Raw genomic sequence first — 72,089 nt, 5'->3', positions numbered from 1 at the left:
ATACATGACATAATAAATAATGTATCTCGTTAGTAATGGTGATTTTAATACAGTACTTTGTTCATATATCATGATATCTTGTAGTTTAGTGCTCATGTTTTTTAACATTAATTTTCTCTATTCATATTGTACATGATGAGTATACAGAGGCCTATGGCGGCTATTTTGAATATCCAGAAAATAAATATTTTGTTATTTTTTTCAGAGAGTATTTTACTCCTGCCACAAAATTTCATGCATTTTATAACCAATGTGCGGGCAATTTTGTATTTTCATAGGTAATTTGCATATTTTGGCGGCCATTTTGGATTTTGCGAATTTGCGGAAAAAGGCTCAAGGTTACATGAGAAGCATCATTCAAATTAGTAACCAGCACCCCCGAATTGAAAAGAAACCATAAAAACATATTTTATATATATATATATATATATATGAAAAAAAGTCAGTCAATTTTTATGGGGCCTACCCTGGAGTAAATATTTTTCAAAAGAACTTCGCATGCTCAAACAGTATAAATTTTAAAAACAATGATTCACAGTCCTGCTTGTTCTAACACTAGCACTTCTGTTGGAGCAAATGTGCTATTTTAAACACCAAAAACGTGCCAAAGGCTTTGCATCTATGTGAGGAAAAGTTCCAAACCACTAATTCGAACTCGTTCGCCATACTATGCAGCACTTGACAGAAAAGTTTTAAGAAATAAAAAAACAATGGTCCATGGATAATTTTGAACTTAGGGCCTTTTCACATATAAGTCACACTTAAATCTTAAACCCCCACCCTCCCCAGTCTGCATTTAAATGAAAGAACGGACGACGTCATCAACTCAAAAAAAAAAATTAATATTTTATTGTTAGAAAAATTAAACCTCATTTCATCTTTTGGAGATTCGACACTATTAGTCCGGGGGCTGGGATAGTTTATTCAGCTGATCGGGTACAAAAGGTTTGATGGTCCCGTCATGTTGGCATTAAGGCAGTGATCAAGGAAAGGTGTTCCTGCCGGGCCATATCCTGTACGGAAGGCCCTGATGGTTCCAAAAAGGGGCCCAACAAATTGGTTTATTCAGCTGAAAAGGTACATGGCTAATTCTTTTTGCAATGGACCGAGTATACATTGAGATTTTCAAAAACACCAATGCCAGCAACTCTATCCTGTACGGGGGCCCAGACAGTAGGCCCGAAGGGCCCCCCGAACAGTGGCGTACCGTGGGTCACGGCATTGGGGGGGCACCAGCAAAAACTTCGAGTCACTTAGTAAACGCGCGAAGCGCGCTCTGTTGCCAGGTAAACTGACATAATAGAGACATTTTACGGACATGCAGTGCCATTAAACGGATATGTATTTCACTGGTTAAATACTGCGAGTGCAAAGCGCGAGCTGATAATTTTTTGATATTCAGACCAAAAAAGGGGCATTATAAGCAAGTTTTTTGTCGTCATGATACGTACCTGTCTCGCTAAACAAAAATGCGAGCGCGAAGCGCGAGCTGAAAATTTTGTATATATTGACCCCAAACAGGGATATTTTAAGGACTATATTTTAGGAATCCATTAATAGTATAAATATCTCACCATAGTCATATAATGCTAGTGTCATGCTTTGCTGATTTGGTTAGAATTACATCTAAATACATGAAGTCATTGTAATCATGATTAACATACGCATCTCACTAATCAATTATTGCGAGCGCTAGTTGAAAATTTAGGAAATTCAGACCAGCGTTTTGAGGCCTGTTTGTCGGAATTAATGAAGACCATACGTATTTCGCTAACCAAATGATGCGAGCGCGTAGCGCGAGCTGAAATTTGTGTATATATTGACCCCAAACATGGATACTTTAAAGACTATTTGTAGGAATCCATTAAGAGTATACATATCTCACCATAGTCATCTAATGCGAGTGCTAGCTGATTTTGTTAGAATTACATCTAAACACATGAAGCACTTTTTGAAGTCATTGTAATCATGATTATACGCATCTCACTTATCAAATACTGCGAGCGTGAAGCGCGAGCTTAAAATTTAGGAAAATCAGACCTGAAGAGAGACATTATAAGGCTTGTTTGTAAGAATTCACTAAGACCGCATGTATTTCACTAACCAAATGATGCGAGCGCGAAGCGCGAGCTGAAAATTATTGATATTTAGATCAGAAAAAATGCACATTATAAGGACTGATTTTAGGAATTCATGAAGAGTAGACATCTTACCAATCCACTAATGCGAACGTACGCATGGACAGGAAATGTTTTATACTAAGACCTTAAAAGGGGGCAATCACTTTAAGTAGTTATGAAGAAGAAGCATACAGCTGTATGTCATTACAAAAAACAATAAATCGAATTGCGAGGAAATATATTTGGTGTATATTGACTTGAAAACGGGAGGTTTTAGTACAACTGAATTATATATCTCGTTAAACAGTCTATGCGAGCACCAGAAAAAAAATGAAGACATAGGACATGAGCAAAATGATGTTTCATATAGTTATGAAAAAATGTTTCGTGTGTAATATAACATAACATTATGTAATATAACATAATATAATATAGCATTATAATGGACAATAATTTCTCCTTTCCCCACTACGTTTATCTTCCTTTCTCCCTCTTTTTCTCCTTTTCCCCGTTTATTTTTTATTTTTGCCAGCCGATTGGGGGGGGGGGGGCACGTGCCCCCCCCCCCATGCCCTCCGTAGTTACGCCACTGCCCCCGAAAATGGGTTTATTCAGCTGAAAAGGTACATGGCTAATTATTTTTGCAATGGACCGAATATACATCGGGATTTCCCAAAATACCCATGCCAGCAACTTCATCCTGTACAGGGGCACAGACAGTAGCCCATATATCATGTACATGTCCCACAACTAATTTATTTAGTTAAAAATGTACATGGATAGTTCCTTTTGCAATGGGGGCAGTATAAATTGGGATTTTGAAAAATACCCATGCTGGCTACTTTATCCTGTACAGGGGCCCAGAGAGTAGGCCCAAAGGGCCCCCGGCAATGGGTTTATTCAGCTGAAAAGGTACATGGCCAATTCTTTTTTCAATGGACCAAGAATATATTGGTATTTCCAAAAATACCCATGCCAGCAACTTTATCCTGTACGGGGGCCCAGACAGTAGCCCCAAACTGCCCATATATGTCCCACAACTAATTTATTCAGCTGAAAATGTACACAGATAATTCATTTTGCAATGAGGCAGTATACAATGCGAATTAAAAAGAAAAACCCATGCAAGCAAATTTACCCTGTACGGGGACCCAAACAGTAGCCCCGAAGTGTCCATATGCCCCACAACTAATTTATTCAGCTACAAATGTACATGGATACTTCATTTTGCAATAGAGGCAGTATACAATGGGATTTAAAAAAAAAAACATGCCAGCAACTTTATCCTGTACGGGGGCCCAGACAGTAGGCCCGAAGGGCCCCCGAAATGGGGTTATTCAGCTAAAAAGATACATGGTCAATTATATTTTTAAATGGAATCTGCATCTGCTTTTAATATATAAGCAAGAATTATATATATATTTAGACTATAATATTGCATTATAGTGTAAATGGTGATGTGCCTTCTTCCCCCGCTCTAGCTCTCTGCTGTGTTCTTTTTTTTTTACCTCAACCCATCCTTACTTTCTATTTTTCTTTCCCTTATTACTTTCTACTTGTAGCTCTGGTTTAATTGTTCTCAATTTCACACACAATTTTCTGTTATTAGATTTATTCTTAAAATTTCCATCTGTTTATGTTCAGGATGTGTATTTTTCATTTGTATTGTATTATGCTTGTATTTTGTTTTGTTTCATGTTATACAGGCCCCCCAAGTACAACAGTATTTGACTACTGATGGGGTTACCCTGTATAAATAATACCAAATACAAAATAAGTAAATACTTTAAGGCTCACAGAAATACACATGTCATCAACTTTATCCTGTACGGGGGCCCAGACAGTAGCCCAAAGCAGTGTTATAGTCAAGGCTTAAACCTCCAAGGCCAAGGCCAAGGCTTTAATGCCCAAGGCCAAGGCTTCAATACCCAAGGCCGAGGCCAAGGCATGCAAACCCAAGGCCAAGGCCAAGGCTTGAAAACCTCAAGGCCAAGGCCAAGGCCAAGGCCAAGGCATTTCAAACTTTCAATACATGTATATGGAACAATGAGACAACAATGCTTAGGCGGCAGACATGACACACAGGGCAAAATGTATTAAAGGTGTGAGCGAGCGAAAATTTTGATCCTTGTACATGTAAAACAAAAATAATTTCATGATAGATTTAGACATGATTAAAATAATAAAATAGTTACCTTTGAACATAATACATTTTTTTTTTCTAGGCAATTTACATTGCAATAATTATCATTACCAGGATCAGATGATCCTGGCATGCCCATTATCAACGTAGGTCTTTCTCCACTCCTTGGGACAGGGGAGGCAGAACGTTTTTTTTTTTTGGGGGGGGGGGTGTCAAAGCCTAAAAATACACTTATAAGTCAAAATGAAAGCCTTTTCAAAGTGATTTCTAATTGATAAGACAGATATTTAGATTTACGCTTTACTTTTCTGCCAGAAAGCATAGCGAGCGAGCGGTTTTGAAAAAAAAATCGATTCTCAAGTAGTAAAACTCGATTTTCGGTCAATTATGGCGCTAATCACTGTTAAAAGGGCATGCTTGCGGAATGTTGCCAGCTAAAATGTATTATGTTTTACTATAAAAAAGGTATTTCTTTTTGAAAAAGGGCACATTTGATTTGTAAAAAAAGGGCATTTTTGATTTTGGAAAAAAGGGAATTTTTTCCTACAGGGAGTTTTTCAGGGGGGAGGGGGCAAGAGAGCACAAAGCGCAAGTTGAAATTTTCAAATGCTGACCTGAAAATTCGTCATTTTTAGGACTCTTGTCAGTTTTCATGGTTTTTTTTTCTGCTTACAACCAATATCAAATTTCAATTCTCTTTTCTTGTATCTTCTATTAATTTACCTCAAAAACCGGAATAAAGAATACTAAAAATATAAAGAAATATTCAAAAGGATATAAAATAAACACGGCACACCTCACACCATTAGTTGGGGGAGGTTAAATCTTAATTATTTCTTAAAACAATAAAATAGAGTTTTCTATGAAACCACACTGACACAAAAACAAATATTTTTTTGTTTCCTTGAAACTGTAGTGAAATGAAATTCACTGTCAAACCATATGATTAAAAATAAGTAACCTTTTTTTTACTCTGTTTTGTCAATCTGAGACACTACACACCCCCCCCCCCCAGAAAAAAATGAGATGTACTGCCTATCAACATATTAACTGATTTAGCAGTATATTATGCCAAACCAGCCTCCCCCTTCTCCTCTCTATCTCTCTTCCCATTCCTCTGTCTTGCCTGTTGTGTTTAGGTTTACCAAATCTTTTCAGAATATCATTAAGTCTTAAAACATTCTTGTTGGTCAAAGATAATACAAGGAAAATCCTAATGGAATAGAAATCAACCTTGTTATCATTCTTTAGAGTTAGATGTAGCTATTCTTAAAGTATGAAAATTGTTGTCAAAATTGCAGTGAGATCTGTCAGAATTATTCCTGTCATAAAATCACTATAATCTTCATCATTATCATTATTATTGATTTTGCCATTATCATCATTTTTAAGCAACATATTACTAATAAATAATGTTATTTTTCATCACTTCTGTTTTCTTTGTAACTTGATTATGTGATGATAATTCTTGATAATTAAAATTGATGGCACTGCTAAGTACACTTACTACTGCTGCTGCTAATGCTACTGCTGACTGGTATTATTGACCAATAGTTTCATTAGATATACAGAACAATTTAAACATTTGTAACTACTTTATAAAAACAAATGAAAGTACAAAATATAAAATGCCTTGAAAAAGCCTTGAAAATGCCTTGAAAATGCCTTGAAATTTCAAGGCTCAAAATCCTCAAGGCCAAGGCCCTCTCAAGGCCAAGGCTTGAATATTCAAGGCCAAGGCTTTGAAAAAGTAGGCCTTAAGGCGCCTTAAGGCCAAGGCCGAGCATCAAGGCACTACAACACTGGCCCATAGTGCCCCTCCCCAAAAAGTGTATTTTAGGCTAAAGACATACATGGATGATGGATGATGGAACTTGCATATACTTTGGGGGTCATGTAAATGTCAATTTCAGCAAATTTACCCTGTATGGGTGCCCAGGGCCCACTTCGGCAGAAGTGATGCATAGATATAACTTTTTTGGATGGAATTTGTATGCACTTAGCTAAGGTTTCAAAAAAAAAATACCAATGCCATCAACTTTATTCTGTATGAGGACCAGACATGCAGTCGACCCCAAAAGCCCCAAGGATAATAAGATATACATGGATAATTAATTTCGTAATGTAATAAGTATACCTTGGTCCTTATTTTCAGTAATATATGCCTGAAAGGGGCCCCGTGTGCAATATATAGGCCTATAGTTTCAATTTGGGGTAACGAATATATGCTTGGAACTGGCGGAAATACCACACTTGATTAACTGGGCTGAAGACATAGAGGGGGTAATTATTTACATAACTACATTATAAGTGAGGGTTTACAAAATAGATTGAAACATGCATAATCTTTCTTGAACTGAAATAATGACAGTATTAGTACTAGTAGCGAGCGAAGCGAGCGCGTAGAATGGCGTGTCCCCCAAAACCTCTTTCAAGTGGTTTGTAATTATCACAAGTGGTATGGATATGGGAGTATATTGCGGTGTGCATAATATTAACATCTATTACTTACGGTGATTACAGTTAAAGGCCCGAATATAGTAGAATAGTATTTTGATTTATTAACCTGAAAGGTGTGATATTTGCCCATTTCCCTCTTCCTCTCATTTTGGTTACTTTTCTTTCCATTTCCATTTCTATGTATCTTTTAAAAACATCTTTCTCCTTTCTTGTTATTTTCCTCTTTTATCCCTCATAATCCTTTGCGTCGCCATCAAAGGGACGAGGCTGCCTCAGCTCCAAGATCCAACTACATATTCCCATATACGTCCCTTTTCATTTTTTTTTATTTTGTACGAGACGGCAAGGGCTTTTGTTAAAAAAATAATAATTTCTTCCATTTAGTGTTATTCCTTTCTCTTTTCCCTATTATTATGATCGTTTATTAAGGTCTTAAACTGTAAACTCCTGCTATAGCGTAACTCGCTCCCTAGCTTAGTGAAAATATGTCCAGTGTGTGCGCGCACTGCCTCTGTGTTGTTTGGTACCATTTGTTTGTACACCAACGCACCGGATGCACGCATAGGATCCACTGCATGTACACGTTCACGATCGATCACCTATGATTTTCTCTAAATGAAAAATATGCTGCACTTTTTTTTAATCTCTTGTTTTGTGATGAGAAAGATGTTTTTTTTTAAATGGACTACAACCCCCCCCCCCAAAAAAAAAAAAAAAACTTAACCAGTTGAAAAAGCATTACCCATACAGAGTGTTTGTGCGTGAATATTTTACAAATTAGATTAACATACATTTTAAAAGTAAAAGCAGGGGCGGCTCTGAACATATTTTCGTTTGGAGGGGGGGGGGGGCAAAGACAAAAAGAGTACTTAGTATGTCAAGATTTGCATTTTGGTGCAAATGTACATGTTACCATGACACTACCCTCTGCATGAAGTAGTTGGATGTTTTGTAGTAATTTATAGGTTGAGGAGAGTCTTTTGAACTCAGTGATTTCTGAGATATATAGGCTCTTTTCCGCGAGAGAGTATAGCATGCAAGCGCTTTGGAAAAAAATCAAATCTGAAGTTGCAAAATCCGCTTCATGGTGCTAATAAGTTTTAAAATAAAAGGGCATTATTTCGAGTTATTTAAGTGCGAATCGCGACCTCAACATTTTTTGCCATCAGAAACATGAATACCTTTGATGCTAGCGCGAAACGCGAGAAAAATTGTAAATAATAGAAACTTAGACACTGGACATTCTAAACATTTTGAAAACCGTAGACAGGACTACCTTACTGAATAGTGATAATTGATGGAGCGCGAAACACGAGCCAAAAATTTAGTGATTTTTTAACCTAAAATGTTTGTTAGAAAAAGACATATTTCATTTAAAAAAGGCCTCCATTTTGGAAAAAAAAATAGTTTCCTATAGTTATTATTATTATTTTTTTTTTTTTTTTGGGGGGGGGGGACAAGGCGGAGGGGGGGGGCAATTGGGGGCATGTGCCTCCTTTTCCCTGTGGGACTAAATGATCAACATAAAACACTGAAATATCAATAAAAATATGAATTGTCCAATATATAGATTATTTCATGAAAATAACAATTGATAAGGATAAGGAAGTATTAAAGAGGAGAAAATTATCAAATTGTTTTCTTTGTGTAACTTAACGATGAAATGACAATATCTTTTTGCAAATAAGATATTTTCATTAATTAGGATTTCATTCTGGATTTCATTAGATGATAGTTCAAAGGTTCCCCAAAGCTTGCATAGCTTTAAACAAAAATTGAAAAGCACATTGTTTTTCAAATACATAAACCTCAACAGTGACTGACTTGAAGAATCATTTTCTCTCTCTCTCTCCCTCTTTCTTTTACTCTTACATCAGCTTTTTCATTTTATTTATTTTTTCACTAATATGCACAATAATATAATTCAATTTGTGCGTGTCATTTGTATTTACATCCTATATGTAACATTGTAAGTGTAAATGTATGCAGTCATGAAAACAGTGTTTGGCTAATTATGTATTTTACTTTACGAAAAACAAATTATAGGCCTACTATTCGTCATGTTCATATTTTCGGGATCTAGGGACCTTCTGCCCGACTTACTGCACTTAGTTATTCAATACTTTGCTAATTTTCTATACAATGATCACTTTTTTAAATTGACATTTTAATCCAATTGTTCTTTGTTTATCATGTATGTATATATGTATGTATTATTGTGAATTATAATTATTCTCCAGTTATTACTATGAATTTGTAAATGAAATAATGCAAATCAAATCAAAGTATGGTACCAATAAAGATATTGTACATCTTTCCTCCTGCGTTGTGCTCGCTTGTTTTATTTTTAGATACATGCAGGTAAGTAGGTAAGCGAGTACGATGACAAAATTGTAATTCTGATACCTCATGGCCCATTCTACATTCGATTACAAGAATAAAAAGATACCCCCCAAAAAGAAAACAATCCTGGACTCGCCCTTTAGTCTATAACTTGTTTCAAAATTGAAAGTTCCCTTTTTGCAAAACGATATATGCAGCCATTTTCTGTTCTCTTGTTTTTCGCAAAACTTACAAGATACTTACATATTTTAAAATATCAAATGCATATTTCAGTAAGCAACAAATATCACTCCTGCATATATATATATATAACTGCATTCATGAGTGCCTGTACAAAAGATACAAGACATTTCATTTTACAAATGGCCTCGAAATGGAGGAGTCGCCTTTAATAGTTTTCTGAAATTCCGAACAGATGACCTCGCACCAAGTTATGTTGCTACCTTGGGCATGTTAACATTACATCAACAAAACCTACATCCAGTCACAGCAAAGTGTCAAATCAAGTGGTGGGCGGACTTGAACCTGGGGCGGATTAGCCCCACTCTTCCCTATCCGATTTGTTAGATGTATCCTATTCATCAGTCACTAAATGCTCGCGCTTCGCGCTTGTGTAAATTCTTTAGTTAATTTGATACACATAACAAAAACTGGTAGTAATTTTTAATTTTCTTGTCTTAATACATAAAATATCCAAAAGTTTGAGATGGTGATTCGCGCCTGTAACATCTCGCAAGGATGCTCTTTTGACAGTAATCACCACAATTGACCAAGAATCGAATTTCACATATTCAGGTTTTAAATTTTTCCTGACCATTTGCTCGCGGAAAAAATAAAGCTTACGTAAAATTATGTAATCAATCACTAGTCCTGAAGGCTTTGCTCAACTTTAGTACCACAAAACTCACAACTACTTCACGCAGATGATAATCTCCTGGTGAAAATATCCGTCTGCACCAAATGCCCATTTTGACATATAAGTTCCCTTTTTTACTCCCCCTTCAACTTTCATGGGGTGCACGCCTTTCCCCTGTGTACTGCACTTGTACCAGGTGGTAGCTAGCGCATATATAAAAAAGGAAATGACTCATTGAACCCTTTCCCTTCTCAATATCTTTCTCTTTCTTATTTTATTTCTATCTCCAATTTTGGAACTTTTGAGGGACTAGAGCCAGAGTCCCCTTCTTTACGACAGTGGTTTTAATTGTTAAAGGACAAGTCCACCCCAACAAAAAGTTGATTTGAATAAAAAGATAAAAATCTAACAAGCATAACACTGAAAATTTCATCGAAATCGGATGAAAAATAAGGGAGTTATGACATTTAAAACGTTCGCTTAATTTCACAAAACAGTTATATACACATCTTGGTCAGTATGCAAATAAGGAGACTTATGACGTCATCCACTCTTTCTTTTGTATTTTATTATCTGAAATATTCTCATTTTCTCCTTATTGTCAAGTGATACAAAGATTAATTCCTCCCTGAACATGTGGAAGTAGAATTATTTAATGCTATATTTATTTATTTCAGTTTTCATACAGGGTAGCCCTTTCAGTTATAGAACTGATTTACAAAGAGGCCCTGCAAAATATGGTTAAGTCAAGTTGGTCATTAATGTTAAAACTGTAACAAATGAAATATTTTATAATTCAAACAATTGAAAACAAAAGAAATAGTGAGTGATGGACATCATCGACTGTCTTATTAACATGTCACTGAGTTGTGCATATCACTGTTTTGAGAAAAATAAGCGAAACTTAAAAATGTCATAACTTTCTTATTTTACATCCGATTTTGATAAAATTTTCAGTAATGCTAGTTTGATTTTTTTCTACTTATTCAAATCAACGTTTTTCTTGGGTGGACTTGACCTTTAATAAGCTAACCATTTTTTTCATAAATAGTAAACAAAGAAGGATTACACATATGTTATAAACTTCCGCATTTATTGCCATGTCAGAAATGAAAGTTAGCATTTCAAATAGTCGCAAAACAAATCCTCATTAAAAGGATGATCCGGGCTGAAAATATTTATATCTAAATAAATAGTTAAATTCACTGAGCAAAATGCTGAAAATTTCATCAAAATCGGATAAAAAATAACGAAGTTTTATCAATATTTTGTGAAAACAGTTATATGCACATCGTCATGAATATTCATTAGGTGGGCTGATGTCACATCCCCACTTCCCTTTTCTTATGTTATTACATAAAATCATAAATGTTTCATTTTTTCATACATGTGTAAATGATGTGTCTCCATTATGATGAAATAAGTTGCGGCAGTAAATAACTAATGCACTTAATCAGTTGTCAATCCAATTGTTTTAGTTCTTGGTATAAATTTTTTGAATAAACCTAATTTCATATAATGAAATACAAAAGAACAAGTGGGAAAGGATATCATCAGCCCACCTAATGAATATTCATAAATACATGCCTAGAACTATTTCACCGGCAAAATGCAAATATTTAATATTTAATAACTTTGTTATTTGTTATCCGATTTTTATAAAACTTTCAGCATTTTGCTTTGTGAATTTCACTCTGTGTATTGATATGTAAATATCTCCAGCTGGGACCATCCCTTCATAAGGTAAACTCTTTGGTAAAAATTGTTTATTTGTAAAAGAAGAAAAGCAAGATCTGCAAAGATATCATTTTCTTAATTTCTTTTGATTTTTGGCCTCAGTGCATAGCATTTCTCTATAAATTAGCTAAATCGAAGTCCTGGTTCAAAGATAATTTTAGATGTTTCTCAGTCTTCTCATGCTCATCTTTTCTCATATTTGTCACATCTTTTCATATTTCCACAATACTTTTACTTGCCTCATACCAGTGCTGGTGCTCACACACATTATTCATATATTCTGTACTCTTATTGGGTGTTGCAAGAAACTTGCAATTGATCGCAAGTCAATTTCAGTTCCCAAAATCAATTGAAATTCATGCATTTCATTGCAAATTTGTAACTGACTGATGGCCTGCTTTTTGCATCAACAAGTATAAATTGATTTGCTTTAGTTTAAATTGATCTATTACTTGTAAATTTCCATCATAAATTTGCAATTTATCGCAAATATTTTCATGCAACACCCCAACATTAATTTTAAGGCATCTATGAATTTGACATACATCAAGTAACTGAAGCATCACCAGGCTTAAACATTATAAAATGAATTAATGTAATTCATTATAATAAGCTTAAGATACAGTACATAAAGCACTCAAGAAACACATGGGCATATAAAGTGCTGATGTAACTTTATTGAAGAAAAAATCAACAAAATACACTGAGATGTGAAGCAAATCTAGTCGTCAATATACTTCATAAAACTCTTAGATTAAGAAAGACAAAAGTCATGTTATCTGTATGGGTAACAAATACTCTACTCCACAAAACTATTCAAATAATAGTTTAAATTAAACTCCATATATCTCATACCATAAGGAAGACCAAACAATTTAGATTAGAAGGCCACACCCCGATGTGTACAAGACTACCTTTTACTTGAGGTGGAGTGGGCCTGTTTCTATAAAATATATGTACATAAAAGAAAGAGCAATCAAAAGAAACAAACGTACTAGCAAAATGATGCTACATATATCTTGTTAAGGAGAACAAAGCAGCAAAATAAAGCGAAGTATAAAGCAAATGAATACTCTGTGTCTTCTGTGAAACTCCTGAAAACAAAACTAGACAAAAGCATTATATATACGACATAAAATTCTTAGAATATAAAAAAAATCATATACCTGAGTTATTAAAATACAATAATATGGCAAGTCAACTATATATTGTTGTTTGTGGGTGGGGGTGGGACGCAAAGCCAAATCCTCGACCACTAAGCCAGAACCCAATCCTGATACCGTCAGAAACCTGAAATTGATGATTGCACAAACATGAATATCCAAAACATTATGGATCTATATAGCCAAAATAATAACAGTTACATGTCTTCTGACTCCATACTTACCAGAGGAATACTATATATTGGATATATACGAATTTGATCAATAAAACTGTAAAAGAGATATTCTAATAAAAAAACTTTTGATTTGAGATCCAACGCGCAATGTTCACTTTCCAACAATGAGCAGCTCGCAGCCAACAGGGGATAGGTACCAGTGACGCCCTGGAATAGACCGGTTTACTAATATAGTCAAATTCATGAATGTTTCTTCCATCGGGGCCTAGTAACGAGTTATTCTATTAACCTGTACCTATTAATGGTATTTCAATACTTGGAATCCACTTTGCATACATTAGTTGTTGCTATTTTCGGCAAATATCAGGCAAGCTTTCCGGTTGTTAGAAGCAACCTTTGTTAAACTGGTATGCATAAAATTGGAATATGTTAGTAAACCGGTCTATTGATCCTTGTTTTATTCATATAAAATTAGAATGCATATAATTAGAAATGTTTATTTTTCAGGTTTTATTCTTGCTTGCATTCATGTCATGAAATGATCAGCGTGATGTTTTTGTAAAAAAAATCCCCCCCAAAATAGGAGTGAAAAAATCCTCAAAGTCACAAATGGCTTTTTAGGTATAAAATTAAGCATAACTCCCAGACAGTTTTATGACCACTATTTTTTAGTAATCTGAAGACTTTTAGTACAAGAACAAAGTCTGATATAGCAGTAGCTTCTGGAATTAAGGTGTAACATGGCCTGATAATGTAGCCAGGTCTTGTAATGTGAGCTAGCATTAAATAATAACTTGGCTTAAAATTGAAACAACTTATAACCGGGCCTTACAATATAACCTGCAATTAAAAAGTAATCTAGCTTTGTTAATAGACTTTAAAGTTTGAAACCCGTGCTTATTGTGTAACCTGGCCTTATAGTTTAACCTGCAAAGAGTGAACTTATTAAATCAGTAACCTTGCTTTAAACCTGGCTTTAAAATATATCCTGATCTTTTAGTGTAATCTGGGCCTAGTTGCCTGATAGTGTGATACCTGTGCTTATTGTGTAACCTTGCCTTATAATGTAACCTGCAATTAAAAACTCATGTGGCCTCCATAGACTTTGAAGTGTGATTCATGCGATTATTTTGTAACCTGGCCTAATAATTTAACCTGCTTTAAAGAGTTACCTTCTTTAAAGCATAACCAGGCTTTAGAGTGTAACCTGGCTTTAGAATGCATCCTGATCTATAAGTGTAATCTGGGCCTACTTGCGTGCAGTATAAAAGACATCACCACATTGGTCAAATCATGCTGAGAGGACTCGCACTACTGCGTACGGTATTGATAAAAAAGATTCACGTTGCATGTCATGTAAGAGTCATATTTGAATCTTTGTGAAACACCCCTGACCTTATAGTGTAACCTGACTAAAAGTGTAACATGACCTGATAATGTAGTCTTGCCTTGTAATGTAACCCAACATTAAAGAGTAACTAGGTTAAAACTGAAACATGGTCAACGTAACCTGGGGGGTGTTTCACAAAGATTTAAGTATGACTTAAATCGCACTTAAATGCCGACGCGTATCTAAAATGCAACGCGCAATCTAATTCATTAATACCGTGTTTACACTTAATCGGCATTTGAATCGGCTCGCGGTTCTGAACCGCGAGCCGATTCAGCATCGGCTTTTTCATAGCGTGTAAACGCGAGCAACTTGAATCGGCTCGCGGTTCAGAACCGGCAATTTGCACCACCAAAGTAGTAGGTTCTGAACCGTGAGCCGATGCAGAATCGGCTTTTTTACTACGTGTAAACAGAAAGCCGATTCTGCACCGGCAATTTGTGCGCATTTCAATTACTTTACCATTGTGACGTAATTGTAAGCGCACTGATCCAGCGTTGTCTTTATTATGACGTATATTGTAGGTATGCGTATCATTTCAGGTTTTTGCATCGGCTCGCGGTTCTGAACCGCGAGCTGTAACAACGTGTAAACGCAATCCAAATGCCGATTCTGCATCGGCATTTGGTTCAGAACCAATTGCCAATTAAGTGTAAACACGGTAAAATACGCAATAGTGCGCGTCCTCTTTGCATGATCTGACCAATGCGCAATGCGGTCATGGCTTTTATACCGCGCAAAACTAGGCATTTAAGTGCGACTCTAAGTCATAATTAAATCTTTGTGAAACACCCCCTGGCCTATATAATGTAACCTGGAATTAAAAAGTAATCTGGCTTTGATAGGCTTTAAAGTGTGATACCTGTGCTTATTGTGTAACATGGCCTTATAGTGTAACCTGCAAAGAGTTAACTTCTTAAAACAGTAACCTTGCTTTAAACCTGACTTTAAAATGTATCCTGATCTTTTAGTGTAATCTAGGCTGAGTTGCCTGATAGTGTGATACCTGTGCTTATTGTGTAACCTTGCCTTATAATGTAACCTGCAATTGAAAAGTCAAGTGGCTTCCATACACCTTTTAAGTGTGATTCATGTGCTTATTGTGTAACTTCTCCTAATAATTTAACCTGCTTTAAAGACTTACCTTCTTTAAAGCGTAACCAGGCTTTAGAAGGTATATTGATCTAAAAGTGTAATCTGGGCCTACTTGCATGCAGTATTAAATACATCACTGCATTGGTCAGATCATGCTGAGAGGACTCGCACTATTGCGTACGGTATTGATAAAAAAGATTAATGTTGCATATCATGTAAGAGTCATATTAAAATCTTTGTGAAACACCACTGACCTTATAGTGTAACCTGACTAAAAGTGTAACATGGCCGGATAATGTAGTCTTGCCTTGTAATGTAACCCAACATTAAATAGTAACTTGGCTTAAAATTGAAACAACTTATAGTGTAACCTGGCTTTACAATGTAACCAGGGTGGTGTTTCACAACGATTTAAGTATGACTTAGGTAGCACTTAAATGCCAACGCAAATAGGCAGTAGTGCTCTGCCTCTACTCATGACCTAACCAATGCGGTCATGCCTTTTATGTCGCACGTAATGAGGCATTTAAGTGCGACTCTAAGTCATACTTAAATCTTTGTGAAACACCCCCTGGCCTTATATTGCATGCGTGAGTAGCAGACAGCATGGTAGTCGGATCGCAAGGTGTGCAGTGTCGAAGCTTAAATTGCATGGTAGTCATAAGCCTCGACACCGCACACCTTGCGATCCGACTTTCATGCTATGCTGTCTTTGACTCACGCATGCTGCGCTTTTTGCCATAGCAACTGAGAAAATAGCGCTTACTACGTACAGCGTATGCAAGTTGTATATCATATACGCGTCGTGCAACTCTGCTGTCTGATTTGTTGGAAGTTGGATTGAGCCTGCCGTTCCTTACGGTTTTCCTTGCGACTTGTCTCTGACCGGTCTGCGACTCTCAAGCTGACAAGAGCTGTGACGCTGGATCGGGTCGTAAGGTGTGCGCTTGACTTAAAAGACATCACCGCATTGGTCAGATCATGCTGAGAGGATCTACCTTTTCCTCATCTAAAAATGGGCGGATATCTTTCTATAGGCCATCTTCCCTCTTCTTGGAAAGTTCCATTGTTGACTTAACTGGGGGCATTTGAAAAAAATGGGATGCCCGCAGAGTTCACCATAAAAGATAATTTTTCTTCCTCTGCATTGATTGCCTTCATGTTCCAGTCATAATGCCTTGTTTCGATAACTTAAATCTGCATGTTGGATGAAAGCAAATGAAAAGTGTTATAAAAATACTTACATTGCTTCAAGATTTGGAGAGCATATCGAGATTAGAGTAACAAGTAGAGTAACGCGATTCAATATAGCAGCAGTGCTGACTCTGAAAACTACTATAACTCGCACAAGATGTTCAGTGATACTTGGTTACTCTTACGTCCACGTTTTATGAACTAGACCAATACACTTACAGAGATATAATGGTAATTCAACAAATACCCCCAACATGGCCAAAGTTCATTGACCTTACATGACCTTTGACCTTGAACATGTGACTTAAAACTTGCACAGGATGTTCAGTGATACCTGATTACTCTTATGTCCAAGTTTCATGAGTCAGATTCATAAACTTTTAAAGTTATGATGAAACAAATTCGTATATTTAATGAGATGTGACCTTTGAACAGCGGTCTCCGAATTCATACTTTGCCTGTATTTTGGTGTCATCTACCTACATACCAAACAAATTTAATCCATTAAATATTTTTCGAGTTTTTGCGCGGAAACCAACTCACATACTTAACTAGCTGTGACCTTTGACCTGCGGACTCCGAATTCAAACTTAGCCTGAATTTTAGTATCATCTACCTTCACAACAAACATTTAAAAAATCCATTAAATATTTTTCAAGTTATTGTGCGGAAACCAACTTGCATATCTAATGAGCTGTGACCTTTGACCTTCATGCGGACTCCGAATTCAAACTTAGCCTGTATTTTGGTGTCATCTACCTACACACCAAACATTTTTAAAATCCATTAAATAATTTTCGAGTTATTGCGCGGAAACCAACTCGCATATTTAATGAGCTGGAAGCCAACTTGCATATTTAATGAGCTGTGACCTTTGACCTGCAGACTCTGAATTCAAGCTTAGCCTGTATTTTAGTGTCATCTACCTACACACCAAACATTTTTGAAATCCATTAAATATTTGTCGAGTTATTGCTTGGAAACCAAGTGGGGGGGACAGACAGATGGACGGACAAGGGCAACGCTTAATGCCCCCTCCGGACTTCGTCTGCGGGGCATAAAAAGCCTGAATTGTCATGTATCACGGGTGTACCATCTCACTATTACTTTTTTTATTTTCAACTGGCTACACTGTAAAAACTGTGGTGTTAAAACTGATACCAGTAGGTGTCTATAGAGGACCACACCCTGAAGTGCTAAAATTACACACTAGAGATTGAATGTCACACCAGCTAGTGTAAGTGTAACAACCAAAAGTGTTGTAATAACACCTAACACTGTCAATTTAACACCGGTGTAAAATGACTGGTGTGTTCCTTTATGTACACCGGTTAACACCACAGTTTTTGCTGTGTATCAACCACTGCCCCCCTCCCTCAGGTCAACCATAATTGTTCCAGAATCTAGTTAGAGATTCCACATTTAAGGATGGAAATTGGTAGGTTCATGAGCTCCAAACCCATATTGTTAAGCTGAAGGTAAGCCAGCAAATCCAGCTTAATTATCCCAGCCCCATCACTGGTTTTGCCCCATTAATAAAGGATAAAAAACAACCTTTAAAAAATTAAAAGGAGAGAAAAACAGTGACTTACTTCGGCTGTCATGCAACTCCCACTTCCCTGGTTTATTCAACTTAATAAATAAACATATGGCCATTGAGTCCCTGTACAGATTGAATTAGAACTTTGGTCTCTGTATTTGGTGAGTGGAGCCACAACGGAGTTCAGCGGAACAACCAATATAATTATAAGTTACAGAGACCAAAACTTTTGGTCTAGAGCCAGAGGTACACAGACAGTCAATTAATTACACTGCTATAAGAAGATCTATTCTCGAATAACAGAAGTGAGTCAACTTGACAGTCAGCATGCATGTATTAAACAATGTCGAGGATTAGAACTTGCAACCCAAACACCGTAACACAGTTAATCCATGGCGATATGACCCGTTCCGCCTATTTGGAAACCGTATAAACCTAAACGAAATTCAGGTTAGTCATTCGCCGGAACTCTCCGCATGCACTGTCAGCGTCACACCGCTAGAGACAGATAGAGCAGCCAAGGCAAGAGTATTCAAAGCAATCACCGCAATATTTGTTGGCGATGTTATTACATACAAATATCGAATAAGTGCATTAGATTGTATAAATTCACGCCCGCAGTTATATAATTACTCACTAACATTACATAACTGATATAGTACGATTCTTTCAATAATACTCAGGTATTTTATGGAAAATTGATGATACCGTGTACGGTACTGAATTGATTTTCTCGCACAAACTCCCCATTCAGTGCGCGCGCGTACATTATATTTGCAATAGAACACTTTTTCGCGAACTTACCCGGCGAGTTACACGTTAAGCCCGAGTCGCTTTTAAGACCTTGACAATCGTCTCTATATTTAATTCTTCTGTTTCCTCAATCACTTTCCTTAATCCATTCTTCTTTTTCTCATTTTCTCTATCTTTTATTCTGTTCTTCCTCTATCTCTCCTAGTTTTTACATTTCCTCTTTCTCTTTCCTTCCCCTTCCCCCTCTCCTCTATTTTGTTCACTCTCCCTTTTCTTTAGTCTCTCCCAGCTTCCTTCCTTCTCTCTCTCCCTTCCTTTTCTCTCCGGATCTCTATTTCCTTTCTCGTTTTTCTCTTCCCAATTCCCCTTCTCTCCCCTCTTCGTTCTTTCCTTCTCATTCTTTCTCTTTGTCCCCTTCACTCTCTCTCCCATCTGTATTCCTCTCCTCATTTTCTCTCTTTCCTCCCCTTCCTTTTCTTCTCCCTCCTCTAATCTCTTTTCGTTTTCTATTTCCTCCATTTCTTCCCCCTTTACTTTTTCCTTCTTTTTTCACTTTCTGTCCTTTCCACTCTCCCTTTCTCTTCTCATACAGGACAATTCTTATTCGTAATTATTCATTATCTTTTATTGAGTTGAGAAATGAAATAAACTTGAACTTCTCCCTCAGTCCCATTCCCTTCCCCCTTATTTTACTTCTCCCGTTCTCCATTTTTTCCCCTCTATTCCCTTCACTTCTTTCCTCTCCAGCTCCCTTTTCCCATTGCCCCTCACATTTCCCCCTTTTTTTCCCTTCTCTCCCTCTCCCCCTCTCTTCTTTTCCTTCTCATTGCCTCTCATTCCCCAGTGACGTATATCCGGTCCAAGCAGTGGGTGATCATAGAAATATTGAGATGAAAATTCAAAATTTGGGGGACACCCAAAACACAGGATATTATGAGCGTGTACCTAGCTAATATTACGATCTTTCCTTTTAAGCTTATGACGATTTTTAAATACCTATATTATAACAGTTTTCTTAGTTACTGAAGTCGGTATGATATCAATATGTGGGCGAGCGAAGCGAGGTGGTTTGTAATTATCTTTCAAGTGGTTTGTAATTATCACAAGGGCTATGGATACTGGAGTATATTACCGTGTGCCTAATACTAACATGTATTACTTTTGGTGATAATAGTTAAAGGCCGGAATAAAATATTATTTTTATTTATTAACCTTAAAGGTGTGGTATTTACCAATTCTCCCCTTTCTCTCATTTCAGTTACTTTTCTTTCTATTTAGATAGATAAATAGATATATAAATGGTTTATTAATAAAAATCAATACATCATCGCGGCTAATGCCGAATAGCGATGTATTCACAAGGTAATAAATACACAAAAAATATTCAAACAATAACACAGATAATTACAAAATAAATAATACGGATAAAGTATGGTATTGAAAACTACTTGTGTTGTGAGAGAGATGGGAAGGAGGAGAGGCAGATAGAGAGAGAGAGAGGGGGGGTGGATAGGGATAGGGAGAGAGAGAGAGAACTTTTATTGTTAATAAGTAATGGATGATGCTTGATCATTATAATGTTCAACAGATAGTTTAATCAGTCAAATCGGTTTGAATAAAAATATGAGTACAATTAACATTTCTCACCTGAGTAGTGGAAGCCATGATGTACAGTAGTCTGGAAGCACTTATAAGTAGTTGAAGGCAAATCAGAATATGCGGCTGTTGCCATTATACAATGTCAGGCAATCCCAATAAAAAGAAGTTCAGCATGTTCAGGGCGTGGAGCTAGATTAGCCACAATATCATTTCAGGGGCCATATTATTGTGTCTCATCCGGCTGGATATTCCTGAACACTCCCATCCCTTACATTGTTATCAATGAAGGCCTTCATGTTCTTTTGTATCCCCCCGAATTTATATATATATATATATATATATATATTTATAAGGCACCATTCTAATGGGCCCTGTATGAATAATGTCTTGGACCCCACACACAGGTATAATGCTGGTGGCATGGGTAGTTTTGTGAGCCTTAAAGTATGCAGATTCCATTTAAAAAAGAATTAGCCATGTACCTTTTCAGCTGAATAACCCCATTTTCGGGGACCCTTCGGGCCTACTATCTGGGCCCCTATACAGGACAAAGTTGCTGGCATGGGTTTTTCTTTTTAAATTACATTGTATACTGCCTCCATTGCAAAATGAATTAGCCATGTACCTTTTCAGGTGAATAAATTAGTTGTGGGACATATATGGGCCCTTTGGGGCTACTGTCTGGGCCCCCGTACAGGATAAAGTTGCTGGCATGGGTATTTTGGAAAATTCCGATGTATACTTGGTCCATTGCAAAAGAAGTTAGCCATGTACCTTTTCAGCTGAATAAACCCATTTTCAGGGGGCCCTTTGGGCCTACTGTCTGGGCCCCTGTACAGGATAAAGTTGCTGGCATGGGTAGTTTGGTAAATCCCGATGTATACTCGGTCCATTGCAAAATAAATTAGCAATGTACCTTTTCAGCTGAATAAACCCATTTTCGGGGGGCCCTTTGGGCCTACTGTCTGGGCCCCTGTACAGGATAAAGTTGCTGGCATGGGTATTTTGGAAAATCCCAATGTATACTGCCTCCATTGCAAAAGGAATTATCCATGTACATTTTCAGCCTAATAAATTAGTTGTGGGACATATACAGGAAAATATGGGCACTTTGGGGCTACTGTCTGGGCCCCCGTACAGGATAAAGTTGCTGGCATGGGTACTTTGGGAAATCCCGATGTATACTCGGTCCATTGCAAAAAAATAGCCATGTACCTTTTCAGCTGAATAAACCCATTTTCGGGGGGCCCTTCGGGCCTACTGTCTGGGCCCCTATACAGGACAACGTTGCTGGCATGGATTTTTCTTTTTAAATCGCATTGTATACTTGTATACTGCCTCCATTGCAAAAGGAATTATCCGTGTACATTTTCAGCTGAATAGATTAGTTGTGGGACATATATGGGCCCTTTGGGGCTACTGTCTGGACCCCTGTACAGGATAAAGTTGCTGGCATGGGTATTTTTGAAAATCTCCATTGCAAAAAGAATTAGCCATGTACCTTTTTAGCTGAATAAACCAATTTTTTGGTCCCCTATTTGAGGCCATCGGGGCCTTCCGTACAGGATATGGCCTGGCAGCACCACTTTTATTTGATCACTGCCTTCATGCCAACATGATGGGACCATTGAACCTTTTGTACCGGATCAGCTCAATAAACTCTCCCAGCCCCCGGACTATATTGAAGACTAGGTAGCAAATCTCTAATGGCTACAGCTTATTAAGAATATTCAGGGGGGGGGGTCACAAACTTTGCTTCTGTTACGATGAGGAAAATCCGAAATAAAAAGTGAATGGGGGTGGGGTGTGGCACAATTAACCCTTGTCAAGTACATCAGTTTTGTCCCGCCTGCATAGCAGAGCGAGACTATAGGCGCTGCTTAAGGCGACGGCGGCAACGGCCTAAGTTTTTGAAATGTCATCATAACCTAGAAAGTATATGAACCTAGTTTATGAAACTTGGACATAGGGTAATCAAGTATTACTAAATATTCTGCCTGAGTTTCAGGTCACATGATTAAGGTCAAAGGTCATTTAGGGTCAATGAACTTAGACCATGTTGGGGAATCAATATCGAAATCTTAACCAAGGTTAAGTTTTTGAAATCTTGTCATAACTTCGAAAGTATAAGGACCTAGTTCATGAAGCTGGGTAATAACGTATCACTGAAGATCCTGCCTGAGTTTCAGGTCACATGATTAAGGTCAAAGGTAACCTAGGGTAAACGAACTTTGGCCATTTTGGTGTAATTTGAGGAATTGTCATCATAACTTTTAAAGTTTATGGATGCAGTTCATGAAACTTGAACATAAGTGCAATCAAATATCCGTGAACATCCTGTGCGAGTTGTAAGTAATATGATCAAGGTCAAAGGTCATTTAGGGTCAACAAACTTTGGTAATGTTGGGGGTATTTGTGGAATTGTCATCATAACTTTAAAAGTTTATGGATATAGTTCATGAAACTTGGACATAAGAGCAGCAATGTATCCCTGAATACCCTTTGCGCGTTTCGGGAGCATGGTAAAGATCAAAGGTCATTTAAAGGTTAATGACCTCTGGCCGTATTGCGAGTATGTGTTGAATTGGCATCATAACTTAAAAAGTTTTTGGATCTAGCTCATGAAACATCGACATAAGGTAATCAAGTATGAATGATTGTTTTGCACATGTCTTAGGTCACAGGATCATTATCAAAGGTCATTTTGGGTGAATGGACATATTTTATTATCATATTAGTGTTTTCTTCTATGAATAATTATTCATTAGCTGTTTTCAGAGGCAGCACTGCTGCTATATCGAATTGCGTAATGCAGGCGAGACTGCCCAAGGCGTTCCATATTTTTTAACCATTTAATTTATTTTTCTTTTAGAAGTCGAGTGAATTATGTACTGCTCACTGCTTTGCCCCATATTCAATAAAACACTACTAAAAGATTTATATATTCTTTAATGGGAGAAGAACGAGTTTCGAACTATATTCTATAATATGAGAGGATTATGCCTACTAGGAAGTATGCTGTGCAAACAACTGTAAAATGGCTCGAAATGAATTTTGAAACACCTCTTTAGTAGATATGACCAAGTATTAGAGTTTATTTTGGTCACGCCGTTTGTGGTAGATTGTTAATAACGAGATGAAGTTTGTACAAGCAATAGATAACATCCACATGTGATCTAATTCAGCGAAGCAGTGTCGTATCTGGACAATCTGGTCAAGAGGGGCAAACAGTCTGTACAACACTAGCGTACCTACGGGGGGGGGGGGGCAGGGGGGCAGTCTGCCCCCCTCTCACGAGCCAAAACCCATACAAAAAACATATCTCTGCCCCCCCCTGACGAGCTTGAAATACCTTTTTTGCCCCCCCTGACGAGCTTTAAGACCTTCATTGGCCCCCTGACGAGCTTGAAGACCTTTTTTTTTTTTTTTGCTTGTCAATTTATTTTCTGGTACGAAAACCTTTTTTTTTTTATTGAAGACCTTTTTTTTTTTTTTTTTTTTTTTTTGCTTGTCAATTTTTTTGGCGGCCGATTTTGCCCCCCCTGTGGAAAATCCTTGGTACGCCACTGCTGTACAACCAACTAAATTACTTACTAAATATCTAATTATCTAACTTAATAAAAAAAAAAACTTAATAAAAAAAAAAAAAGATGAAACCAACCGTCCTAAAACATTTCTGCCAAGCACGCCAACCCCGCCAATCCGCTAAAACAAAATAATAAAAAGGTCATCAAAATTCTTTCGGACGGTCGGGGGGTGGGGATACTCTGCCCCTTCTCCGCTATTGAGGAGCGTGTCTATGATGTTGTAGTTTCAAGGAAATTATCTGTGCATCATCTATTTTCTCTTCCTTCTCTTATATCTGCATTAGGCCAATCGAAATGTGTCGGGAACAGTTACAACAACAATACATGCATTATGGCAATGCATTAAAAATAACGCTCCTTCCTTCTACGGATTCCCAAATTCATAGTGTTGAAGATCTTCATGTCCCGGTAATTCTGAAGAAGAGTGAAATCACCCCAGATCGTCCGCGGATGCCGGAGATAGAGGCCAACGACGTTTTTCAGGGTCCCCACTTCAATAAGACAAGAATTCTCTTCTTTGGTCCATCTGGCGTCGGTAAAACAACCGAAATCAAGATGTGGCTATCCCAATGGTGTCAAAACAAAGGTCCAATGAAGAATTTCAGCCTTGTTTTTTACATTGACGGAGTGAAAGTTGAAATTGGAACTGGTCTCGGCCAAGCAATAAAAAAGCAATGTTTGCCAGCTAACACCAGTTTCACTCCGGAGGGTATCGAGAATATGTGCAAAGAAAGCGCCGATGAGATATTGGTTATCCTTGACCACTACATGAAATTGCAAAGGACTGGTCAGCCGGTGTGTGAGCAGAATTCGAGCTCCCTCGAAGATATGGTTCTCCTTCGAGAATTTCAACATCTAACCGTTTTGGTTGCCACGAAATCCGGTGGGATCGGGGATTTCCGTGAAGTGTATGGAAATTATGACCATGTGAAAGTGGAGGGAATAAGTAAAACCTCAGTTGGTACCTACATTGGGAAGGTGTTCGACAAGAGAGAAGACTTTGGGTTAAAGGTAAAGGAATATATTGAGAACACAGAATTGCTTCGTGACATGGTGGCGTCACCAGTGCTCCTGTGCATAATGTGCCAGATCCTGAAATGGAATGATAATCCTGCATCACTGGGTGAGCTAAAAACTAGTTCTGCATTTATAGACAAGTCCATCGATTGCATCATGAGGCATTCAGATCCATCTCTGAATACCGAACCAATCGAACATTCAGTCTCAAGTCCAAGCTCGCTGAAAAGCAACATGCGTACCCAGACTGGGACGAGGCCTACACTCTCGAAAGACCAAACGATGGCGCATTTGTCAGTCGTAGCATTCAATCGCTATTTGAAGGACGGTCAGCAAGAAGAATTTCACCTGTGTGAAAGCGACTTTGATGTTTGTGGGGAGTTAAAAAAAGACGTACTTACATATGGAATTCGTAAAGGACTCTTGGTGAAATCTGTTCATGAGGAGTTAATTCCTTCTACTCATGAAGCAAGTGAAGGGAAGATCTATAGCTTTCTCAATGGGCCATTTCAGCAGAGGATTGCTGCTAAACGCTTCTCCAAACTCCTCCATGGAAACAACGAAGAGAAACAATCATTTCACACAAGTCTCCATAATATACGCTCCATGGATGATGCATATTCCCTTCGAAATTTGATTCAGTTTTCTTGTGGAGAGTCCATCGACGCGGCAAGGGCTATCGTATGCCATATGGTTGGTCTTACCTTGGCCTACGAAAAAGATGTCGGCCTACATGCAAAGGAAGGGGAAGGAATCAATTGGAAAGCCGGTGATGGGCAGTACCAGTACATGGTCGAGTTCATTCTTGCTTTGAACTACGAATCAAGAAGTAATGGTCGTCTTAATGGTGTCCTGCATCCATTGGTAAAAAGGCTACAGATCCTGTCCCCATCGGACATCCTGACCAGATCTCTTGCCTACTTCTTAGAACACGCTACAGATCATCCTGCATCTCCAACTGACGAATTAAAGATAGAAGTTTTAGACGTCCCCCGTAAGATACAAGACAGTCTGCCCCAAAAGAACAACATCGACTACGAATATGAAGAAACCGCCCCTGGAGATTCTTCCCAGCCACCTCATACGCAAAAGAGCGTAAGGAAACTCAGCATCATAGTCAAGGGGAAAAGGCCGGCAAGAGGCGGTGAGTTGCTTTTTTTATCAATTTATACATTGCATGAGCTAATATGGTAATACATTCTCATGATATGTGATTATCTTAATAGGTTTACCACTTATACGTTTTAGAATTCTTAAAATTAGTAAATCTGAAAATGTCTCTTAGCCGAATTATTTATCCCCCCCAAAAAAAAAAAACATTATGAAGTTCATAGTGTATATTTTATTGTTGTTACAACAAAATGTCCCCGTTTATTTGATTCAGATCGCCTTTTTTAGGTTACATTTAAACGCAATTCTTGCTACAACGATCCTTCATTTAGTCTAATGCCATCCCTTCCATCGTGTCGTCTTACAACCATTAATTTAGTGATTTTAGTCCAATAACCATTTGGTCCCATAATCACTTCGTCTATGACCGTTTCGTCTCATAACCATTTCGTATATTACTCATTTTATTTTCATTCATTTTGCCAAATTAATACTTAGTTCATTTAGACCAAATGGTATATGTACAAAAAAAAATGCTGAACCAACTGGTTATTGGACGAAATGGTTGTTTGTCTTGTTTTTATTTCCGTAAGATAAAAATATACAATTTTACAAATAAAAAGGTAAAGTATATACAAGCAAGATAAAACTACGGCTGGTAGCCCATATTCACCTGCAACTATAATTGTTGCTGCTGGTCTTCTTTGGGGCCAGTGCAATGTAAGACATTTAATATGACAAATCATAAAATGAAATCTATAATCCATTGATAATGATATAACGAATTACAAAACAAAACTAAAATAAAATAAAGTAAAACATAATTATATCAAAATAATATATATAAATAAACAAGAGGTACAACTTAATAAAAACTATGGTGCATGAAGTTCATGAAGATGATTTCTAAAGTTAGTTAGAGTGGGAAGTTGACCCAGATTAGTGAGTAATCTATTATATTCTGAGGAAGCTCTGTATCCAAATTTTCTTTTACCATAATTTGAATTTGATTTAGGTAATGTAATCATGTTAAAATTTTGGAGGGAATATGGAAGAGATTTTAGACTGAATCTGTCTTTCAAGTACTTTAAGGTCAAGTTATTCAATACTTTAAAAGTGAAGAGTAGGAGGGTTTTTGCCTGACAAATAGAGTTTGTCAGCCAAGGCGGCTGTGAATTTGATTCGTACAAGTATGAGAGTATGGGTTAACCTTTTGTATTATCCGTCCAGCAATGTTTTTTATTTTTTGCAGTTGTGATAAACAATTTTTGCTAGTAGACTGCCAGATTACATCTCCATAATCGGAATGGGGTAATAAGATAGATTTAAATATCAATTCAATTTCAGACATGTTCACATACTGTCTTAATCTACCTAGATAACCGACCATTTTACTTATCTTGCTACACATCTTTCCATTGACCTTCCCATCGTAATTTATCATCTACATGAATACCGAGAAATTTCCCTGAGACAGCTGTTGATCTTAAAGTTTTATATTCAGAAGATGTTTTTAAGCATGCTGCCTGTTCCAAGCAATATGCATATAGTTTTCTCGTAATCGATCTCTAAATTGTTATTATTCATCCACGTTACCAGATCTTTACACACTTTATTTAGTACATTTTCCAAAACTTCCGAATTTTTATGCGAATAATGAATGACCGTGTCATCTGCATAAAGATGAAAATTTATGTTATTTAAAAAAATGATGAACAACAGCGGTGCCAGTAAAGAACCTTGTGGAATACCTTTCGTAATCGCCTTTTCTACAGAAAGTACATTATTGATACAAGTTCTAATTTTCCTGTTAGATAAATAGTTTACAAACTATTTAGTCCGGGTTATAATTGAGCAAGGTGGCACTCGGAGAGGGAGAAATTTTCATAAAGTGCCTCTAGGCAAGACCAGTTTTTTACGTTGAATATGAATATATGAGGTATACTGCTGTATCCTGAAAATTAACCTGTGAGGGCACTTTTTTCAAAATGGCCGCCTTATTTTCCGAAAATTTGAATTTTCGTACATAGATTGTGACATAAGCATTTAATTGCCATAAAATTAGTGTCATATGAAAGCCAAATAAATTCCCTACAATTTGGTACTATTAATTGGGGATAATTAGATCATTTGGCTGAGATTTAAAGCAGAAAACTGCATTTTTTGTGATTTTTTCCCAAAAATTAAAAACTTTGCAAATACATGATTTTACATGATTCTAAGAAAAATGAATGAATTACCTTGAAATGTTCCAGAAAACTTTATTGGTTAACTATTATCATGTGGATAAAATTCCAACACTGTATCATTCTTTTTAGCGAATTTATAAGGTATCAAACTTGAAAACCTCAATTTCAGAAATGTCGATTTTTGTATACATTTCCATAGATTAATACGTATAACATGTATAATACATGTATGTATAATGCATAGTTAAAACTTAAATGCAATTATATCCGCTAGTTAATCACTTGGAGAGTTAAGAGCAGGTTTTTCTCTATCAGCTACACAAAACAAAATGTTGGCACATCAAAGCCTAACATTCTCAGGGGGTGGGGTGTCGAATCCCCCCCCCCCCCCCCCCCCGTGGCTATATCATGTTGTTGTATATTGCCTATTTAATGGAAAATCACTATTTTTTAAGCACCCATTGAGGCAAAAGGCATTTCTGGCATACAGTACAGCCACTTTAAAACCACTTGGAGAGGAAAAGAGTAGGCTTTGTTCTACCAGATACATCAAAAGAAGTGGTACATCGAAGCCTACCCCTCTCGGGGGGGGGGGGGAGGGCTGTGGAAATAACCCCTCCCGCTTTTGCTTATCGCTAATTTATTTGGAAATTCACCATTTTGGACCCATCATTGAGGCAAAAAAGCGTTTGTGCTTCATAGTACACCCCCATTTTATTGATTTGAAAGAGTAGAGTTCGTTCTATCAGCTACATAAATAAGCGCACGCATATCGAACTCTAGCCCTCCTAGGTGATGTCTAAGTCAGCCCCCCCCCCCTTCTCTATGTATATTGCCTATTTATTGGAAATTTCACCATTTATGGATCACCCATTGAGGTATAAGATACAGAGTGAGTCAGAAAAAATGTCCCACTTTTGTAAAGTTGAATTGTTTAAAATATGAATATTTAATCATTAGTTTCATGATATGTCTTGATAGAGGTATCCTCCCAATACATTCAGGTACCTTTTTCATTTGATCCCCTGCACGCATGACTGAACAGCGGACAATCTTTAGAAGAATGTCAGATCTCACTTGCGCCAAGTTACAGGGTAGGGAATAAAACACTCTTTTGAACAAAGACAGTCCGACAAACTGAAACACACACACACAAACACACACACACGTACGCACACACAAACACACACACACACGCACACGCACTGACAGACCCACTCAAACATGCACACACAAGCACACGCACACACACACAGACACACAAGCACACAATTACTGCAAACGTCGGTGAATAAAAACACAAACAATTAAAAGGGAATTTTTGTATTTGTTGAGGTAGTTTATTGTGGTTCAACAATGAATCTGTTTCCCCCAAAGTTCATTCAGCGATCTTGCTAAAAATCAATGCTTAATCAGAAAAGAGAAAATTATGAACCGGTTATTACCATGTGTGTTGTGTGTGTTAGCGTGTGGGGGTGTGTGTGTGTGTGTGTGTGAGCATGCCAGTCTGTCTGTCTGACTGTCTTTGTCTAAAGCACTGTTTTATTCATCACCCAGTAACTTGGCGCAAGTGAGATCTGACAGTCTTCTAAAGATTGTCCGATGTTCAGTCATACGTGCACGGGATCAAATGAAAATGGTACCTGAATGTACTTGGAGGATACGTCTATCAAGACATATCATGAAACTAATGATTAAATATTCATATTTTAAACAATTCAACTTTACAAAAGTGGGACATTTTTTCTGACTCACCCTGTATATCAGAGTTGCCTTTTTACCTCAATGGGGCTAAAAATTGTGAATTTTCCAATAAATAGGTAATAATGCAAAGGAGGGAGGGGGTGATTTCAACAGCCCCCAGAAGGGGTAGGCTTTTATTTACCAGCACATCTTTATAGATTATAGAGCAAAGTCAATTTTTTCCTCTCTAAGTGGTTTCAAGACAATAAAAGTGACAGAACTATATATCAGATATCAGAGATGCTTTTTGCTTCAATGGGGGCTCCAAATTTGTGAATTTTCAACAAATAGCCAAATACCAAAAATTAGTGGGGTAACTTTAACAGCCGCGTGTTGGCCAACACCTCTTTATATGGAGCTAATAGAGCAAAGCCTACTCTTTCCTCTCCAAGTCATTGCAAGAAAAGAAAATTTGCTGTACTATAGTAGAAACGCCCTTTTGCCTTAATGGGTGATCCAACATTGTGAATGTCTAATAGATAGTCAAATACCGAAAATTGGTAAGGTAAATTATACAGCCCCCTGAACATTCTTAAGGGGATAGGCTGCGATTGCCAATACCTATTTATGTGTAGCTGATAGAGCAAAGCCTAATCTTTCTTCTCCAAGTCATTGCAAGAAAATAAAATTGGCTGTGCTATATAGTAGAAATACGCTTTTGCCTCAAATGGGTTATCCAAAGAGGTGAAATACCCAATAAAATAGGCAATATACATGATATAGAAGGGGGGGGGGGGCTGACTTAGACAACCCCTGAGAGGGCTAGGGTTCAACGTACCAGCGCTTATTGTAGCTGGTAGAACAAACTCTACTCTTTCCTCTATAAGTGGTTTCAAATCAATAAAATGGGGGGTACAACAAAGCACAAACGCTTTTTGGTCTCAATGTTGGGTCCAAAATTGTGAATTTTCTAATAAATTGGCAATATTAAGTAAAAGCTCCCCCACCCGAGGGGGATAGGTTTCGATATGCCACTTCTTTAGATGAAGCTGGTAGAACAAAGCTTACTCTTTCCTCTCCAAGTGGTTTCAAAGCAATCAAAGTGGCTGTACAATATAGCAGAAATGCCTGTTTTGGCCTCCATGGGTGCTCCAAAAAAAAAAAAAATTATTTTTCCAACAAATAGGCAATATACAACAGTGTACAACAACATGATATAGCAAAGGGCAGGGGGGGGGGGTGACTTCGACACCCCCATCCCCATGAGAGGGTCAGACCTCGATGTGCCAACATTTTTTATGTATAGCTGATAGAGAAAAGCCTACTCTTAACTCTCCAAGTGATTAAAAAGCGGAAATTGCATTTAATTATTAACTACCTGTATACATTATACATACATGCATTATACATGGTATACGTATTAGTCTATGGAAATGCATACAAAAAGCGACATTTCTGATATTGAATAATTCAAGTTTGATACCTTATACATTTGCTTTAAAAATGATATGGAGTTGGAATTTCATCCACATGATAATAGTATATCAATAAAGTTTTCTGGAACATTTCAAGGTAATTCATTCATTTTTTTTAGAAATATGTAAAATCATGTATTTGCAAAATTTCAAATTTTTGGGGAAAAACTACAAAAAATGCAGTTTTCTACTTACAATCTCAGCCAAATGATTTATTTATCCCCTATAAATAGTACCAAATTATAGGGAATTTATTTGGCTTTCATATGACACTAATTTAATGGCAATTGAATGCTTATGTCAAAATCTACGTACGAAAATTCAGCGGCCATTTTGAAAAAAGCGTCCTCACAGGTAAATTTTCAGGATACAGCCTGTTTACCTCATATATTCATATTCAGCGTAAAAAAAACTGGTCTAGAAGCATTATATGAAAATTTCTCCTCCGAGTGGCACCTTGTTCAATTATAATCCGGACTAATTGTAATTCTTTTATACCCTTGACACCAATAGACTCAAGCTTAGAAAAAGAAGTGGTCGACCATGTCAAACACTTGTTGCAAATCTACGAAAATAGTGCCAACATAGGAGCCACTATCTATTGCGTTGAACCAGTCATCTGTGACTGTGGCTTGTGCGGTTACAATCGAGTGTTTTGGGCAAAATCCCGACTGATTTTGGCAAAGCAAGGAATACATCATCAAATAATCGAGTAACTGTCTTTGAACTATTCTTTCCAAAACTTTAGAGGCACAAGGCAACAACGAGATCGGCCTGTAGTTCTAATTTGTCTCCCTTTTTGTGTATGGGCATAACTTTTTCCACATCATTTGTCTGGCACTATCCCTTCCGATAAGGATTTATTAATCAAATAAGCAAAGGGTTCAATCATTTCAGGTAACATTTCCTAGATAATAAACATAGAAATTCCATCTAAACCAGCTTACTTTTTAGTTTTCATTGACATTACATGCTCCCAGAGACTAGATGGCGATACATATAAAAAATTAAATTTCCTGTTACGAGACCTAATATTCTGAGAATCGAGTCTATTCTTAGCTTTGTTGTGAGTACTACCAATGTTAGAAGATATATTTTCAAAATGATCATTAAACTCATAAGCAAAATCATTTGAATTTTGTTTAGGGAAAGCGCTTCTACAAGAATTACAATCATTGCCCATATTAATTTTAAATGTTTTCCAAGACTCATTTATATTGGTAACTTCAGATAACCTTTCAAAGATATGTTTCCGCTTAGATTTCCTTATCTCAGTGGTGACTTTTGCTTTATCTCTCTGTTTCATTAATGACAGTATTTCATTGTTCATCCATGGGGATTGCTTTCTTCTTACTCTTCTTGTCTTTATTGGCATATGTTTGTTCACTACCTCTAGAAGCAATCTTTCCAATTCATTAGTTGCATCATTGACGTTACTACATTCTTTGAATTTCTCCCAATTTCGATTATGTAAATCCATCCTGAAAGCCTTCACGTCAACATTTTCCGACTTTCTGAACGATATAAACGTTTCTTCTGAACAAGTTTGTTACCTTTACATACCAGATAACTGGCATAATGATCAGTCATACCATTCTGAATAATACCATACGAGTTTATTTTATCAAGACAATCAGTTAGTATATGATCAACAAGAGTGCAAGATATGTCAGTTACTTTGGTATACAGCATTTTATTTACCTGTTTCAAATAATGTATATCATCGATTTGATTATAGGCCTTAATTTGTATATCCTTCAAAATGTTTTTCATTATATCAAAGTTTCTATCGCCCATAATGATGAGCTGACAATTGAAACTATTAACATAGGTCCTCATAAAAACTAAACAGTTCAATTTTGGAATTTGGTGGCCTATACCAATTTACAAATAAAACTGCTTTTGTGTTCTTAAAACAAAATCTTATACATAAAGCTTCTAGATGTTCTAACGACATGAACGAAGAGTGACTAAGCGCATCAAATTGGATAGACTCGTGAACATAAATAGCCTCTCCACCTCCATTTCTATTCCTGTCTCTTCTTAGCAGTCCATAATGTGGAACAAATGTAATCTAGTCTCAATTAGAGCGAGAAAATTAATATTATTTAACAAAAGAATTTGCTTTATTTCCTCGTAATTTTTTAGAAAGGTTACACTGTCTATTCATATGAACAAATTTTATTTCCTTACTAGTAACTTCTTCATATTCTAAAGATTTTTTTAGTGTCATATTTTGGATAAGTTTTGGTAGAGTCATCAACATCAGGGTCTGAATTATTTTCTAAATAATTTGGAAGGTGTTAAAGTAGACATTTAGAACACTCCCAATTTATTGAATTCTCATTTGAGTCTTCTTATGTCATCGTAGAGTCTCCAGTACAGTATACATGTATGTGAACCCATGCTTGAAAAAAATACAGAGCAATTCTTTTTTGATTTGCTTTAACACATTTACTACAAATAACACAAGAAAATTATTGTACCATTTCGATAAAAGACAGAGAAAAAAAGCTATATATATATATATTTATTTATACATAATCAATCAAAGCGAAAAGAAGTTTGAAAATTAATTACAAAGTCTTCTTCTATAATGTAAATAAAACAATCTCTAAAAGACCAGTATCGGCCGCACAGAAACGCTGTTAGCGTAACATTTCACTAACACTGCGCTAACAAAGGGCCCTGTTACAACCGGTAATCTCGCCGCGATGGCTATAATGCATTATTTACATCTGAGATCAACGCTTGACATCACAATCTGTATAGTATTATCCATTAAAGGAGAATGAAACTCTTGGAGCAAGTTAGCTTTTGTGAAAGCAGAAAAATCTAAGAATAAGATCAACAAAACTTTGAGTAAAATAGGACTAGCAATAAAAGAGTTATGAGCATTTGAATGTCGAGATCACTAATGCTATGGAGATCCTCCCATTGGCAATGCGACCAAGATCTGTGATGTCACACACGTACAACTCTCCCATTCGGACACTGAAAATATACCCCAAAACATCTCTTTTTGCTCATTCTAATCATATGACAAACGATTCATCAATGATATAATGTTGTGAAACCTCTGTACTTGTCATCTCATAAAGAAAACACCTAACCTTGTGAAAGACTCTATAAAAGTGAGAATATAAGTGAAATAAGTACTAAAGTAATGAGGGAGTTGTACGTGTGTGATATCACAGATCTTGGTCGCATTGCCGATGGGAGGATCTACATGGCACTAGTGATCTCAATATTCAAATGCTCATAACTTTCTTATTATTCATTCAATCTTCCTCAAACTTTCAACAATATGTTTCTTAGATTTTTCTCTTTGATATGGATTCAGCTAGTTTCAAGAGTTTCATTCTCCTTTAACAAATCAACTCCTAACAACATGGGTAGAATTACCGCGCAGAAGGCACAGAAAGCTGTTATTAGGGGATTAGAGTGAGGCAAAATCTATAATTTGTGCGTAGTGATCTAGATTTAACTTAGATTTAGTTATAATTATTTGCACATCCTACAAGTTTAAAATCTTGTCTAGGAAAGGGTAAAGGAATGTAATTCATTATCATATGGTTACAGCCCGATAGACCGCGGGTCCGATAGACCGCGGGTCCGATAGCCCGCGGGTCCGATAGACCGCGGGTTCGATAGTCCGCGGGTCCGATAGACCGCGGGTCCGATAGTCCGCGGGTCCGATAGACCGCGGGTCCGATAGCCCGCGGTGTGTGTAAAATTATGGTCAGGATATAGTGAGATCCAATGCCATCAAGAGGTCAAAAGGCCAATGATACGAGTCCATTGGGGTTCTATAACGATGACCCAAAGGACAATCACCCCCTGACATCTACTTCAAGGAAAATATTATCCCCATATTTTATCGTCAGGGACTGTTACCCCCCCCCCCCCCGGAAATTTACCCTCTAGACGCCATACGGAGCCATCGACTTGACGACATGGCGAGATATTTTATCTTGCCAAGTCGACTTAAATAAGTTACATGTCAACATAGCGATATATCGGGATTCTCGCCGGGGCTTGTACACTTCATATCTCGCCATGTGGACATATCGACCTGACAAGATAGAATATATCGCTATGTCAAAATAATAAGCGTATTAATTACTTAGGCGGCGGAAGCGGGGGGGGACCTTTCCTCCTAAATTTGAGGTGGGGGACGGTCCCCCCTAGATTTTTAGTTGAGAACCTTTTTTTTGCTTGTCAATTTGTTTTCTACGTCCCCCCTAAATTGAGGTGGACCCCCCCTAAAATCTTTTTGTCCCCCTAATTTTGGTTTATAACCTTTTTTCTTGTCAAAATATTTTCAAAATTGGTGGTCCTTCCTACAAATTTTGGTTGATTTGCTTGTCAATTTTTTTACCTGTGTCCATCCCAAAATTTCAGGTGGACCCCCCTAAATTTTTTTGCCTTCCGCCGCCAATGATTAATTAAGACATGGCAAGATAAAGTACCACGCCATGTCGTCACGTTAATAGCATTTTCAAGGCTCCATACTAGGGGTAATTATCCGGGGTAATTATCTGGAGGGTAAATTTCCGGGGGGGGGGTATCAGTCCCCGCCGGTAAAAATATGGGGATAATATTTTCCTTGAAGTAGTTGTCAGGGGGTGATTGCCCTAATTGGGTTATTGTTATAGAACCCAGGCGCGGATCCAGGATTTCGTGGGGAGGGGGGGGGGGAAATTTGACCTGATTTTTGGCGCCCATATGTGTACTTTTCGAAAAATGGCGCCCACTCCCTCCCGGCCATGCTAACTAAAGTGCCTTAAATGGATTTTGAATTATCTTATAATCACATTTAAAAAAAACAAAAGACCACTTTTTCATGTGTTCTTGAAAAAAAAAATCCATGAATATATAATGTAATATCAATGGGAGCGCAAAGCACGAGCGATTTTTTTTTTTTTTTTTTTTTTTTTGGGGGGGGGGGTTCAATTTGGTTTAACTTCTTACCAGAGTAGGCCCTACTAGAATATTCTGTGAATGGGAGCTGTAGTTTCTGTACTGTTGTGTTAGAATACCCTTCAATAATATTAATGATAACCTCTTGGGAATAATGCAATCTCGAAGCAATCGACTAATTCTCCTCATCAGTGGCGTATTTATTCAGCATGGGTGCACGGGGGGGGATGGGTGGCGAGGGCACCAAGTTAAAAAAAAAATAAATGAAATGGGGGGGGTAGACGTCAAAGAAAATCTGATATTTCATTCTTAAAAACAAATCTCACAAGGCCTAAATAAATAATGAGAACGCGAAGCGCGATCTGATTTTTTAAAATAGATTTATCATGTATTATATCCTGAAAGCCTAAGTCAGGTGCGGACCCAGCTTCCGCCATTAGGGGGAGGGGCCATTTTTTCACCCATATTTTCCCCGATCGGCCGCTCAAAGTTGATTTTTTTTGGTTTCTTTGAAGGGGTTGTCCCAGTGCCGTAATGAGCCAACAATTTCGAGGGGGCTCGATATGGTGTATCGCATAAAATTAATAAGAAGTTGCCAGTGAGCGAAGCGAGCAAGCAAATATGCTGACATTTTTATTACAAAAATACAAGGTTGTGATAGATTTTGACATAATATTTGGAAAATAATATTATATTTCATCCTTATCCCTTTCCTTTTCTCTCTATTTTTTCTTAGTCTTGATTCTCTCTTCTTCTTCTTCTTTTTTTTTTTTTTTTGGGGGGGGGGCAAAACACCCATGTCCTAACAGTCATTTCCTAGCTTTACTTTATAAGCAACATAAATGTGTAATAATCTCTTAAGCCCTACGTAATCTAAAAATGAAATTTCATGTATTTTGTCCTGAAAATTGAACATTTTGGGCAATGTTTGTGAACCTGAACAGCGTATATAACTAGATAATTACCACGAGCGCGAAGCCGAGCAGAAATGTTAAATATTCGTTCTGGCCTGGTCGAAAAGGGACATGTTAAGGATGTTTTGCAGTTAGCCATTAAGACGATACATATTTCAACGATTAAATAATGCGAGCGCGAAGCGCAAGCTGAACAGTTTTGATATTCCAACCTAAAAAGATGAGATTTCAAATCCCCCAATGGGACATTCGATTCATGTTTGTCAATCATGAAAAAGGATGGGTAATTTTTGGTATCTTCCTACAATAATAATGCGAGCGCAAAGCGCGAGCAAATTTTTTTTGATATTCTGATTCGAAACTGGATAATTTTAGCACGTTTTGAATAAGATCAAGCTTTGTATCCTAAAAACATGCGTGCGCGTGTTTTAGAGTTAGACAGAATCCTGGCAATCTGAATACATTTCATTTTTCATCATAAAAATCAATAATGCGAGCGCAGAGCCCGAGCTGAAAATAATATTTGAAATTCCGATATGAAAAGGGTCAATTTAAGCACTGTTTACAGCACTGTGTATATAGGGAAATTTGATAGCACTATATAAATAATGCGAGCGCGAAGCGCGAGCTGATATTTTATTATTTATTTGACCTAGGGTCGAGACATTTTAGGCCTAAGGACATTTTGTCATCATATAAGAATGATGACTATCTTCTCTTTGTTTTCCTAAAAATTTATTTCTGAAAAAGGGACAATTTAGTTATAATGAATTTATACAAATTTTATTTCATATTTATTAATCTGTTAAGCCTAATGAGTGTGTGAAATTTGTTGACAGTGCATGAGGCCTGAAAACTGGATATTTTAAGTATTTTTGTAATCATGAATAGGATTCATTGGTTGATATATTTTTAGCAGATAATACGAGCGCAAATCGCGATCCGGATTTTTCTTTTAATGGGGGGATTTAAGTAGTTTGTTATAAAATTAATATATAGGTATACATAACTCACCAATCAAAACGCGAGCGCACAGCGCTAGCTCATAGGCCTTTATTATTATTTTTTTTATAATCGAGACACCTGAAAAGGTATATTTAGAGAATCTTATATGAAATATAAAAAGACAATACATAGGCCTACTTGGCATATAGTGCGAGCGCACAAAATGTTGCAAATGTTGATTCAAACCATAAAACGGACATTTTCCAGAGCACTTAAAACATAAATTGGTAAATAAAACAAAATAATGAAAGATCGATGTCCGAGCTGAATTATGTTTTGTATATTGATATCAAAACTTGATATTTTAAACTACATATCAGCCTATTGAGCTGTATTTATATACTGACTTAAGAAGGACTAAGGTATAATTCCTATTCTAATTGCTTGTCCTTTTCTCTTCCTTTTTTCTGTTTCTTACCCCTTTTTGTGCCACCATGGGGGGGGGGGGCAAAATCTTTGCCCCCTGGATCGACCTATGTATGTTGACTTGAAAAACACTAACACTTACATGTGGGATTGAAGCAGAGGATGCATACCTCATTAATCAAATATTGCGAGCGCGTAGCGCGAGCTGAATTTGACAATAACCCTTTTTTGTGACCCTGAACAGGGTATCTATCTCGCTAAACAGACTTAAAACTCGAAAACATTTTTTTTTCTGTTATCGTAAGAACGGGATATTTTAATTCAGCCGCATTAATTGAAGTTTTTTGGCAGGACATATATTTTACTATAAACAGGCAATGTTGCGTCCCCGGTCGAAAATGAATTTGCATGAAGCCCTCTAAGTTTAAGGTCAATTTGGCGCCCTCGGTTGAACATAAACTTGGCACCCCCATCATGTGAAATATAACTTTGCCCTCCCTCCCCTCTCTGAAACATGTATTTGTCGCATTATGGTCAAAATTCAAATTAGCGCTCCTCTAGTTCGAACATCAATTTGGTGCCCCGCTAGATCGAACATCAATTCGGCGCCCCATAGTTCGAACGTCATTTTGGCGCCATCAAATCGACGTCCAGGGGGGCGTTTCATGAAAGGACTTGTCGGACGTTTTATCCGACAAGTCCCATTTCATCCGACAGTTACCATAGTAACAGTACCTCTCAGCCAATCAACATCAGAGAAAGATGTCAGATCTGAAAACTTGTCGGATGAAAATGTTGATGAAACACTCCCCAGGTCAACATCTCCCTCTTCCGTTTCCCATCTCCTTTTCTTTCTTTTTTCTTTCTTTTATCCTCATTCCCCTTCCTTCCTTTCTCTTTCTTTCTCTCTTTCTTTCCCCCTCTTCTTTTCCCCCCTTTCTTCTCTTTCCCCCATCTTCCCCCTTTTCTTCTCTTTTTGCTGTCTTTTCTTTCCCTCTTTTCTCGTTTTTCCTCTCTTCCCACTTACTCTCGCTCTTTTTTCTTCTTCTTTTCCCTTTTTCCTTACTCCGTTCTTTTCTTTTCCCTCTTCCACTTTTTTTTTCTTTTCCCCTTAACTTCTCCCTTTTTCTTTTTCTTCCTTCTCCCTTTTTTCTCTTTTAATATTTTTTCTTCTCTCTCTCCCCTTCCTCCCTCTCTCTCTTTCTTCTCTTCTTCCCCTCTTCCTCTCTCTCTCTTTTTTCTTATCTTTCTTCCCATCTTCCTCTCTATTTAGATATTCTTCTCTTCGTTCCTCTTTTTTTTCTTCTTTTTCCTCCTTTTCCTTTCTCCTTTCTTTTCTTCTCTTCCTTTTCCCTCCTCTTTTTTCCCTCTTCTTTCCCCTTTTCTTCTCCCTTTTTTCTTTGTCTTTCCTTTCCCCTTTTTCTTCTCTTCCTTTCTCCTTCTTACCCTCTTTTCTATTCTCTTCTTTTCCCATCTTCCTCTTTTTTTTTATTCTCTCCCTTTTCCCCTCTTCCCCCCTCTTTTTTTGGGAGCTGGGGGTGGGGGGGGGGTGAGGCAGTCCCCCCTCGGCCCTCCATGGATCCGCACCTGATAGAACCCCATGGCCTCGTATCATTTGACCTTTGGACCTCTCGATGACATTTGATATATCTGATCATAATTTTACACACACTGCGGACTATCGGACCCGCGGTCTATCGGACCCGCGGACTATCGGACCCGCGGTCTATCGGACCCGCGGTCTATCGGACCCGCGGTCTAACGGACCCGCGGTCTATCGGACCCGCGGTCTATCGGGATGTCCCCTTATCATATATGCCTACAAAATTGAATTATTATTACATTTTAAACATGAAATGGCAGCAGGTAGTAAATATATATAATTTAATTTAAAAAATATCGAATAAGGTTCAAAAAGATTTAAAAAATTAGCCTATCATGATATTACGATGGAGATTCTGTACAAAAAAAATGCAATCCAATCTTTCATCAGTTTCTTTTGTTTAATAATGCTCTTCACAGACTTCACTCATCATGCCCATGATAGAGTATTTGCCAATGATGGTTATCATGCGATAAACTTCATCAGCTATTGTTCTTCTTTCTAATGTAGGGTCTATTCGTAAAAATGTCTTCAAACACCTAAATAAATGATATATCTTGGAAGAAAAAAAATCTTTGAAAAGGATCATATATCTTGGCACTAATCAGCATCCCCCGCTATATACCTATATATATATTCCTAAAGGGGTACTCCAGGCTGAAGAAAATAATACGATTTGAACAGTAAAGTGAGACAAACAAAACACTGACAAATTGATAAAAATTGGAATGCAATGAGGGTCTGTTGTATCATTAAAAAATCGGTTTATTTAAATTTTGTCCACACAGAATATTGCTTCAAAGATCATCATTTTGTTACTCGGGCGACATACACATTTGAGACAATTATGAGTTCATTTCAATAAAATCAGGAAAAAGGGGAAAGAGCTAGAGGATATGGCATTATCGTTCCATTTATTGCATATTCATGGACACATGCTGCTCAGTAATATCAGTTGCAAAAAAAGTGTTTAATTTCTAATATTCAAGAATTTTGTAATTTTTTTAAAGATTTTGATGAAATTTTCACCAATTTGCTCATCTAATTTTACTCAATTTTTTCATATATTTTTGGGCCCAGAATACCCCTTTAATTCGGTCGAGGTATATTTTTAATTACTTGGTATAAGAAAGGGAGACACGTTTTAAAGAGAGAAGTTATTCACTAACATCGTCACTATTGGTTCCCTTGGCCCTGTTAGTGATTTGTATTAACATTAGCGCCACTGTTAGCTTCTGCTAAGCCTTTTATTGTTAGATTATTAGGAATTCGGCTAAGCTTCTGTGAGTTTATCGATACCGGTAGGCCTTCTTTTAGTGCTCTTTTAGTGAAAACAATGCGTCTAGCGGTGGTCTCCCGTGAAAGGTGTGACTGGCCCTACTGTTGGCGTTCTGTTAAGCTAACAACGCTTCTGTGCGGTCGCCACTGAAGTTTAGTACATACAGCTATATTGACCTATTATGTTTTCTGTTCACTCAACTTGGAAATTCTAAAGTAGTCAATGTCATATAATAATGGTGAGTGGACAAATGGCAAATAAACCATGTGGATAATGGACGAAATGATGGTAAACCAAATGATAGTAGACGAGTTGATAATTGAACGAATTGGCATGAGATCAATTGGAAATAAACCCATGCGGCCTGTAAATGTTGTGGTCGAGGGGATGGGTGGCTAATGCTAAATTTATGATTAATCAGAAATAAGAATAACAGGGAACCTAAAAAGATTATTTTGTAATAAGTAAAAATACTTTCCAGATCTATCGTCGATTATGAGCTAGCCAGGCGTCTTGTAGACGCATGTCCCTATCACTTAAGAGTTGGTCTATGCTTAATAGATTAGGCACACTGTAGTGTACTTAGCGAAATACTAATGTCATTACCGTTGATATTGTTATAGATTTTACGTGTGATTTATCTGGAATTAAGTTACATTTATTCGGAATGTGCATTCTTTGAAAGTGTGGCCTATACCAGAAAGAGGAAGGGTGTGCTGACGGTGCCTTGAGGTACACCCTCAAGAACGTCCGATTATGCCATGCCTTGCAGGTTGATAATTTGCATTGTGTCCTCAAAACGCTGCAAGAAGAAGAAAGAAAAGCGTACATAATCTACTAACAGTTTTGTTCGTGTGTCTCTGTGTGTGTACTTCCTCCAGGAGAACACCATCCTCCAGCACCAAAGTTAAAGTCACCAGAACCAGGTACGGGACCAGTTACCACAGAAGACACACCATTTTCCTTTCCCGACAATTCAGCTCCTAAAGATGCAACTGAATCTGATACGAGTCTGTCTTCCGGTGCCCAAAAATCTACTCCCACCATGCCAGAGGGTCAGTACACATAACATCGTTATATTCAAACATTCTACATTCTGGTTTGTGAAAAATGTCAAATGGTAATTTTCGTAAGCATCTATTGTGAAATAATATGGTGCAGTGTATATTAGTAGGCCTACCCGATATTGTCTGGTCGTACTGTTATATTAGGTATTGGCGCGGAAGTGAATTATACGCGAAAGAATATTTTTTTTTTTTTGTTCCTTATTAATTATTTATTAATTTATCTTCATCATTATCGTTATTTTCTTATCTTTTAAACTTATTCCATTTTATTTATTTTGTTTATTCTTTTTTTTTTTTTGGGGGGGGGGTTAGGGTGTGATAAATTGGATAGTTTAGAGTCTGTAGACAGGCTTAGACGTAGACAAAGACTATTTTATTTTTTCCATATTTCACACTCTCTCGCGCACCCACACACTATTTGTCTCATTCACATATATGTAGGCTATTCTCACTTTTATACACCTAAACACATCCCACACAAAATAAACCTAAATTTTGTATACAATATAACAGGTACTAACTTAAAGGTCAAATCATCTCGGAAGAGAGTGGATTGAAATTCATAGAGATGCTCAAACAGGTATAACCAGGGGCGGATCCAGTTTCCGCCATTTAATCCCCGATCGGCCGCTCAAAGATGATTTTTTGTTTGTTTCTTTGAAAGGGTAGTCCTAACAGTCACTACTTAGCTTTATTCTTATGAAGCAACATATTTGTGAAATAATCTCATAAGCCCTATTTTAAAAGTGCGAGCGAGATGCGCGAGCTAAAACTTTTTTAAAAAGTCATGCATTTTGTCCTGATAATTGTACATTTTAGGCGATGTTGTGATCCTAACCATGATGCGTATGTCAGTACAGATTACTGCGGGCGCGAAGCCGGAGCAGAAATTTTTAAAATGCATTATGACCTGATCGAAAAAAGGACCTGTTAAGGACTTGGTTAAGACGATACATATTTCAACAATTAAATGATGCAAGCGCGAGCTGAAAATCTTTGACATTCCGACCTGTGAAATGGACATTCTAAGCACCTTTTCTAAAATATGAACGGGATAGGTATATAACTAAACAATTGATGCGAGCGCGAACGGAAAAAAGGTATTTCAGACCTAAAAACAGGAAACTTTATTCACGTCTTGTAAATCATGAAGGATGGGTATCTTCCTACATTAATAATGCGATCGCGAAGCGCGAGCAGAACATTCTTTTTGATATTCTGATCTGTGACTTGATAATTTAAGCACGTTTTAAATAAAGAACAAGCTGCGTATCTCAATAAACATACGTGCGCGTGTTTTAAGAGTTAAATAGAATCTGGGAATTTTGAATACATTTTTTAATCATAAAAATCAATAATGCGAGCGCGAATAACAAAATATTTGATATTCTCACCTGAAAAGGGTCAATGTAAGCCCTATTTCAAGTACTGTGTAGGAAAACTGTGAAGTAGATGTGGATTGCACTCAATAAATGATCCGTGCGTGAAGCGCAAGCTGATATTTTTTAATTATTATTTTGACCAAGGACAGGGAAATTCTATTTTTTCATCATATGAATATGATCTTCCTATTCTTCTTTCTAAGCGCGAGATGAAACATGCCGATATTCCATTCTGAAAAGGGACAATTTAGTCATTAGGAATTCATGAAAATGATATTATCTTATTCAATGATGTGATAAAACTAATGAGAGGGTTAAATTTGTTAATATTGAGGCTTGAAAACTGTTATACATAACTCACCAATCAAAGTGCGAGCGCACAGCCCTAGCTCATAGGCCTACGTTTTGATAATCACACACGTGAAAAGGGATATTTCAAATATATTTCAAATACAAAAGGTACTTGGCAATTCAAATAGTGCGAGAGCACAGCGCAGGTTAAAAATGTTGATATTCACACCATAATACGTATATTTTGCAGAGCACTTAAAAAAAATTGTAAATCAAACAAAATAATGAAAGCTCGATGTCCTAGCTGAAATGTGTTTTGTAAATGGACTTCAAACAGCGTATGTTCTATATCAGCCTATTGAGCAAGATATGTAACTCATCGAACAGGTACTGCGAGCACATTATAACTTGATAATAGTGAATTGAACTTTTTTTTCAAGTCTCCCCCTTACCTTATTTTATTCACTCGTTTTCCTTTAATTCCTTTTTTTCCTCCTTTCCTTTCCTTTCCTTCCCATTCTTTTTCTTTTTTTTACTATCCCTTTTTTTACTTTTCTTTTTTTCTACGGCAATGGGGGGGGGGGGGGGGAGGGGGGGGGCGGGCCCCTTGACCCGTTTGGATCCGCCTATGTATTACGAAATCGAAATCGGATGATGTTACATAAGATAATGACATGTTGTTTTGCATAAATATGCATCACACTGGTAATACACAAATGAGAGAGCCAGCCAGAAACACTCACTGTTTATATTGTACTGTATTTTATCGTATAAATTAGTTATTCCAATCATGGACCTATTTGTTACAATAGAGGCCTATATCTTTCAATTTTTTTTGTAATTTTATGACAATTTTAGCGTTTAATTTGTACATTCAAAATCTAAAGTGATACATCATGTTCATGTAGATGGTGTGTAAACTTTGTTGTTTTCTTCATTCTGTTTATTTAGACTCTGGAGCTGGAGATGGTCGTAGGCCTAGAGAAAGAAGGGGTAATTTATTTGTCGTAGTGTTTATACACAAACCCACCTAAATTAACATGTACACACACATCATCGTACACACGCAAGGTTTAGTAGTTTGACAATCGCCAAAGTTGGACGTTTGTGTGTGTGTGTGTGTGTGTGCGGTCTCATTCTGCGAGTGAGCGTTGGTGTCAACCGTAATGGCCTGTTCTCAGCCCGGGGGGGGGGGGTACTCGAATGCTAACATGATAGCTATGTGCCGCGCCAAAGTCGGGGGTTGGGGGCTCTGGAACAAAGCTTGGTAGCGGCAAAAAAAGTGCGTGCGTGCGTCTAGCTCGACCAAGCCCCCGAAGCTACCGCCATTTTGTTTAATCCATTAGAAGCTAAAATAAGCCCTCATTAATATTAATTTCGTACGATGCTCCCTCGTCAACTGTGGTTTTGTACGTGTATTAGACAATACGCACATCAGCGCAATGACAAAGGTCAACTTGGCAAATTCATTAATGTATTCATTTTGTTACGCGCTCGTGACGCGAAGGATTCAGCGAATCAAGCAAGCGCAAATCTGAGATGATATGTTGCGCTATATAAAGTATCGATATCACAAGCGATAATCACTTAAAAACAAAGCATTGTTTGTATTGCGTCTTATAGGCCTTTGCTAATTCCAAAAGGGAAGATGAAAAGAGTAGATCAAGTCGTGATTAGGTAAAGAGGTCTCTACAGCTTTTGCCATCCCTAAATCGTAGTTACCATACTTGTAACTCATGATGAAACGGGCCCCAATTTATTATGTTTAATACGTTTCCTGTCCCCTTTATTCTCCAGCATTTCTTACTCTGTTTTTTTTTTCCATTTAATCATTTTCTCACTCAAAATTCTTTTGTGCCGCCTTTCTCCTACATATGTAGAGCACATTTTCAAAAGGGGTTAGGTCCATTTTTCATCAAACTTGATTTTTATGTCTTAATGTATAGATTTTTAGTAGCTATATAAGATGATACCATAGAAAAGTTGAAATTCCTATTAAAAAGTGAACTAATATGGCAAAGAAAAATCACCTTTTTTTCAAAAGGGGTTAGGTCCATTTCAGTTTAGTTGCAAAAGGTTTTTTTTTTGGAAAATAATATCTTAAAAAATATGAAGACAAGTAAATATCTTTTATACCCAATTTTATGTTCTCATGGTAGGGTACCATGAAAATTCAGTTTCGCATAAGAATATTGCAATATGGTAGAATTAAAAAATAATTATTTTCTTGGAGTGGACCTAACCCCTTTTGCAACTAAACTTTTCTGAAGAACTCATTTGTCAAAAGGGGTTAGGTCCATTTTTCATATATTTTATTGTTTTCTGTCTCTAAACCTCTAAATTTTCAGTCACTCTGATGATACCAAAGAAAATTTGAAATTCAAATGAAAACGTGAATGGAAGTGGCAAAAAAAAAATCACTTTTTTAATCAAAAGAGATTGGATTCACTTCAATTTACTTGCAAAAGGGGTTAGGTACACAATGATATTTTTTTTAAGTATATAGAAAAAATTGAAGACAGGTAGATTTCTTTTATACCTAATTTTATGTTCACATGATAGAGTAGTACATCATGACAATTTAGTTTCTCATAAGAATATTGCAATAAGTGAGAATAAAAACATGGTTTTTCTCGGAATGGTCCAAAGTGACCCTAACCCCTTTTGCAACTAAACTCTTCATATATTTCCTTCTTTTTTTCCCACTTGTTATCTGTCTCCTGGTTTCCATAAATCTCGTCTTATTTCTCTTCCACCCCTTTTGTTCCTACTTCCCACATTCTAGCTCTCTTACCACCCCCTCTAAATTATCTCTTCATATGTGCCCTTCCATTTCTTTCTCATCTCTTTTCAATCCACTTCTCATCACTCTTTCCCTCTTTCGATCTTCATCTCATTTTGAATTTCGCAAATTCGAAATCCCTTTCATTTTAGCTCTGTACAAATACTATATGAACACAAATGAAAGACATAAAGGAATTCTCTGGTTAGGGATGAATTTTATTAATTAGCCATAAAAAAATATCACATTATCAGAGGATTAAGCTTTACCTTTTTCTTAAGCATATATGTTAATACTTTGAACCAAAAGAATATTTTTTTGTATGCTGGGGCAGCGATCCTGGGGAGGGGGGGGGGGCACAGTTCCCCCTACTTCTTTAAGTACTGAAAAGTGCCTTTTTATGCAAGAAAAATGCCCCCTCACGAACGTGTACTGTGTCCCTTTCACCTGACGAGAACCTGTTTTAGGTGTTACCAAGTGCTCTTCCTTGTATGCAATTTTTTAACCCCAAAATGCCCCCCCCCCCTGGAACGTGTTCTGTGCCCTTTCATCTGAGAGCCCGTTTCATGTGTTAGAGAGTGCCCCCTCGCCTTCTTGTAAGTGCCCTTTCTCGAATCACTGCCCCTTTTTACCCAAGAAAAGTGCTCCTAAAGAACTTGTTCTGTGCCCCTTTCACCTGAGAAGGACCCGTTTTATGGACACCATGACGATTGCCCTTTGAAACAAGAAAACAATATTCTCATTTCGATAATATACTTATGAAGGAAATCCTTTGTGCATTAAGTTTAATAATTCATGAGTGGGGGTATATAAGCAGGTTTGTACGGATGGAGGGGGGGGGGGCTTGAAGGACTCTTGCCCCCCCCAAAAAAAAAAAAAAAATAAATAAATAAAAAAATAAAAAAATCACGACCAAGAAAAAAAAAGAGAAAAGGAAAGAAAAAGGTGAAATATATCATTATGAATATTTTAGATTTTCTTTTTAAAAATGTCAAAAATTTGCAACTTCTTAAAAATTTCACGTAATACAGCATTTTCCCTATGCCCCCCCCCCCCCCCCCCCCACTTTCAACTTCACTCCGCCGCTCCTATTTGTATGTTTATAGCTTCTCCTTTTGCAACCAGTTTTAATGAAAATCAACAAGAATTTTTTTTTTTTTTTAAATTGGACTTGGAAAAAAAAAACCTTTTCCATCTTCATCAAGTGGTTCCTAAGTCAGACTCTTGATTTGTTGGATTTCTTGAATGAAAACATCTGTTACACCAGTCCTGCAGATTGAAAAAATAGAGAAAGAAAATCAATGAATTTAAATTAAAATTGTCGTGAATTATAAAACAAGTGAGACTATACATATATATGTTTCTTCAACACATAACAGGAAATCTTACTTCTACTTATTATAAACTTGTACTTCTATAAAGCATATCACTTAAACCTGTTCTATGCAGTTTACATACCACTCTCCGTTATAACTACATGTACTCTATGAAAAAATGTCAGAGATTTCTCATAAATATGAATATATGAATCAACATATGTAAATTATATAAATAGTCAGAATTAAAGTTGATATGTTTTGTTGCACAGAATATTTTGATCTGTGATTAAAAACGACACTAACTATAATCTAAAAACAAAATTGAAATGGGTTTTTCAAAGGCAGGTCTATTTGTTGCCGAAAAAATGTGAACAACCTCCATTATTAACAATATTCACTAATTAACTCACTCATATAACTGCTGTAGGTTGTATTTCTCTTTGTGGTCTAGTCGCTGTTCTATTAGGCCTACTTCACCAATTATTTATCATCATCAATCACCTCCATGGAAATTGTAAAACTGCATCATCCTATTGGACAAAATGTAAAATAACAAGATTTAGAAAAAATCGTAAATCTACAAATATGAAATATGAATATCACACTAAAGAATGAATAAAATACATTTTTGTAAAATATGGAAAATAGATATTGCTTTGTTTAAAACAAATAGGAAATAAAAAGGCCATTTAATTACTAGTAGATCAAGGACATGACCTTACCGGTATTTTATAAATTTGCCCAAGGTACATAACTTTTGGCATTGGTTCTATTTTAGACTCGAGAGCCTGTATATTTAAGAAGTGTCTATATTCATTACAGATCCTACCTCTTTGTGGCTCGGATAATTTTTATTTAATGTAAACATGGTTAACATTCAATGCATGTAATGTATCTGTAATTTTGTATGGGTTAGTTTAAGTTTTATACCTGGATGAGAATCGGCAAAATGATGCATGCACTTATGATCATCATCTTGAACCATATAGGTAGACCTCTACTGTTTTTCTTGTTCTTCAAACTCAACCTGTTTGTGAAAGAAAAGAGAACAATAATAAGAAGTGATCTTTTTCATGGCCGTATGTATAGGGGGAGGGGTTTGGGTAAGAGCTGAAATGTGAAACCTTCATCAAAAAGAGAATTGCATGACATCCTTCAATTTTACTTTAGAAAATGCACAAAACGGCCCTAGGTAGTATTGGTCGCTTCTGGCCCTCGCTTTCTGAATTTTAGGTTTCTCTAAAATTTTTCACATGTCTGCCCCCCCCCCCAAAAAAAAAAAAAATTAAAAAAAAAATCTGGATCTTTTTATTTCCGAATCTTATTTCATTTGATTTTAACATAATTTCATAATCTCATGCACTAGGTCTAGATCTATTTAGTCCAGATCTAGTCCAACAAGACTCAGTGCTGTGCGACAGCATTCATGTAGGTCCTATCTAAATTAGGTCTAGATCTAGACTAACGATGGACTCTCGATCTATCTAGACCTAGAAAGTAAAGCTTCGGTTCTAAACCGAGATCTAGACCCTATATCGGTTAAGAAATTTTTGATGTCTGACTCTGACTTTTATTCCTGGCTAAGACTTCATTGCCATTATAGATCTAGATCTAGTCCTTGGTCCACTGACAGTCATACTCGTACATGTAAATGGAGTCGTTTAGGCCCAGACCTAGATCTAGGCCTAAATTACAGACCTAGATCATAAGCCCTGGGAGTAAGTGTCGAGGCCGAGGGTTGGGAAAGTATAAGTTAGACTAGATTTGAATTAGGTAGGCCTAGCTCTTGTCTTGATAGCATCGATGAATAAATAAAAGTAATAAAAGTAGCCTAACGTTAGATCTAAGTATAAAGTAAGTAGGGCCTAGGATTAAGAAGATCTAGGCCCCAGATCTATTGATAATAAGACAAACATGCAGAGCAGCATGTTATTTCTAAGACCGAGTCTAACTATATTTATAAATAACAATAGAGTTAAAATGGGTGGGGGCTAAATGCAGAAGCCTGAAGTTATGCAAAATAAATTTGATATCTGAAACAAAGTGAGGATTGACATAATGACAGGCGTATCTTCATCCATACTCCGCTTCACAGTTTATTCCTGACTGAGTCTCGATCTACTGAAGATAGATGCAGATCTCCCTCTAGATCTAACGTTACAGTGTACAAAAAGAAGCCTCATTCTTCTTGTTTTAATCAATCGTGGGTTGGTCCTTATTGTTGGAGGTGAACCAAACCAGCCCGATTATCTCTCGATTCCCAGCCGGCTAGGAGCCCGTACAAAATACATGTGGTTAACACAGCGGCATAACGGCATAACCACAACACTGCAAGCAACATACAGGCTGCACTGGGCGACGATGACAATCTAACTTCAATTTCAAAGACCAAATTCTGCTTTCTTTTAACAGAAGATTAATAGCAAACTCTCTAATTTGTTAAACAAATAACCTAAGATCACAAAATACAGTGTGAAATGTGTAAATAGTCCACTGAATTCATGTGGTTATATCAATTAATACGTACTCACCGGAGTGTTCGTAGGTCCATTTTGTGTGTGGAAAGAAAAGTTTCAGAATGAATAAATTAGATGACGTAATGAGGTCAAATGAATAATTAATTCTGTAACACGATACCACTAGTATCGATGACAAAGAATCGGGGAAATCGCGTATTAATGACGCTCTTAGCCAATGAAAAGGCCGGATTATGAATATCTTCATGCTCATGAATGTCAATGAGGGCTTATTTTTGTCTTCAAATGATCGCGGTAGGCGGAGCCTAATCTCATTTGTTTTGTGCTGAACGCGCACGCAGCTTTTGGTCTAGTAATATATTATAAGGTCTTTGAGCTCGACTCTAGCTGCAGGCGCGCACGGGGAAGCTTTGGCGGCCCAGCGCTGCTCTGCTATGGTCTGAACCGCGGCTCATGTATGATTCGTACACTTATACTAAGTACTTTTTACATGTGTCCTTGAAACAGAATTTATCTTTTAAAATCGGACATTATTTTAGCCCTGGTTGGAGAACGGTGGAAAGCGGATAAGGAAATGGAGTAGCATAAAAATTATTGATTTCACATTTCACAATGAGCTTTGGATACAGTTCTTTTGTTATGCAAGGGAGACTGTGATAATTATTTTCCACATTTGGCTAGACGCAACAACCCATATGCTGTATATTGTGTATGAAATATTATCTAACAAAATTTGTGTACATTTCTAAATCATCTTTTTCAGAAATCGAAGAAATTGGTAAATCCGAGTACGAAGTATCAACCTTAGACCTGATTTCTTCTGGAGGATACGGGGAGGTGTACGAGGGAAATTGGAATGGCAGAAAGGTGGCCGTAAAACGGGTAAAGTGTGTTGAAGATAAGATTGCATTGGATCTGGTAAAGGAGATCAAGATAAATGCGTAAGTTTGTCGTATTTAAAGGGACTGAAAATATTTGCATCTCATAAATTAATCACCGGAAATGTATACACATGAGCAAGATAAATATTTTGTATACTAGGTGCTGGTGGGACTTTTTTTTTATAATTTCACGGTTTATTTTGGAATAAAAAAGGAATGTATTATTGTAACTCCTTTGATTATAAAGAGCAAACAAACCAGCGACGTGACCTTGATGAATTCTAATATATCCAGTAAACTGGCCATTCCGGATTTATTTTCGAATTTTGGATTCAATGACAATCTTGTCAATAGAACCCTTGCGTACATTTTAATGCCATGCTTGTACATTGTTCACAAAGACTTATTCTTGACTGCAAAATTTTCTTTCTGTTGTTTTGAAGAAGAAAAATAAAAAATATTCATTATTAATCATAAGGACAAAAGAGGAAAGAACTTTGTAATTCGTCATGTAGAGGTTTAACTACTCTGTTCACTGAAGACGTAGGACGTAGTTATGTAAAAGCACTAACCGTTCTATAATTATATTTTAAAAAAAGATAGCTTTAGTTAATTTATGGTTTAGACAGATCAACTATACTTTATGATATTCAGTGTGAACATTATCTGGATCTCAGACGATCATTCTTTTTATTCATCAATTCACAGCTATTTCGAACAAGCCAAACAATTTGTATACCAGGTGTGATAGTACAAGTTTTTTTAAAATATACGAACACCGCCACTCCATTCGAATGACTTTTCACCTTCATTCAGTTTTCTGGGAAGCATGCCCTTACCCCCATTACACCAACGCTACGTCCATGCAGTTTTCGCTACGTCAAAGAAAAATGGCCATGACGCAGTGGGAACTGCTGCAGCGTACTGAGAGCGTAGCGAGAACTGTTATTGACGTGGCATAGTCTGCATGACTGCACGTGACTGTGAACATGTCCAAAGTCCACGTAGCGGGAGCGCCGTCTGAGCAGTGCGTAGTACTGACGCACTTAAGGACCTTCTTATCGCGTACTAAAAGCTCCATCGACGTAACATAGACGTAGCGGACAGGGAAAGAACACCACTAACGCACCATGAACGTATCAAGGACGTAGCGCAGACGTAGCATGCTCGGGACGATTTCATATTTTTTGAAAACAAGAAAGTTATCGCTACGTCCCTGCAATTTTTTCGGAATTTCAAGGACGTAGCGGGAACTTCCTCCGGTGTAATGGGTGCATGCTGGCGCCACGTTGGTTTGCTTCTGAACTTCAAGAACGTAGCGGAAACTTCATCTGGTGTAAAGGGGGTATTAATAATTTGAGTTTGTGTCATCCCTTATCTTACTCTATAGGGAAGGTTTCCCAGCTTGTTTTATTCACGGGAGCTCAGCCAATTCTTTTATGCTTATTAAGTACAACATATTTACGATGCAATTAACATCGTATTTAATTGCCAATGTTTACCTGATGACTTTTACGTGTTTGTGATCTCTTTTTTCATAGGAATGTGTTTAACCATTTTTTTTTTTACCCAATTATTCTTCTCCCCAGATCCTTGCCTCGCTGACACTCACGAGCACGCGGTCTCATCGGTCTCTACAGGAAGCGATTTTTTGCATTACGTGTTTTTCTCTTTCAATTCCCAGTGATTAAAAATTACTCCTTTTCAATGTTGAATGATGATGAGTTTTACAATTTGTTGAGGCCGAACAACGAAACCCAAAATATTAATTACAATTCTTTTTTTGAAAATATCGTATCAAATGAGATGTATTTAGCTGCAGATATAAATGATAATAACGACAATTATTATCCAAGTTCGAATTATTTTACAATAAATCAATTTAATTCTCTTGATAAATCAGCAAATACACTTTCAATAATGCACATGAATATAAGGAGCTTGAGCAGTAATTTCGACAATTTACGCCTTTTAACCGATTCATCTTCACAAATCAAAATGTCTATAATTGCGTTAACCGAGCCATGGTTATCTCGGGAATCTGATGGTTTATACTCACTTCCTGGTTATACGTTCATAGAAAACCGCAGGGGTAATAGACGGGGAGGAGGGGTAGGTATCTCTATTAAAGGGGTGGTCTGGGTTGAAAGTATTTATAGCTTAATAAATAGAGTAGAACTCACTGAGCAAAATGCCGAAAATATCATCAAAATCGGATAACAAATAACAAATTTATTGAATTTTAAAGTTTAGCAGTATTTTGTGAAAACAGTCGTCATGAATGTTCATTAGGTGTGCTGATGATGTCACATTCCCACTTGTTCTTTTGTATTTTATTATATGAAATTAGGTTTATTCAAAATGTTCCCCCAAGAACTAGAAACATTGGATTGGCAACTGATTTAATGCATTAGATATTTATTGCTGCAACTTATTTCATTATAAGGGAGACATATTATTCACACAAGTATGAAATAATGAAAAAAAATATGATTTTATGTAATAACATAAGAAAACGGAAAGTGGAGATGTGACATCATCAGCCCACCTAACGATTGGTAAACTTTAAACTTTAATAACTTTATTATTTGTTATCCGATTTTGATGAAATTTTCGGCATTTTGCTCAGTTAATTCTACTTTATGTATTAAGATATAAATATTTTTAGCCCGGACCATCCCTTTAATGAACTAAAATATTTTACTAACAATGATCTTAATTGTATGAATGAAATTGCTGAATCTCATATCATTGAAATTCGGATACCAAACTCTAAATAACATAATGATCGCAGTATATTATAGACCTCCTAACTCCAACACAAATTACTTTTTTGAATACTTGCAAGATTTTCTACAAATCCGTTTTTTGTCTCGGCCACCAGAGGTGAAGGCGAGACTTAGGGATCCAAATGTCGTCCGTCCGTCACAAACCTAATGACACATAACTCCACAACCGTAAGTCTCTTTTCAACCAAACTGGGGGACCTGTATGTTATGCTGCAGTCGGAGGTCACATGGTAGGGTGAAAGGTCATTTCAGGTCAACGTTAAAGTTTACATGCAAGACTCTCTTATGACACCTTACTCCGCAACCGTCAGTCACTTTTCAACCAAACTTGGATGGTAGATGGCCTGGGGGACCTGCATGTTATGCTGCAGTCGGAGGTCACATGGTAAGGTCAAGGTCATTTTCAGGTCAACGTTAAAGTTTACATGCAAGACTCTCTTATGACACCTAGCTCCGCAACCGTAAGTCACTTTTCAACCAAACTTGGATGGTATGGACTTGGGGACCTGCATGTTATGCTGCAGTCGGTGGTCACATGGTAAGGTCAAGGTCATTTTTAGGTCAACGTTAAAGTTGACATGCAAGACTCTCTTATGACACCTAGCTCCGCAACCGTAAGTCACTTTTCAACCAAACTTGGATGGTATGGACTTGGGGACCTGCATGTTATGCTGCAGTCGGTGGTCACATGGTAAGGTCAAGGTCATTTTCAGGTCAACGTTAAAGTTTACATGCAAGACTCTCTTATGACACCTAACTCCGCAACCGTAAGTCACTTTTCAATCAAACTTGTATGGTAGATGGACTTGGGGACCGTGCATGTTATGCTGCAGTCGGAGGTCACATGGTAAGGTGAAGGTCATTTTCAGGTCAACGTTAAAGTTTACATGCAAGACTCTCTTATGACACCTAGCTCCGCAACCGTAAGTCACTTTTCAACCAAACTTGGACACTAGATGGACTTGGGGGACCTGCATGTTAGGCTGCAGTCGGAGGTCACATGGTAAGGTCAAAGGTCTTTTTCTTGTCAACATTAGAGTTAACGTGCAAGGCTCTTATGACAAGTGTTATTCCATCCCAGTCATTTCACAATGAAGTTTCGATATAATTCTGCGGCGTGCCCTCGCAAATCACGATATTTCTAGTTATTTTCATAAGTGGGCGAGACACAAATCGCTTTTGCCTTGTTTATAATAAAGATTGTTATGTAGTATGTGACTTTAATATAGACATATCTAAATCTAATCACAATAGGTCACATGAATTTTTTTATATCATGCTTTCATCATCCTTTTTACCATTGATAACAAAACCCACTAGGGTTACTGACCAATCTGCAATCCTTATTGATAATATTTTCTGTAATGTTTCTCCTTTACCCGAGTCTGGAATAATTTTATCTGATATTTCTGACCATTTCCCGATATTTTCAAGAACTCCGTTTAGGTAAGCAAAAAAAAAATACCCCGCAACATAAATTCCGACGACTAACACCAAATAATTTACAGAGCCTAAAAGATGGTCTTGAAGATGCGGATTGGTCTGAAGCGTTCTGTTCTCAAGATACAAAGACAGCATGTAATTTATTCATGAAAAAAATTACTTCACATTTAGATAGACATGTACCGTTGGTAAGTAAATGTAATAATTATAAAAAGAGTCAAGGACTTCCTTGGATATCGAAATCAATATTACGATCAATAAATCGCAAAAACAACTTATACTATGCCGATAAAATTAATCGCTCAGAAAAGTCACATCGTAAATATACTACATATAAAAATACCCTCACTAAATTATTGCGGAGTGAAAAACAAAAATATTTCACGAATCAATTAATTCGTTTCAAACACGACATCAATAAAAAATGGAAAACCATAAACACTGCCATAAATAAACAAAGCATAAAAACAGTAAAGCACAATAATGTTGAAATTCATGATTCTCTTCGTATAGCTGATATATTTAATCAATACTTTACACAAATTGGAAACAGTTTTGCAGACAATATACCAGTAACACAAACGAAATTTACATATTTCATATACCAACCAAACCCTAATTCTTTATTTTTAGTACCAGTAGATAAAGTGAACAACTTAAACACAAAAGATGTGGTCACGATGGTATTGACAATATTTTTATTAAAAATGTTATAGAATATATTGTTGATCCATTAGTATACATATTTAACCTTTCTTTAAGTAATGGCGTCGTGCCTGACAATATGAAAATATCAAAGATGATACCAGTGCACAAAAAAGGAGAAAAGATTAATGTATGTAACTATAGACCGATAGCTTTATTGCATACTTTGTCTAAAATTTATGGAAAGGGTGATCTATACAAGATTATTAAATTATTTGAATAAATATACTATAATTTCTGATTTTCAATTAGGATTTCGCCAAAAATATAGTACATCTCATGCCACTCTCTCATTTATTGACAAAATCACAAAAAGCTATTGACAACTTCGAACATACAATAGGTGTTTTTCTGGACCTCTCCAAGGCCTTTGACACTGTAAATCATGAAATACTTCTTTACAAACTTGAAAATTACGGAGTTCGTGGGAAGGTCTTGGAGTGGTTCAGAAACTACCTCGCAAATCGTAAACAAATTCGCAAGCATAAATTAACAAAATTCTTCTCTACAAGATGTTAACTGAAGTATCATGTCGTGTCCTTTTTGCAGATAATTCAAATGTACTCTACTCTCATCCTAACCCCGATATTTTAATTAATGTACTGAACACTGAACTGGATAAGTTGGTACAATGGATTAGGGCTAACAAATTGTCAACTAATGTACAAAAAAACAAATGCATGCTTTTTAGCAATTCTTTAGAACAAATGCCATTTAATATCAAACTAGACAATATATACATTGAAATTGTTACTGCAACAAAAAAATTAGGTCTCATAATAGACATCAACTTATCTTGGAAAACATACAATGACTTTATATGTTGTACAATTTCACGCAATATTGGTGTTATCAACAAAGTTAAGTTTTTTCTTCCAACTTCCTCCCTAAAAATGCTTTATTCAACGTTAATTTTACCATATCTAATGGAGCAATTGTTTGGGGAAATACACACTCGACCTACCTAGATAGAATATTGCTTTTACAAAAGAAGGCGTTGCGTGTTATTTTCAACTTGTCCTGGAGATCCCACACAGATCACTTGTTTTTCAATAATAACATTCTAAAAATAAAAACACTGTACCAATTTAACTTAGGTCAATTCATGTATCAATTAAAAAATAACATGTTACCACCCATATTTAATTCTTCATTTAACAAAAACTAAACTCTTCACAAATATCCCACACGTCAATCAGATGAATTCCATTTACCACTACCCCGGACCATCCTTGCAAAATCTATTTTTACTTTTGAAGGCCCTAGACTCTGGGGAACTATTAATAATAACATCAAAGAATCACAAAGCCTAAATTCTTTCAAATAGAAGTTCAAAAAGTTTCTCCAAGATAACCATTGAATTAACTCTTTATTACTCAAACTCTTGTATTTTTTTTAATGAAACATGAATATCATGTGACGTACACTTTTCCATCTCTTTCGTTTTCCTGTTGATCAGCGAGGTCCGTCTGCGAGTACTGGGGCTGGATTCTGGAGACCTTTAATCTCTCTTTTTCTTTTTTCCTTTTCTACTTTAATTTCCTCCTATTTCTTTTTAATTCAACTGGTATGCTCAAGTTGTTATTTTGATTTTTACATGCTATGTAACTACAAAAATATTCATTAGGAGGCTGCACTCTACAAGCTCCGCTTTTTAGCAGCCTCCTCCATTTCCAACCTGATATGTTTATTCAAATTCAAATTCATTTATTTCACATCTGTAAAAAAACAATACAAGATATCTTGAATATAATTTTTGTACAGGGATACTTGAAACATGTTTTGTTATTTGTATGTCAAAATGTACAAAACTGTAATAATGGAAAATAGAAATAAACGAAATGAAATGAAATAGTTGGCATTTATTTAACAGTCGCGTCTCGCGCTAAGTTATCAGCGTTTTTAGTCATATGCCTGCGAAAGAGAATCCATCTGATTTGCGTTTTCATTTCTTTTTTTGCAGACTGGTCAAACATCCCAACATTGTTATGCTGTATGCATACTCGAAGTTTAAACAAGGAAACCGAACCGAATATTTATGCTTCGATCTTATTCTTGAGCTCATCGAAGGCTCCACGCTAAAGGACGCTCTCTTCGGAAAAAAATTGGAGTATCTGGTAAGATCAGCCAATCTGAACAGGGGCCCCGTTTCTTGAAGAGTTTTAATCAAACGCAATTATTACCTAATTTGACTCTCAATCTTGAAAAAATTATTTTCAATCACGCTTCACTATCCTTGAGCACAGTCAACCAATCCACCTGTAAACGAAAACATTTATATAATTTACAAAAAAACACACATATCCGTTTCAAGGGAAGAAAGCGGCTAGAAAGCATGGACAGTACTTACGAATGTACTTATCACTCACTCTCAAGACTCCCTCTGGGTTCATACCGGCCTCTAAGAATTCAATGTATCTCCTCCATCCGAATCCTCTTTGCTACTTCGTCGGCATATCCATCCCGAATAAGCGTCCGTAGGGAAAGGCGGGGTAAGTTGTGACACTTTTTGCATTTTGCATGTTAGAATTGATATGACTAGTAATATTGTTGAAATAAGTACCTTGCCTTTAAATTTGATTCTTGGGAAATATTTTTCACCTATACATAACTTTCTACCCCCACAATGAAAATCGTTGTGACCTTTGAAAAAACTGATGTCAAATGGCTCAACTTGCCCCATCTGTGGGGTAAGTTGTGCCACCGTCTGGGGTAAATTGATCCACAAAAACTATGTACAAAATGTATGCGGGAGAACCAGGATGTCAATTTTTCTTTTAAAGTTTTTTCACTTGCTAATTCTCTATAAATACTAACATCTTCTAAAAGTAAAAAAAATGTCATGTGAATTTGCTCCTTTCTGCCTGCATACCAATGGCTTTTACGTTTTTTTAATTTTTTTAATTATATATTACTATAAGAGTTACCATGGCTCAACTTGCCCCATGTTGGTTGGCTTAAATTAGCCCCGTCCGAACTTTTTGCAATAATTTCACATCCACACATTTCTTATGCATCCATCATGTAAAAGACTATGACAAGAGTGAGAATCCATACCTGGACTAACAATATTATTCTTATTTCTATAATATATTTAAAGACGTGTGTGGGTAAAAAGCACTTATCTATTTCACACCCTTTTTTACTTTTTTGGCTGAAATTTGTATTTTTTCCTCTAAAAAAGTACTTTTTGTTTCAAAGTTGAAAACAATGTGGTGGGGTTGAGGGTTATGCAATGGGTCATCAATAAATGACACCACCACAATGTCCGACTCATTTATCATTAGCCTGGGGGTGGTGGCTCAACTTACCCCGCCTTCCCCTACTGTGCTGTGTCGAAGTCGGTCAGTGAATTATAATACAGTTAAGAATTCAGACGCTCCTCTCGCAAGCAAATCGGATACTTCTGCTAAGAAAGAAAAAATATATATTCCCTAATTCAACTTTCAATCGTGAATAAATTATTTTCAGTCACGCCTCACCATCCTTAAGCATAACCAGTTCACATGTAAATAGATGTTCATTTATATACTTTACGAAAAAATACATGTTTCAATGGAGGCACCAACCTTCGACGGCAAGAAAAGCTAAACATAGCTTCCCCTCTCAGTCAATCAAAGAACGGGTAAACAAGAAAGAAAAGAATAAAAGAACGCAATCATTTTAATATATAATGATTATAATACATTTCTTGTTCAAAAACTTTACGTAAACACCTGCAATCAATCTTTAACAAAGTTTACTGAGGCTAAGACCTGGTTGTCCTGCTAAACATTAATTCTAAAGCCCTAAATTCATAGAAACTGAAAGACGATCCATCAAATTGTCCTTAATATATCAATCCTTGGCAATTTCTGACCTCCACCTATCATGTTTCTTAAATAACCTGTCAGGAACACAAAATTTGCTGCTGCTGTGGCTCCACCACTTTGGAGACTATACATGACAAAACTCTTTGGATTCAACCCTACTGATGCGAAAGCATCTCTCAATAATTCTAAACATCTAAAATAGGACAACTGTCCACCTCTTAACTTGTAAGTATTACTGGATTTACAGTAATTTAGAGGCATGAGAATGATTATTCATCAGAGGTATCGTTAAGGCCCGCTGCAACCATGGGCGGAAATCCCAGGGGGACGCGTCCCCCCTACCATTTTGGAAGGGGGGGGGCATAATTTAAAATGTCCCCCCTACTATTTGTGGTCTTTTATTATTATGGAAAAAATACAAAATTCAAAATAGAAATCTTACACATGTATCCTCGAATTTCGAAATATAAATAAACAGATAGTTGTTAAGAACTTGGATAGGAAAAGAAAAGGCATACCGGTCCGACTATTCTCGAACTCGCATCTAGCCCTATATGCCAAGAGTGATGACATTGATGACCTCGATGGCCATTGTCAATTTCATAACTAATCAAAATGACGAAAAAAGAAAATCGCTTCTGGATACTTAGAAGTAAATTTAGTGCATAGATGGTAGACGAGAATGTTCCATATCCGTAAAAACATATCTTTGTTAAACCAATTCATTTTCGCTTTATTCCAAATTTACTTGGAATAGAATATATCATTGTTCGCGTACTCAGTAAAAATAATAGTTTTCATGAGTTATGATTAATCCTTCGCAGTGAATTTTAACTATGTTTAATCCCTCAAAATTTGTTTTTGAATACTCTAATAACGAGAATTTATATTCCATTTTTACACAATATTCCTGCCGTGGGAGGGGTCATCATATCAAGGGGGCGAAGCAGCTGCCCGCCCCCTATTGGCCGCGCAAAATAGGAAGGTGAGGAGAAAAATAAGAAGAAAATTAAATAATGGAAGGGGAGGGGAATAATTGGAAAAAAAGAGAAAACTTTCAGGTCGCTCGCGCTTTGCATTAATACAAGGCCATCTCTTTATTTCAAAACGTGATTAATTTTTTCTTTTCACTTTTTAGATCGAAATATATGAAATCAAATCATTTATTTAGGTAGCCATCCATCTTTTTTCATAATTTGTAGTTTTAAATCTTTAAAAAATAAATAGCTCGCGCTTTGCGCTCGCATTGCTTTCTGAGATAAACTGCTTCTTCTTTATTTCAAAAGTATTTGAAAGATCCAGTTTTCAAATCTGAATTAAAAAAAAAAATCATTTCGCGCTCAGATCAGTAATATGGTTGAGTCAAATAATATCCTGGTCGGAAAAATAAAACAATCAGGATTAACTTCGCGCTCTGGGCATTAATCAAAATTTAGTTGCATAGCTACCCTGTCCTTGATTTCAAAATATGCTAATAATACAAATTTTTAGGCAGGAAATGACATATCTTAAGCACACACTTCGCGTTCGAATCTAATATTGCTTTGTAAAATTCCTATCCTGTTCATGATTTGAAAAAGTGTTACGATCGTCCAGTATTTAGGTTGGAAAATACAAAATTTCATCTCGCGCTTCGCATTAAATCTTTAGATTCCTATCCTGTTTATATTTTTTAAGGTGGTATGAATGTCCAGTACTTACATTGGAAAATCATAAACTTTCAGCTCGCGCTTCGCGCTCGAATTCATTGTTTAGATTCCTATTCCGTTTATTATTAAGTGCCGAGAATGTCCAGTTTTTTAGGTTGGAAAATCAAAAACTTTAAACTCGCGCTTCACGCTCGCATTAATTGTTTAGATTCATTTCCTTTTCATATTAAAGCGCTAAGAATGTCCAGTTTTTAGGTTGGAAATAATTTTTTTTAGCTCGCGCTCGCATTAATGGTTAAGGTAAGTCCGAATCTAGTTCATGATCACAAAAATGTTAAGAATGTTCAATTTCCAGGTCACAATTTTTGAAATATCAACTTATTTGGGCTCGCGTTTCGCGCTCGCATTATTTATTGAGGCCTTTCATCTTTAGTTACGAATACTCTCCTTCTTCGAAATTATATATATATATATATATATATTCATATATATATACATGTATATATATATATATATGTATATATATAAATATGTATATATGTGTGTGTGTGGGTGTGTGTGTTGGGTGTGTGCGTATATTAATTCTGTAGAACATAACAACTGAAAACTCAATTGTGTCCCCCCTACCTTCAAGGAGGGATTTCCGCCCATGGCTGCAAGCAAATACTTCCTTAAAGTATACATCCAAAGAAAATTCACGAAAGTGATGATTATAGACAAATTATATATGAATGGAAAGGTCTTGTCTTTTTATACACAAATGTGTCACTAAAAAGTCTTATTGATGTCGTGGAAATGCAAGAAATTAAATTATTAGAGACCCTTCTCAGCCCCCCCCCCCCCCTAGCCGCCCCCAGACAGACAGTCACGCGATCAAAAACAGTCGAGAATAATGACGTCACATGATCGACTCACTCTGTGCAAGCCAGCAGTACACTGATAGCTGATTCACCTTCCTGGTCTCTATTTTTCTTCGAATTTACCGTTTTCTTCATGTATTGTGATATCCGAATTCTGTTTTCGACAACTTCAGACTATAAGGGAATCAGAATTGTGTTATTTTGCCCGTTTTTTATTGAATTGTGAACTGGAAAGATCGATTTTGTCCACTCGACAGTCTTCGTTGTGTTGCTCTACTAACTATTGAAAAAATTCCAAGCTGCACGGTCCCATTCACTTGCTCCCGATGCATGTTGCAGGCTACGCTGTTTGATCCAGTCAAAAGTCAAGGTAAGCATGTTTGGAAACTGTACTTGTTCTGACGATGCATTCAGGTCAGATGACAGATACAGATCTGATATAAGTTTAGAATCATGCATTTTGGCATAACTACTATTGAAATTAAAAAGATTTATTTTAGAAATAATGTTTTTGCACAATTCCAGCAGATTTTTTCTTCAGATTTCTAAAACTGGTCAGGACTCAGGCAGGCGATTAAATTATTTAGGAGCACTGGTATGGACCATGGCTGAAAATCTGCCGTTTCAGAGGAATGTTTAAGTTTTTATTATACACAGAATTATATCACCATGATGCCGATGTCATGAAGCCAGACAAATTTTCAGCAGTGATTACCCTGATTCCTGGCCAAAATCACTCACACGTATTGCGAGGTTAGTATTAGTATACTAACCTCGCACCACGAACCGCGTTTGGCAGTGGATTTCTAACTAGTGGGTCGCGCGTGCTGGGATCTCACTTCTTGGGTCCACGACTTCTATGGCTTGAATTTTCTGTGCGCGGCGGCATGTAATGAACCCTTGGGTGGGCCAAGATTAGAGTCTGGTGTTTCTTTCTGATTAGAGTGTTGCTGCATATATGTATGCGTAATGCCTTCAACAATGAAGATAAATGCAATCGTTGTAATGACACAGAGACTCAGAGAGCACCGTACCTCAAGTGATGTTCGTGTAGTCTCCACTTCACTACTGCTACAGCCTACACTACGCTACACACCTACCCGGGTAGGTGTGGCGTACATGTACGGTAGTGTAGCGGTAGTGAAGTGGAGTGGGGCCTACACAAACATCACTTGATGTAGAGCACCAATGTTCTGAGTGGAACTTTTCAGGTGTCTAAACCTACTATCATTTGTTGTTGACCGGGAATTACATGCCACCGCACGTCATCAATCATCACGATAATTAAATTCATACTTTGATTTGATTATTTAAACTATTTCTTTTTTTCTCTCTTCTACACACAGATCTGCACACTTGCTGACTCTGGTGACTTCTGGTCTCTGCTTGCTACCTCAATCTGGGAGATTCCATCATGTCCTTTTACTATGATTTGGATATAGCCATTTTTTTCTTCACTCTTTGCAGGACCTACGGTTTGCAAGTTGTGGACTGATAATGATACAAAAGAAAATTTTTCTTTATCAATCTTGGAAACAATTTTGAGCACAGTTTTGGAGAGAACTAAGAAATTTGACTTGGACAGGAATACAGCTTGTCAAAAATAATAACACACAATTTAAACGAAAGAACAATTTTAATGTTACTAGGCCATTTTGCGAGAAATGTTATACTCAATCACACGTCCCAAATCAAGGGTAAGTCCTTTGATTAAACATGTAGTTGAATTGCGATTGCAACTCGACCTTATTACGCTTGAATTTGAATTTAAGACTTACGCTTGATTTGCAATTGAACATAAGTTTCTTGCAGTGCCCCATAATTATGTTTTGTTATCAGATATTTAACGTGCTGATTCTTCTCGAAAGGTATAATATATTTGTCCTTTTAAACGGTATTTAAATATGGGTACGCCTTTTATTTGTTTTCCACAATATTTATTGCATGTATGAACAGAAGTGAAATATTTATTGTGAAGCACTGTGAATGTTGTGTGCTGTTGTGTGATGGTTCATCATTTTTGTTATAAGACTGAAAGCCTGGTGGATGTGAGGAAGTGGCCTGGATGAAAGAAAAGTGAACATGTGTCCAATTACTGATTTGCATATTCTAAGACAATTTTGTTTCTGGATAAATTTTGCTATGCATTCCCTACATTAAGAGTAAAGGAGAAGTCCACGCAATCAAAAATTCATTTGAATTTAAAGAAAAATAACAAGATATTGCAGGAAATTTCATAAAAACTTTGATTCAAATTTATATAATTACTACTTTAACAGTTCCGTAAATATAACATATTGTGATCAAATGAAGAGTTTCCTATCGTCAAATCTGCAAAGAATAAAAAACAAAATGCCACAAAAAAATAGAAACGAATGTGATGTGATTGACAACTCTAATTTGCATATCATTGTTTTGTGTATATGACTGTTTTGAGTAAAAACAACAAGGGAAATTACTCTATTCAAATAATTTTTAGTTGATGTGGACTTGACTTTTAACTCTACCCCTCCCATCCCAAATAAGAGTAGAAATAATCTAATCAAGAACTTGAAAATCAAAAGCAGCAATTAAGAAGCAAGATTTCATAAATACAGGTCTGAATAGAATTTCACAAGAAAATAAAAAGAGAAAAAAAGATGGGTAGGGACGGGGAAGGAATAAAAAAAATACCCAGAAAAAAAAAATCCGAGTTTCGAACCAGGGTCCTCGCACATGACAAAACAATGGCCAACGCATTTGGCCACAGACCATCGCCCTATCGTGAACGCATTTTTAAGATATATGAAAGAAAGTCCGCTCGCCGCTGTTTCCTAATAATGCTTCGGCAATTCAACTGCAATTTCAGTCATTTCGCGATGGATATTGCCGTGTTTTTTTTGTGGTTCCTGACTTTGCTACTTAATGAAATTTCATAATTTTTGTTCAGTCATAAAGAAGAATGTCTATGCTTTATATTGATTATAACATTAATGTGACGCAAGTGTGATTTCTACGTGAAAATATGCTTTGTTTATTCACATATATTTCTTGAAAAAAAAAATTCTAAGCTAACTATCGGTTACCAAAATACATTAAATGTGCATTTTTTTTCACTGTTCAGTAAATTCAAAATTTTATCTATATAACAAGACCAATCTTAAGAGGAATAAACAATTCTAAGAGCAAAAAACGCTGATTGGAAAGATCGTCTCCAATGGGCTGCTGTCAGCTCAGCTGCTCACTGCTCATTGTGTGACGTCACTCAGCTGGAGCTCGCAAGAAGACCGGTGGAAGGCAGAAATATGGCATGAAAATAAATCATTTTTGAGAGCTGATTTCTGCAATCTCTGATCACTATTTTGAAAAGTGAAGTTATATATCTGATTAGTAATACTTCCCTTTACAATGATGACTACATAAAGTCATTATAAAATACTTTTGATTCTTCGGATGTATAATTTAATGTCAATACCGTGAAGGTGGGGGAATTTGTAGGGTTACACTTCGTAATTCCGAAGATTCGTTATTCCGAAGGTTCGTAATTCCGAAACACGTAAATTGCCTATACCTCGATGTTCGTTAATCTGAAAACGAAAAAGGGTTCCTAGGCATAGAGCATTAGGTTTAACATGGAAATTTCTGGTAACAAGCTGATTTTTTTTCAGGTTAGGTCCTGGAATGTGTCCAGAATAACATACTAAAAGTCCTCATAAATCCGACATGGGGGTTTTCCGTAATCCAAGATGGTGTCCAAAATGACCGCAATTCACAGAAAATGGGCATAACTCATTCATTATTCACATTAGACATCAAATTTCAGTGCAGTTTTCATGGTTTAAAGAGGTAAAAAGATCTAGTGATATAGGTAAGAGTAAAAATAAGCAGACCAGGGTACCTAAAAATCCAAGATGGCGTCCAAAATGCCTGCCAAAGCCTAAAAATCCACTATTCATCTATTACTTACTGTAATGTCTTTAATTTGTTTCTATTTAATGGTTTTAATGGTCAAGTAATGAAACGGGACAAGTTACAAGGACATTCAGTCGTAAAGTTTGTCCAAAAATCCAAGATGGCTTCCAAAAATGGAGTCTAAAATTGCTTTTTTTACTTACAAATGGACATAGTTCATTTGATATCTGCCTGAGATATATGATTTTGGTGTCTAATCAATGGTTTGAAAGGTCAAATAATACATAAGCACAAGTAGAAAGGACATTCAGAGGTCTAGTACATGTATGTCTAAAAATCCAAGATGGCTTCAAAAAAATGGAGTCTAAATTGACCGCTGGTACTTTACATACATACTTTATTTGATATCTGCCTGTGAGGTATGATTTTGGATTTTAAGCACATGCTCTAAAGAGCCAAATGAAACACTGTGACAACTTACAAGGACAGTCTGTGGTCTCGTATGTCCAAAAATCCAAGATGGCTTCCAAAAAGGGAGTCTAAAAATGACTGATGTTTGTTAGAAAATAACATAGTTAATGTTATATCCGCCTGAGAGATAATATTTGGGTGTCTATGCTATAGTTTCAAGTGTCAAATAATACTTTGGGACAGCTTATGATGATATGCAATTGTCAATTTTCCTTCATAATCCAAGATGTCTTCCAATGTGGCGTTTAATTCCCATCGCTTAAAAATAGTCATACTCAATATTCACCTGTGAGAAATAAATGTTGTTTCTGCACTATGTTTTGAAATGTCAAATATATATTAAGGACAAGTCGATCACAAGACTGTTCAGTTTTCCATTATATATGCACTTTGGTTCCCAAATTGAGCAAGAATGCCGGCTGTTACCTACTCCTAAATCCTTAAGATTACTTTTCCCAAATGTATTTAAGCATAGACACCACAATTATTCATCACATGAGGATGGTGTATGATGGAGTCATTTACATGCCATTTTGTAAGCCATTTTGGATTTTTAGGAAAAATTGACAACTGCACTATCATTGTTAACAATCCCAAAATATTACATTACGTCAAACCCCCGTTTGGAGAAAGACCGCAGTTCAGGTTGCAAACTGCGGTTCTATACCCCATTTTGCGTTTGTAAATCCCAAAATCATTTCCAAGCCCAGGGGGCCGTTTCATAAAGCTGCTCGTAAGTTAAGAGCGACTTGTAGAACGACTGGTTATCCTTTCTCGCGCGCTAAATCATCGCCAATGGTGTGTACCATTTACCGCAAGACAGGATCACCAGTCGCTCTTTATTTACGAACAGCTTTATGAAACACCCGCCTGATCAACCCCGCTAGGCCAGGTAATCCCCGCTGTCTCAATTTTACCTCCACAGGCCAGATTATGAGCGTTGAGCCAAGGACGAAATGATAAACAACAGCTGTGCTATTACGTAAGACTTCTCTGCCTGTAGTAGGACCTTCGGAATGAAATTATTGTATTCGATATTTAATCACGTTTTCAAAGGCATATTGTATTCAGAAATCCAATGTTAGTCCATTTTCAATTTCGAACGAAGAAAATCGACCTCGAAATAAGGAAAGTAAGTGAATTAAAATGACGGCATGCCTTGCTCGGGCTGTTGTGTTATCTTCGGACCGAGGTCAAGAAACAGGTGTTTTGATACTTAAATTGCTTGCTTGGGGCAGTTATGGTTTGTCGTACTTGGAGAAGAGAATTGATTGAGGGAAACTGGGGTATAGTGTTCTCAAATGAAAGGTTTTCGTCATGTTTGACCCTTCAAACTATGGTTTAGACACCAAAATCATATGTATCAGGCAGATATTAAATTAACTATGTCCATTTGTAAGTCTCAGAAGTCATTTTATTATTTGTTTAGGCGTCTCCTGTGTCTGGGAGGCGAAAAGCAAACTGAATTACTATGATCCACAAGTCTCTCCTCCAGATATAACTGATTTATACTTCATTTTGGAAATTATCTTGGATTTCTGAACATACTGGACCATGGTCTGGACACCAAAAACATATTTTTTAGGTGTATATTAAACAAACTGTCGATTTTTTTATAACAGTAACCAATCATAACCAATATACCCAATTTTTGGAAGCCATCTTGCAGTTTTGGGCTTAATTGACCACTGTCTGCCTTTAACTAGTCCAAATGTATTATTTGACCCTATAAACCATGGTTTAGACACCTATCTCCCATGCAGATATTAAATGAAGTTTGTCAATTTGTATGTATCAGCGGCCATTTTAGACTCCATTTTTAGAAGCCGTCTTTGATTTTTAGACATACTGAACCTCTGACTGTCCTTTTTACTTGTGCTAATATATTATTCGACTCTTTAAATCATTTTTTAGGTGGATTTTTTAATGAAGTATGTAGATTTTTCAGCAACAGCGGTCATTTGGACTCCATATTTGGAAGCCAGATGGATTTTCGGACATACTTGACCACTGAATGTCCTTGTAACTTGTCCCAATTTATTACTTGACCATTAAAACCATTGAATAGAAACAAAATTAAAGACCTTAAAAGAAGTAATAGATGAATAGTGGATTTTTAGGCTTTGGCAGCCATTTTGGACGCCATCTTGGATTTTTAGGTACCCTAGTCTGCTTATTTTCACTCTTACCTGTATCACTAGATCTTTTTCCTCTTTACACCGCACCGAAATTTGAAGTTTAGTGTGAATAATGAGTGATTTATGTCCATTTTCTGTGAATGGCGGCCATTTTGGACGCCATCTTGGATTACGGAAAACCCTCACGGAGGATTTATGAGGACTTTTAGTACGTTATTCTAGATATTTTCCTGGACCTATCCTGAAAAAAAAATCAGCTTGTAACCAGAAATTTCTTTTCTTAAGCTTATTTTGGCCTAATGCTCTTATTGGCCTATAGATGACCAGCGCGGCGCTACATTGAAAAAAGTACTTTCACGTCAAACGTAGGATAACACGTTGCATTTGAAAACATGTTCGCATACATTCCAACACGCGATTAATTTGGTTAAAACGTAAACTTAATTGCCGGTTCAGTTCAGCAGATTTTCTCAGGGGTATATTAGTCATCATTAATTGTTAGCCAGGTCAAGATGGCATCAATATGTGCAAAGGAAGGAAAGGTGGATACTGAAAATCGTGTTTTCCATGAGGAATGGACAGACAAGTATGCATTCCCGCAATCGAGCACAAGGCCAATGAGTTGGCCAATCTACTTTGACTACAAAAAATATTGATAGGCCTACTACAAAACATTATTTGTCTCTTAAATTCCAGGTATCTGTTAAAACTGAAATAGGTGCAATCTACATTCATTTGAACATTTGAATGTTGTTGTCTATACTATATTGACTCGCTGTCTTTTGAAATCTTTTCTAATTTTGCCTGTGTTCCATTATGAAACTGTAATATTTTTTTTGGATTAAATTCTCCCACAATAAATGCCAGATTGCACCAGAAAACATCTAGGACCCCGGCCGCAAGGATCTTCGATCCGCTTCGCCCTGGCCCTTTCAGGTTTATTTCGAGTCTCATCTGGCCCTTCAAAGAAAAAGTTTGAGAACCCCTGCTGGGGCCTACATTGAAAAAAAAATAGATCATGCCTCTCGCTCGATTTTGTGAAATAGGCAAAAACAATCGTTTGCCCCACCCCCATATTCCTTTGCCTCCCCCTAGGTTAAAAATCCTGGTGCTGCCACTGCCCCGGACCTGATCCGCAGAAAAAAGGAAAGATGAAAGAAAGGAAGATGTAAGATATGTTATTTTCTGAATACCATGTCAAAATCAATCTCAAAGTTAGTGAAAGGGTGATTTTGTTCTCGCTCGCTTCGCTTGCTTGAGACTTATATTAAGAAGCTTTTTGCCGTGCGCGCCTTGCTGTGCCCCCTATTTTTGTACTTATCACGTATTGAGCTTCGTCCTAATGGTCAGGGACAATCATTAAAAAAAGATTCTGTTCAGACCATGATATGACCAGGAAATTGTTTGCTCCCACTGGCCATCGACCCCTGTTACGCCCTTCCTTTGATTGTGCTCAAACACAAGTGCATTCTATATTACGTTACTATCGTTATAACAGATTTCTGTATCCTCTTGTGATGTATGTATTACTGTATTTTTTTTATAATCAGTACGAAAACTTGTCGTCAATGCAATTTTAGAGTAAGATAACATTGCAGCATTTTTTTTTTATTGCAGGACTCGTTTCGTGGGAAACTTACCGTTGCCCGTAAGGTGTCTGATGCAATCTCACACATTCACTCCAAGAAAGTCACCCATTCGGACATTAAGTCTGATAATATATTGGTAGGATGTACTGTAGTTTGATAATATACAATATTATAGAGCATGTATTTTTATCTTCTTGAAAATCATATGTTCTCAGTCACAGAACAAAACGTTTAAATTATCATTTACGAACCTAAACTTGATGAGTTTTTTAGTATATGTGTCTGCTAAGGATGATTTACATATCTTCGACAAAAAAGCATCTTAAAAAATAACCAAAGACTGTAAAAGAATATACATTTCATGTGTTATTATTTTATTTCGCATATACCTCGTAATTTCGACTAAGGGAATCTGAGTCGGAAATTATCTTGAACAAGTAGTAGTTGTTGATTTTCTGTTTAAATAAGGAAAATAATATTCCGCTTTCATAGTGTTCAATAAACCGTGGCAATATTGCTTGGCGCTTCAGTTTGCAATATATACCCCGTTCTTCAAAGCTGAGTTACCAGCACGCAATTACTGTACTTTCTCCACTCACTGCGGAGCAATCCAACCATTTTTTTTTTCTTGTGTTTTCTCCCCCAAAATTAGATTCGGGAGGCAGACCACGAACCGTTCGTTTGTGATCTAGGATTGGCCCACGGACTCACCCATTCAGCCATAACAGATATCACTTCTGGTGTGCGAGGAGGGGTTAACAAGTGGTGCCCTCCGGAATCTTGTGAGGAGGATTACAAAGCCACACCCGAGGGAGATATCTGG

General features: G+C 36.8%; 1 long non-coding RNA gene across 2 annotated transcripts; it reads right to left on the bottom strand.

Annotated features, from left to right (window-relative positions):
• Window positions 1-48,465: 48,465 nt before the first annotated feature.
• LOC135154390 (uncharacterized) lies at window positions 48,466-51,337 on the bottom strand. 2 transcript variants are annotated; one of them, XR_010293791.1, is made up of 4 exons: window positions 51,089-51,337; window positions 49,492-49,588; window positions 48,972-49,091; window positions 48,466-48,511 (listed from the first exon to the last, which is right to left on the bottom strand). It is a non-coding gene; the product is annotated as an uncharacterized LOC135154390 (long non-coding RNA). The 2 variants fall into 2 exon arrangements; XR_010293790.1 differs by having other exon boundaries at window positions 51,093-51,337.
• Between the last annotated feature and the right edge of the window lie 20,752 nt (window positions 51,338-72,089).

The sequence above is a fragment of the Lytechinus pictus genome, chromosome 6 (assembly GCF_037042905.1).
Source record: "Lytechinus pictus isolate F3 Inbred chromosome 6, Lp3.0, whole genome shotgun sequence".
Classification (NCBI taxonomy): domain Eukaryota; kingdom Metazoa; phylum Echinodermata; class Echinoidea; order Temnopleuroida; family Toxopneustidae; genus Lytechinus; species Lytechinus pictus.
This window is presented reverse-complemented; position numbering and strand designations above follow the sequence as displayed.